The following is a 72,089-nucleotide window of genomic DNA, read 5'->3' on the forward strand; positions in this document are numbered from 1 at the left end:
AATTCATAAGCCTGCCAGACCTTCATAAGGAGCTCCAGGACCAGTATTCAACGCGAGTTCGTTGCCTCTAATGGTGCTTAGTCTGGTCACCTCACAGTCCCTTGTCATAGATCTCTCGCATTATCTTACGTACATCTTGTCCTGTCTCCAGGAATCTCATGCCACGAGTGGACACTCAAATCTGGACTCGCCAAGCAGACGCCCATCGGGAGTTACCTGCCTCACTGGGGAATCTCGCCGAACGCCTAGCCGCCTCACGAGCCTTAGCCGGACCTCCAGCCTCGTCTCGAGCCATCGCCGATCCTCAGGTCTCGCCCCGGATCCACGGACCCTCTCCAGCCACGCCACCTCCCTGCCGTACCGGAACATCACCCATCAGCGGAGCAAAATAAACTCTTACCTATCCTTACTCACCTTCTGTCGTCCTTCCGGGTTTCAGCATCTGGGTCTGCCTAGCCTTGCAAGTCATGACAGCAACCTCCCTAATCCCGCGGTGTTTGTGTTTAGCCGCAGCAAAATTCAACCCGCCCGCGCCGCGAGATTTGGGTTGGGTCCCGTGGGACCAGGCGGGACCCAATCCCAATGCAGCCCTCTACTTTAAAGTTCCTGTTTTGGTGTTTTGCTTTAAGTTGTCCTTCCCGTGTCCCTATTACCCTTAAATTGCATAAAATCAGAAACTGTGATTACTGTATTCTTTAATATCTAAATCATAATTTAATCCAGGTTTGAGCAGTCCAGGTCCAGCGGTTTTTGAACAGGACCCGGTGGTGGACTCAGTGCAAAAAATGTAGTGGAAAGGTTCTTTAGTGCCCTCGCCTATAGAAAGCTGTGAATCTATGGAGTGATATTTCTGCCACCACGTTGCACAAAAAACTTTCTAAGTTGCAAATGAAAATGTTAAATATTTGCTTTTTAATTTTTTTTTATTTTGCTTTCTATTTATTTAATTTTTTTCATTTATCCCATCCACTGTTGAAGGTCAGCTATTTACGACAGCTGTGGATTCATAGAATAGTGTTCTGAATGAAGCATCATCAAGTCGACCTTGGTCTTCGAGGAAGGTAGAAAAGCAGTACACAAGTAAACGCTGTTTACTATTTAGACGGCGCATCTCTGAACGCATAACACATCCAACCTTGAGGCAATCTGTTTATTGAGGATTTCATCTTTTCTAACTTCAATATTTACCTACCTCCCTGCTGTCAAATGGTTCATGCACGTAGTAAACATACTTATATTTGCACATCTCTTCTTCCACAATTCTCAAAAATTTTAGAAAAAAATATCCAATGATAAATTAGCTTTATTTATTGAAAAACATAACATTATAAATGAAAACCAATATGGTTTTAGAGAAAATAGATCAACCTCATTGGCTATCATTGATGCTGTGGAGGAAATCACAAATGCTCTGGACAAAAAGAAATATGCAGCTGGAATTTTCATTGACTTAAAAAAAGCATTTGACACTCTCAATCATGACATCCTTGTCATGACTGACTAGGCTAGGCAGACCCAGATGCTGGAACCCGGAAGGATGACAGGAGGTGAGTAATGGTAAGTAGTGGGTTTATTGGTTCAGCTGGTGATGTTGTCTTGGTGCGGCAGGGAGGCGACGTGGCTGGAGGGGGTCCGTGGATCCTGAGACAAGACAAGGAGACGCAGCTCGAGGAACCGACCGTGGCTTGAGAGTTGATGTGGAATCCAACAGCGCTCCACTGAAGGAGGTGAGTGTGGATGGAAACTGCTCGGCACGTCCGCTTGACCGCTCACTCGTGGACTAGGGTTTTCCTGGAACCAGGACAAAGAGGCGTGAGGCGAGAAGTAGAAGGTAATCAAACATGGATTACTGGAGGCTAGAACATGCACCATTAGAGGCAACAAAGTCGCGTTGAATACTGCTCCTGGAGCTCCTTTTGAAGGTCTGGCAGGCTGATGAGATGAGTGGCGGCAGCTGCGGAGAATTAGGCCAAGCAGAGAGGGGAGGGGGGAGGAACCTGACAGAGGCCCCGTGACAATCCTACTTGACAAACTGGAAGTGTATGGGATAAGAGGACTAGCGCTAACTTGGGTCAGAAACTATTTAACGGGAAGAAAACAATTGGTCAAGAATGATGAATATCCATCAGAAACCAAAGAGATAAGTTGTGGTGTCCCACAAGGATCAATTCTGGGCCCGCTGCTATTCAATATTTAAATAAATGATATATTCAATGTTTCAAAGCTTATGAAACTCATATTATTTGCTGATGACACAAATATATTTTATCCTACAGACAATCATAGGGAACTTATCAAGGTGGTGAACACAGAGTTAAACAAAATAAAATTATGGATGGATTACAACAAATTATCTTTGAACCTAGATAAAACCAAAGTGCTGTTTTTTGGAAACTACAATGCAAATAAAGAGCTCTCAATTGAAATAAATAATGTCTTAATCGAAAGTGTTACAGACATAAAATTCTTAGGGGTTTTTAATCGATGACAAACTAAGTTGGAAGCCACACATCAGACACATACAAACTAAAGTCTCAAAAAGTATTTGAATCGTAAATAAATCTAAATATATATTAGGATAAAACAGTAGATATTTATTGTACTCCTTAATATTACCATATTTCACTTACTGTAAAGAAATTTGGGGGAATAATTACAAGAGCTCACTGCATCCTCTCTTTTTACTTCAAAAATGAGCCGTCAGAATTGTACATAAAGCCGGATATCTTGATCATACAAACAATCTATTTTATCAATCAAGACTTTTAAAACTGCATGACCATTCAATATCCAAAAGAAGTTCTTAGAAAATGAAGGAGGCTACAGACTGAGGGGATGTAGGAACTTCAAGATCAAATTGATAAGAACCACAAAGAAAAGTTTCTGTCTGTCGGTGTGTGGCACTAAACTTTGGAATGGTTTAAGTAATGAGCTCAAGAAATGTTCAAATATTCAAATATTCAAGAAAATGTTTAAAGAAAGTCTTATTTCAGGATATGAAGATAAGAGGATTCAAGGATCAACAGGTGTTTGAATAATTCCATATACATGTGTGAACTTGATTGTGGTGAAATAATCAAAGCTATTTTAATTACAACCACTGAGTGTTACATTGTAATGTGCAATAATGATTACTGAAATGTTTAAATTACAATCAATAAGCTATTGATTTTGTTTACTTGATCTGCAATGTGTAGCAATAATTACTGGTTTAGTGTTATCATGTGTTCTGGGAGCCGGTTTAGCTCTTGCTGGTTTGCGGCAGCTTCTGTCCGTGAAACCAGGGTTCGACTCCGGGCTTCTCCCTGTTCCCCTCTCTACCTCTGTGCCGGTCCCAAGCCCGGTTTGAGAAGGTTGCGTCAGGAAGGGCATCCGGCGTAAAACATTGCCAAGTTTACCATGCGACTTCTTCGCTGTGGCAACCCCTGATGGGAGAAGCCGAAAGAGGAAGAAGAAGTGTTATCATGTGTTCTAATAATAATCAATGATTATTACATATCGGTACCGTTACCGTTTACTGAAATCATGAATGAATGTTTTCTGAAGATCATCAATCATTTCTAGGCACTGGATTTTGTTACTTCAAGAAAATCTATCTGATCAGAACCGGATTTAAACACTGTAAAACTATCAAATGAATGAACTCAGTAGAGGTGGGATTATATAAGCTTGCTTCTTCCCACTCCTTTTCAAGCAATAAATCAAACTCTACTTATACTTCAGTTAATGATCACTGTATTTAATTAAGCAAATGTGATTAAAGTGACATTTTTGTTTTGTTTTATTTTATGTCTTTTTTATCTATGCATTTCATCATTTCTGTGATGAGTTTGATAAATATGTCTAAATTCTTTATTGCTTTGACTACAATGCTTGAAATAAATCAATAAAATCAAAATCAATAAAAACAAACATATCATTTTACACATTACAAACATATTTTTTACATTTATAATTTTAAATTTACATTTTTTTATTTGTACATATTGTTTTTCAAATTACAGACATGTTTATAATTTTGTTCATAGTCATCTTTTTTAGTTTTTACATTGATATGGTGACTGATATGTCATTGTACATGAGGTTAGTGACAACAAAGCCATATCTTATCTTAAATGGCCAGTTTTAAATGGATTGTCCAGGGTGTCCTCTGCCTTCATCCGAGACGAGTGGCTGGGATAGGATCCGGCAGCGCCGTAGCCCCGAAAGAGACAAAAAAGGTTTAGAAAATGAATAAATGAGTGACAAGGTTTTCCAAATCATCCATGAAATAGACAAAACCAGTAAAAGAAGAAGTGGGAGTTATAAATTATATTTAATTGACACAAAATTATGAACATCGGACCAGAAGACCTTTCTGTGTTTACAGCTATAAAAAATCTGTTCTAATGTTTCTGTTTTAGATGAGCAACAATTAGACGGTTCAGATTGAAACTTGAATCTTTTTTGCAAAGAATCTTCTACAAACAAGTGTGAATTGCATGAATAAAGAAAATGATTTATTTATCAAGGTGCATTCTAGTTCACGTCTTCGTGGGGTAAGGCCCCGTTCTGGGCCTCCTGGCCCGGGGAGAGGACTGTTCTCTGGAGGGCTGGGCCTCACACTCTATGTGCCCCTAAGCCCTCCACCTATCCAGTACTGGGGGCCACTGTGGTGGTCCTCCCAGCCCTGGTCTGGGTGGCTGACATCAGGATGCTTGGAAGGTGGATTCCCTTAATCTGCTTTCCCGTGCAGGTGTCTGGGCAACACATTCTCACTCCAACTCGTCATATGGACGTATCGGCAGGGACCCCCCTCCACGTCACATATATTAATGCTTTTGGGGAGCCCAACTTTCGATGTGCTGAAAATAAGATCCCAAAACGCTGTTAAGTTTTCAACCAAAAATTAACTGGATTTTAATTTCTGTTTCATATTCCAAAAAAGTGGACCATTTTAACTAAAAGCAAGGCATTGAGCGCTGCTCTCTGACAATATGAGGAAAAATAAAAATACTTTTCTCCTGACTTGGTCATGGTCATGAAGGGTTCACAGAAGTCAAAACCTGTCATACTTTACTGAAGTCATTAAATCGGGGCAGGCAGTACATAGGAAAACGGCGAGTTGAGCTAACCCAAAGCTATATGTGATGCAGAGGGGGCTCCCTACCATGTGTCCATATTGGACGAGTTGGGGTGAGAATGTCTTGGTCTTTGTGTGTCGGAAAATTCATAACTACCTATTGTAACAGTAAAATCTGGTAATCAGCTCTTATTTGTTTGCTCGGCTGCTGGACACTTAGAAGTTAGAAAGTAAAAAAAAAAGTAAAAGCGGAACTTAGTAGATGTTCTTTCTTTGCCACCACACTTTCACACCTTCACCTCACCCGAGCTTCCTGTCACAATGCAACTACTGTCACATGACATTGACTTCCCATCACTTCTATAATAACCTCAGACAGAAAAAGCTGTTCAGTATACAAGTCTGTTAAACACTTCACAGGTTCTTCGACTTTACATCTTTATAATGGAAGCCATTTATGAAAATTTTGAACCTAAAGATCCTGTCTGCCAGGTTTACAAATCAAATCCACCAGGTAAGAGTGAACTCACTGATAAAACAAAATGAATTCACTTTATGATTTTCTATTGTGATTTCAGTTATAATTCTCTCCCTATAGCTTCCATCAAGTCCAACAGGAGATGCTATCTCAGTGTTATTACTTTCATGGTGATGCTGAGTGTTCTTCTTCTGGCTGGACTCGTCATTCTTGGCCTCCTCTGTGAGTATTTACCTCACAATAGGCATAATGTGACAATGAGTTTATTTTTTCTTTTACATTAAAGTCAAAAATCTGATTTAATTTTTTGATTTTTATTAAGTTGTAGAATTGGAGGTAGATTTGGAGGCTGCATGATAATATGGTGTTTGCACTTTTGTTTGAAATAGTTAAATCCCAGCTGGATTTTTTCCTGTGTGGAGTTTGCATGTTCTCCCCGCACACACACAGGTTTTCTGCTTCCTCCCACAGTCCAAAAACATAATTCAAAGGAGAATTGAAAACTTAAAACAATTTTCCTGCAGTGGTGCAGATAATAGATCTGATATAGGATGCTTTATGAGTTGCCCATCAATGCTTTAATATTAAATTTTTATTAACCTTGTTCACTGTTTTTTTTTTGTTTACATTTTATTGACTATTATAACACAACATGGAACTGTATGGGACACTATATTTAAAGTGCCAAAATAAACTACAACAATTTAAATACAATTGCAAAGGAAAGCATTAAAGGGAGGAGGTGGGATTCATAAGTGTAATATTGATGAACCAGTCAACTGGACAGTTGTGCAACAAGGTCAAAGAAGCCAAATAAGATTGTTTTAGGAAGTCACGAACACTTCAATATCTGAGTTTTAATACATTTCTACAGTTTTTTCTACCTTCTATTCATGACAATATTCAGTGTAACAGCAAAGAAAAGAATGATTTTCTGGGATGCGTTGTCATGGATGCTAAAGATTAAAGCTCTGTGAAATATAATGAGCTGATATTTTTCATTGATCAGCTTTATGCCATTCCTCTTACATTAATCTTATTTGAGAATTTTTTTTTTAATGTTTTTGTTTTTGTGTGTAATATTTACACACAAAAACCAATGAACAGTCTTTAATCATGCAAATTCTAATTATATTGCTTCCTCGTTGTATATAAGATAACGTTTGTAAATGCTCTTTACGTTTCAGAGCTTTATTTGACCCACTAGATCAAAATATTTTGCTGCAGATACTAGCAAAAATGTTTTAACAGGAGCTGCTCAAAGCTGACATTTTTATCTGATCATGTAAATAAGTCTTCCTCATACAGCAGTGTTAGTTGTGGCATAAAACAGGGCTCGGTGCCTGTAACATTATTAGGCAGCACAGCATAAATCATACTTTTTTTCTGGCAGTTTTACAACTTCTCTAAAAAGCTCGTCAAACAAGCTGTCGAACAGGCTACGGCCACAGGTCAAATGAAGATCTGTTTTATGTTTGACATTTTTTAGCTTTTATTATAGCAGGACCTTAAGCAAACTTTGAAAGAAACTACATGTAAATCTCTGTTTCTAAATTTAATAATTGCTTCCTCGTATGAGCAAACAAAATGTGGTACAAAGAGTCATGTAACATGTCAGTCTCACTAATGACTTTTGAAAAGTCAGCTCAGAAGAGAAAAATGAAACTTATCTGTTCTTGAAAATGTTTTCCATGGAGATCTGTCTTTAGCCTCCCATTTCTCAGGGTGTATTCAGACTGGACACATTTGGTTTGTTTAAAATGAGTCAGAGTCTAATGTTTACCCCAATAATCCAGAACAAATTTTTAGTTTGAATATGACTAAGCGATTCCTGGTCTCTGACTCGTCTTTTGAGATGGTTTCAGTTTGTTTCCAATCGGACTGAGCTTCATTTCGCTCTGAGTATCCTCAGTCTAAATACGCTCTGTCCTCAGAGTGGAACAACTGAACCAAAAAGACCACAAAAGCACAACATTATGAGGTGTTAACAGAGTAACGGAGCAACAATGAGAAACAGCAACTAATTGAAATGTGGTCAGATGAATGCATGCTCATTAAAACAACTTTTAATGTGATACGCATAGTTTCTAACACTTCCTGACAATTTGTATATCATAAACACTTATCAACATATCATCTTAGTCGTCCCCTTCTCAGTAACCGCCCTGCAGCATGCCTGCACCGTACCAAAGTAGAGAGTAAAAAGTGTTGTACCTAACGTTGATCCAGATGTTCCAAATTGGTGAGCGAAATATAAAATTTGAATTAGTGAACAAGGACTGAAAAGCCTTGGACTTCCATTATTTCTGGTGTTTTTGCTTGGACTGCATGTTTTTTACACTTTTGCAGCTGTATTTATTTAATATTTAATATTTATTTCTTTATTTAATAAGAATCTCATTTTTGATAATAATTTTTCATAATAATTTTAGTAATATTTTTAATTATCTAATACAAGTGTAATTTGTGATGTCCTTTATTGATGTTATATTATATAGATTATTTCTGAATGTCGTGTTGCTGCCACAGAAATGAAATTTCCCCATTGTGGGATTAATAAAGTCATCCATCTATCTATCTATCTTAGCCCCCACCCTTTTAATTCCTGACCAATTATTGAAGAAAACCTTAGTAACGTGGTTTTGTTTATAAGATTTGGTTCGAAACAGAATAGTCAAGTTTGTTTCCAGTGAATGACATCATTTCATTCATTCATTCATTCATCTTCTTGACCGTTTTTCCCTTTCGGGGTCACGGGGGTTGCTGGAGCCTATCCCGGCCACTTGGGCGTAGGCAGGGGATGCCCTGGACTGGTCGTCAGTCTGTCGCAGGGTAGAATATCCTCAATCACACATCCATTCACTCTCACAGTCACACCTATGGACAATTTAGAGTTGCCAATCAACCTATGAAGCATGTTTTTGAACAGTGGGAGGAAGCCGGAGATCCCGGAGAAAACCCACGCATGCACAGGGAGAACATGCAAACTCCACACAGAAAGGTCCCCCATTGATGTTGTGTTTTTCATGTCCCCCAGCCGGGACTTGAACCAGGGGCCTTCTTGCTGTGAGGCAAGAGCGCTAACCACTGCGCCACCGTGCAGCCCCGACTTCATTTCACTCGTTTTTAAAGTTCGCTTTTTGTATCCTCTGTAATTTAAAAGGTTCCAATGAGAATTATTTCCCAACAGGCCACAAAACTACAAAATATGTCATAATTAACCTGCAGTTAATCCTCTTCTCCAATAGATTTTTGGCAACAGACAACTTTTTTTCTCATCTGAATCAGAATGTTTTTGGGCAAAAGCTGCGTTTATTCTAGGATGTCTCGCCACATTTGAGACTTTGTTGTTTGCCAATTTCTCATAACATATTAATCATAATTTTAAAGTCGTTGAAAGCAAACAAATCTGCCCAGGTGCCTCTAAACCTACTATTTTCTTCAGGAACTTCAATTTGCTCTAAATTCTCCATCTTTGTCCTTGGGATTACATGCCGGCGGGAGTCGTGGGGGTAACGCAAGTTGATTGTCACATGAACTTTACTTGGAAAATGTCTAATCAGCCGTTATTTTTTTGTTTTGATTTTTAAAAACATTTTTATGAACCTTTCCCATTTACCGCTTGCCAATCATAGTTGTGAGCAAAGTGGAGCCGTTCCATGACGAGCAGAGGTTCTGCATGATGGGGCTTTTATACGCTTCACATTCAACCTCATTCATCATGTCATTGTCTTTTTAGAAGAACTTTCCGTCCCATAACCGGCTCTGATCCACGTTCACAGCCGCTGACACGCCCCCACCGTGCGTTAACGTCGCTCTCGATCCTCCAGCCCGCTCACACATGTTAAGGGCACCACAACAATCTTAGGGCATAATAACACTAACAGACTTTTCAAGTCTGAACACAACCTTATATCAGCTTGTTGGGTAGTTATGTCTATCTCTTCTGTGCACCTTTCCACTAATAGTCTGTTGGCTAACTGCACTTGTTCCACCATCCATTCTGTGATTGAATCACTGATACATCTTTTTTTTGGGCCTGATTTCATTTCAGATGGTGACTCAGTAAAAAAATTGTCAGAAATTTCTGACAGCAAAGATAATTTGACTGAGCAACTGAATGATGTTATTGAGACGATGAATTCCAACCTCACTGAAACTACCAAGAAGCTGATGGACTGTAAACAGAGTAAGTATGAAAATCCTGAAGTAAAAATCTACTTTGTGAAGATTCATTGTTCTCCTGAGGGACATCAATGCCCACGTGGGCAAAGACAGCGGCACATGGAGGGATGTGGTTTCTGCCCTGGACGTGATAATGTGGACCAACTGTACACCCTACTTTGTAGGAGTTCGTTGCTCCAGTCTCTGTGTTTTGTGAATTTGGAGAAGGTGTTTGACCTCGTCCTCCGTGGTGTCTTGTGGCGGGTGCTCTGGGAGTATGGGGTGCGGGGACCCTTAGTGAGGGCTGTCCGGTCTCTGTATAGCTGGAGCAGGAGTTTGGTTCTCGTAGCTAGCAGGAAGTCTGACTTGTTCCCGGTGCACGTTGGACTCCGACAGGGCTTACCTTTATCACCGGTTCTGTTCATAGTCTTTATGGACATCATTTTTAGGCGCAGCAAGGGGCCAGAGGGTCTGAATTGGGGACTTCAGGATTTCCTCTCTGCTCTTTGCAGATGATGTTGTCCTGTTGGCTTTATCGAGACAGGATGTCCAGCATGGATTGGGGAGGTTTGCAGAGTGAGAAGGGACTGGGATGAGGGACAGTGTGGCTACGTCTGAGGACATGGCCCTTGTCCGGAGACAGGTAGTTTGTCTTTCTGGCTGGGTGGAGGGCTCCTACCCAGTAGAGGAGTTTAAGTATCTTGAGATCTTGTTAAGGAGTGTGGGAAGATCGGAGTGTGAGATCTACAGCCAGATTGGAGCAGCATCTGCCGTTATGCGTTTGCTGTCACGGTCTGTTGTGGGGAAGAAAGAGCTGAACCAGAAAAGGAAAACTCTAAATTTACCAGCCAATCTTCGTTTCAATCCTCACCTATGGTCTTGAGCTCTGAGTCATGGCAGAAAGAACCAACGTTCTTTCGGAAAATACAAGAGTCTGAAATAAGCTTCCTCCGTACGGTGGCTGGTTGTTCCCTTAGAGACAGGGTGAGAAGCTCGGTCACCCGCAGAGAGCTCGGAGTAGAACCGCTGCTCCTCCACATCCGGAGGAGTCAGTTCAAGTGGCTCGGGCTTCTGGTTCAGATGTTGGAGAGGGAAGTCCAAACATCTCTGCTTAGACTGCTGCCCCCACGATCCAGTCGATGAGCAGAAGAAGATGGATGGATGGATGGACAAGTTTTTTTAAATTAATGTTCCGTTAAATATTTAACTTGACGCTGTAGTGCATAGATAGAGCGGTCAACCTCTTATTGGAGGAATGCAGGTTTAGTTCCCACCTTGCCTGTTCATTTGTCGAAGTGTCCTTGGGGAAGACACCAAACCCCACATTGCTCCTAGTGGTTGAGGTTGGCGCCAGTGTTTATTATATTTGCCATATTGGGTTGCAATAATACCTGTAGCCTGTTAAGCCTGATGTGTAATTTTGGTAAAGTTTACAAACTCTTCCTCATTATTTATTATTAGAGCACATAACAGGCCAGGTTCTAATGTTGTTGCAACTGCTTCAAATAAAAATATCGGATAGATATTAAAACCATTTTTTGACACCAAGTTGGAGGAACAGAAAGTGACTTTTGCACAAATTCTGATTCTGTAGATGAAAAAGAAATAAAATCTGCTTGTTTATAGTAATGTGTTGATTGTGAATTGCTTTACATTTCAAATGTTCTCCAGGGAAACCACGATGTCCATCAGGATGGATCAGATTTGGTTCCTCTTGTTATTTCTTCTCTGGGGAGTCTAAGTCCTGGGATGAAGCAAGAAAGTCCTGCAAAGCCAGACAAGCTGATCTGGTTGTGATAAACAGCACGGATGAAAAGGTGCTTGTTTCTTCAGTTTGTGTCTGTTTTGGATTACTTTTTTTTTAAGAAAATACAAAAAAAAACAACATCTTAACAGAGCTTAAACAGCATCAACAAAAACAATAATATAATTATTTAGTGAAGACAACCCAAATCACCCCTTTTTTTTTTACAAAACATGTTGAAAGGCTGCTGAACAGTGTTAAGAGTTAAAGCAAAAATACATTTATTTTTTCTTTTAACACAGTTTTTTACATTTTTTGCAGACTTTTCTTTTTGAATTCAGAGATCAACCAGTCTGGATTGGACTGACTGACAAAGTCCAGGAGGGGAGCTGGAAATGGGTAGATGGAAGTCCTCTGACTCTGAAGTGAGTGTTCAGTCTGGATCAGTGCTACTAAAACACAGAGTGAGGTGGGGGTTGGTTTAGCTGCTTGCATTTGATTATAATTCTTTTTTATGTAGTGGGGTAAAAAGCACAACATTAACACACACTTACACATATTTCTATATATTGAAAATTCTATTTTTTTTACATGAGAAATACAAATGGATGTATGTCGGTATGCTGTTTGAATCAGATCCTTTTATTTTCTGGACTGACAGGTTCTGGGGGAAAAACCAGCCTGATAGTGATGGTGGAAGCCAACGTTACGGAGAGGAAGACTGTGCTGAAATTAGAGAAACTCCTGGATTCTGGAATGATATTTCATGTGAAACTTCTTTACGGTGGATCTGTGAAAAAGAAGCAACTTTATTTGTTTGAAAATTACTTTAAATTAAGATGTAGTTTTTACCTTTTCTTACCTTTCAGAAACATACAGGGACAAGACCATACAAAACCTATTTGCTTCTTTACTAAGGTAAAAAATACCTGCAGCTCAATTTGGAAGTGAGATAACTATTTTTAAAAATTATTCCTTACTTAAAAATGTAATCATTTCTTTTATCAATATCTACTTTGTGTCTGAAGATTTTGTTTTTAAATTTGACATTTCATTGCCAATCGAAGAAATTCTTTTATCCTTTCCTTGACCTTCTTTGATCAAGTGGTTTCTTACACAGTGTCGGCTTCTGCGTAATCTCACTTTTCATGCAACACCAACTTTCATTTGTGTTTCATAGCTCACACTTTGTGAGAGTTTCCTGTGGCATCCCACAATCTTCTGTCTATGCAAAGCATGTTAGAAATTAAATTTGTTAAAGGGAATAATAACATAAAAACTGGTCATTCTTTGCTTGTAGTTTGTGTGTTTTATTTTACATTTCAGGACTAGACTATAAGACCACAACAACACAAAACTAAGGAAATGAAAACATCGAGAATAATGAATTTGACCTTTCCCAAACTGGGTAAAAAGCAGATTTTATTTTTTATCTACAACATCTGAATACTAATGTTTTGCAGAAATTCACAGAAATAACCCTTGTGCTATCTTAGATGACCTCACCCTTACATTCACGTGTTCTCCCACCAGTGAGGTTCACAAATCAGTGAAGAAAAAAGGTTCAGTGCACTGTCTAGTGGGTCTAGATGACCCAACTCCCAATGGTAAAGTGCCTAGGATAGCACAAAAGAATACAATTTCTGTTCGATATTTGTGGTTGTCAATTCAATTTACTTTCCATTTTGGTTCATTTTCAACAATCCAATTCACTGATCTAAAATCGATTCAGGACATCTTTAGCCATAAATTCTACCAGTGTGACTCAGTGCAGGTGAAGTTTTCCAGATTCCTTGTATGTCTTGAAAAATGATCAAGTGTAAATGAAACAAAGAACCAAACATGTAAAGAAGAATGAATGGCAAATCCATTAACATTTTAGTTTCACAAAGTTCAGTCATATTTTGTTTTTTCCCACATTAAAATAGTACAAACAATATTATTAGGACATTTTCCCACACTGTGGGGTCACATGTCTTTGGACTGGAATTGTTAGAATCCAATTTCTGTCAGGGTAGACATTTTTGTATGAATGTGTTTGATTTCTTTATTAGGTAAGTATACATCAATGTTTTACATGCAGTTGAAAATAAAAAAAGGAAGGCGTGACCCCTCCTCACAGTGAAGTGAGTGGGGGTTCAGAGTAACATGTTTGCGGTTTCCACTATTTAAGAGCTGTGAAGCGAACTCGGTTGTGTGTAACAGGGATGTCTATAACGGCTGTGGCGTCGGGAGAAAGTTCACGAGCGGCGAAAGAGACAACCGCTGCTGGAGAGCCAACAGGAAAGACGGCTTGATCATTTTTTGCTGCCATCATGTGTGTTGTCCGCTGTGATGGAACTTGGTCATTTTTAGGTTATAGTAAAATAAATATACCATGCCTAAGTCCAAATGGTATTTTCCAATATTCAATTAAATTTTATTTGTATAGCCCAAAATCACAACAACAGTCATCTCAATGGACTTCGTACCGGTAGTTGTAAATGGATAGAATTCAACAGGAAAATTCTAAACTACACTAAATAAAAAGACTAAACTAAACTGGGCATCCCTGCCCTTAGACCACTTAGAAATAAAAATTGTTTCCAGGAATCTAAATGAAATGTTTGAAAAAAGGAACACAATAGGAAACCAGAAAAGGTAGGATCAGCGATGTCCCATATTTATTGTCTGGGAATAACTTTTGTTTGCCAATACTTTTCATTTTTATTCTGCTTATTTTGTTTTACAATTCTGTTTTGGTATCTGGAATTTTTTTTCTTCTCAATTGTAACATTGTTTATTTTATTATTTGTTTTGCTTTTGTAATTGTTATTGGAATCTTTAATTTGTTTTTGCTTTGATTGAATTGTTGGTTTGATTGTGAAATTGTCATGGTACCTCTGCCAGCTTCTCTCCCCCTCCCCCGCCTGCTCTGTTTTGGTGGTGACAAGCTACCTTCGCTTACCTCATCATCGCCGTTGCCTTCTTAAGGAGCACCTGGATCATCATTCGACGCAAGCTCGTTGTTCCTCCCACGGTGCTTAGTCTGGCCTGATCATGCTCCTGTTTGTTATCATATCACTCATTTTGCCTCTCGTCTCTGTCTCAGGAAGAATCTCCTCTGGTACACAGCTGGGGCCTCATTTATAAACGTTGCGTACGCACAAAAGAAGGCGTACGCCACTCTCTACGCAATAATTGATATTTATAAAAAGGGGAAAATGTGCAGTCCTTCACGCAAGCTCTGACCCAGGCGTACGCACAAAAACGGGTGAAATGAGAAATGGCGACACCGTCGGCAAATGGAAGAAACACGTGAAAGTGAGAGTGAAAATGACAATACTGCCTCTCATGAATAAAATGAATGCTTCACAAAGCAAGTCTAACAATTAACAGCCTACACGAACACCCGTTTGATCGATCAGCAGTGAAACAAACAAAAAAAATCAAACGAAAATTACAACAGAAATTCAAATGAACACATATTTGCAGAAAGAAAAGTGAAATATGTTCTGCAATATTGGCATGTTGTGCAATTCATCATCATAAATAATATAGTTAACAGAACGAAAGAATGTACAAAACTGATATTCTCGTCAATGTGTCCGTTTGGCGGAGCAGATATAGGTGCAATCAGATAGACATACAGATAGATATAGATAGATAGATAGATAGATAGATAGATAGATAGATAGATAGATAGATAGATAGATAGATAGATAGATAGATAGATAGATAGATAGATAGATAGATAGATAGATAGATAGATAGATAGATAGATAGATAGATAGATTGTCCACTGGGGAAAGTTGTTTTCATAGTAAAACATTTCTTCGTAAGCTACGGAATTATGGTATTCATGCATATGCCTTTAGTTTGTTTGATTTATGATAAAACAATGTATGGCGTATGTCTCAACTATTCAGCAACCAACAAGAAATTACATTTGCGCTGAACAATTTCCCATTTCCGCATCGATTATTACCGACATCTGTAGCTTGTCAGAGGCAATTAAATGGAAGGAAATAAAATGCCCCATCACAATGCGTAATGACGCACAATGGCTGATCTTGCGCTCTTAGAAGATGTGGCAAATGGAAGAATTCGGAGTGAACGCATCTTTACACAGCAAGAAGTCTTGCTGGCAAAGGAGGACGAGTGGCTTATGAGCCGGTTCCGACTTCCTCGAGCCGTCCTGTTGGACCTCTGCGGGCTTTTGGGCCCGACGTTACAGAGGAGCACTCGAAGGAACCACGCCGTCCCAGTCCCACTTCGAGTCCTAACAACACTAGGATTCCTGGCGTCACCCGGTGCATCTGGCGCCCCCCTCCGCCTCAGTCACCACTCCACTTAATAGGGATTCCCCAATAATTGCCGCCCGTCTCTCATCAAGAGGGGTCAGCTCCGGTGTCCCCTTTCCACCCACCCATGGCAGACACACTCTAGCGATGGAGCGCTAGACGTTTATTTGCCTCGCCTTCGATGTCCGACCATTTCTTTTTTATTTCGGCCACGGTCCGAGGTTGTGAGGCTGCAGCATTTACGGTGTCTGCCACCGTTTGCCACTCAAGTGCCTTTTTGGCATTAGTAATGCCCACACTGTGCCCTCCAAACAACACTTTTCTCCTCTTTTCCACCTCGCCAACGATAACTTCTACTTCACATTGAGTGAAGTTATGTTTTTTTGATTTCCTCTCTGTGTTTTCCATGATTTCGCAATCAATGAATATTAACTTGTGGGCGTTTCACGGACTATTTATTGGCAACTATGGGCATGTCATAAAGCCACAAAAGCTGCGCTACATTTAGAATTGATTGTGATTTATTAAGGGAAAAATCCGTAGGATGTGCGTGCGCACAGTTTTATAAATCCGAATATTTCTGTGCGTACGCACGTCCTATGTTTCATCCGTACGCCACTTCTGACGCAAATCCTACGCAAAGTTTTATAAATGAGGCCCCTGGTCGCTGTCCTCTGGTCTCCCACACTCTCGCTCCTGGAATCCTTCTGCCACACTCCTCCAGCAGGCCGCCGCGCCTCCTCCATCAAAAAGCCATTACTCACCCTCTGCTATATTAAACCATCTAAACTTACCCAGTTGTCCGAGTCTCCTTCTGTGTTCCAGCATTTGGGTCACTCTGTACTCACGTCAAATCATAACAGAACGAACTGGCCCAATGCCTGACCCAGCTGATCCGGAGGGACTCCGCCACGACATCTCCCTACAAGGTACCCTCCTAGGTCGTCAAGCTAATGCCCTGTCTCAGATGTCTTCGGCCCAACAGGACCTATTTCGCCGCCTCGACAGCATCACACAGACTCTCATAGAACTAACTGGTCTGCCTGTTATCACAACCTTCGTACAGTTTTCTGTAAAGTTAAAGCCAGTTCCCTGCCGCCCTATCGACCTTATGATTGCTCCATCGAGCTGTTGAACGGTGCTCCTCTCCCCAAAGGAAAATTATATAATCTCTCGGGGCCCGAAAAAGGTTGCCATGGAAAACTACATTCAAGAAGCCCCTTCTCATATCCGTCCTTCATCATCACCTGTCGGCGCCGGGTTTTTATTTGTGGAAAAGAAAGATAAGACGTTGAGACCCTGCATTGATTTCCGCGAGTTAAACCAAATTACGGTCAAAGATAAATATTCTCTGTCCTTAATTGACTCTGTGTTTAACTCTGTCCAGCAAGCTAAGATCTTCTCTAAACTCGATCTCTGAAATGCTTATCACCTAGTACGTATTCGTGAGGGGAATGAATGGAAAACTGCATTCAACACCCTATTAGGCTATTATGAATATCTGGTTATGTCGTTCGGACTCACCAACGCCCCCGCCGTGTTCCAATGTCTTGTTCATGACGTCCTGCGGGATTTCTTAAACAGATTTGTCTCCGTTTACTTGGACGACATCCTCATCTACTCCGCCGATCCCTCCCAACATGAACATAACGTCCGCGTAGTCCTCGAAAGGTTATTGGAAAATCAGTTATGCGTCAAACCAGAAAAGTGTGATTTCCACTTATCCAATGTACCCCTTCTTGGGGTACATTATCGAAGCAGGCAACATCCGTCCTGACCCCGCTAAGATTGAGGCTGTCGCCCAGTGGGAAGTTCCCCAGACACGGAAGAAACTCCAACACTTCTTCGGTTTCGCTAATTTCTACCGCTGCTTTATCCGGGATAACAGCAGTGTAGCGGTTCCCCTCACACAACTCACCTCCATCAATAAAGCATTCTCTTGGAACCCCTCCAGCTGACTCTGCATTCAAGAAACTCAAATCCCTTTTCGTTTCGGCTCCCATTCTCATCCAACCAGACATCACTAAACAATTTATCGTAGAGGTGGACGCCTCGGATTCCGGAGTGGGGGCAGTTTTGTCTCAACGTGAGGAGGGCACTGGAAAGCTCAAACCATGCGCCTTTTTTCCCTGCAAATTAAGTTCGGCTGAGCGAAACTATGATGTGGGCAACCGTGAGCTATTAGCTATCAAATTAGCTCTGGAAGAATTGCGGCACTGGCTGGAGGGAGCAGAACAACCATTCATAGTGTGGACAGATCATAAGAACCTCGCCTAACTCCGTAGCGCCAAGCGCCTAAACTCCCGCCAGGTCGGTGGTGTTTATTTTTCGACCGTTTTCATTTCTCCATCACGTACCGTCCAGGCAGCCGAAATATCAAGCCCGATGCTTTTTTCCCGCAAATATACCACCTTTGACACCAACTCTGACTCCTACATTCTGCCTACATCATGTTTTATTGGCAACCTCACCTGAGAGATCGAGAGCAAAGTCCAGCAAGCTCAAGGTGAGATCCCTGCTGGCAGCTCCTGTCCTTCTGGCACTCTCTATGTCCCCGATTCCCTCAGGTCTGAGGTCCTGGCCTGGGGGCACACGTCCCGTATCACCTGCCACGGAGGGGTTAACCGGACCATCCGACTCCTCAGACGTCATTTTTTCTGGCCCACGTTGGAGCGAGACGTCAAGAAAAGGATCTAAGGATCTAAGAGTTCTGGAAGGTATATATCGCACTCCAGTAAAACTAGGGAACCAGCAAAAAAGCCCAATTGTTTGGTATGTAAACATCTGCATAAATATCAATTATTTTTTTCTTTTTTACAGTATTTGTGTTTTAAATCAGATACAATCAAAAAATTTCCCTCAAAACTTCAGAACAAACAGCAAGAGGGCGATACACAACAGCAAACATAACTAATGAGTTAGATTTGACCAAAAAATCTTTTTATTTGGCTACGGTAATCATCTCTGCTCTTCTCCACATTTATTACTTCTACTTTAAGACCCTGAGAATATCCATCCATGAAAATGTTTGTGGTTTTATCTTCTCTCCACTACTTTCAACGGATTTTACAGCAACATTTTCTCACCCTGTTATGTGCTGCTTTATCTCTGACATGCATACCTTCCTGCTTCTTCTACCTCATTTGTAGATCTTCACTTTGGTTTTCTCTGTGTTTAAAAAGATAGTCTCAAATAGACGGCAGAAAAAATGAAGACCTGTTCAAGATCTTAATAAGGCCTGACTTTAGGAAAAATATATTTAAAATTCCTCCGATTTTTAAGAACCCAAATAAAATTTGGGTTGGCTGAAGTAAGCTATGATGACTTCACTGATATCTTCCTTAAATCATTGATGAATGCTTTTCAGAAATGTCTATCCTTGATTTTATTTTGCTAATATATACTGTACATACAGTAATGCATTGGCTAGAAATCTTGAGTTGTCATCTAAAATCTAAAGATACAGAAATAGATGCAACAAAAAAGGTGCAGTAACGTCATCCAAGGCTAAAACAATGCTACATGCAATGTTTGTCAAAATAAATTATAATATTACCATATATAAATATGTGCCTGTGGTGACTTAAGGGTAGTTTAGTTCAAACCATTTTGTCTAAAATGCATTTCAGAATGTGGATAGCTGAATTGGTTTACTGAAGTTTATAAATGCATACTTTTACATCAGTGTGATCAATATTAGATAACATTTGTAAATGTTCTTTAGGCCTCAGTGCTTCATTTGACCCACTTGATCAAAATATTTTGCTGTAGATACTGAACAATGTCTTCAACAGTAGCTGATTAAAGCTGTTTCTAAGATATTTTTTTCTGATCATGTAAATAAGTCTTCCTCATACAGCATAGTTAGGCGTGGTGTAACGCAGGGCTCTGTGATTGGTCTAATGTGCTTTTTTCTTTGCATGCCTCTATTGGGTAACATTATCAGGCAGCAAAGCATGAATCACACTTTTTTCCCACTATCTGGCAGTTTTGAAACTTCTCTAAAAAGCCTTCAGCTGGTTGGTCAGCTACGTCCACAAGTCGGCAGATCTGTGTTATGTTTGACATTTTAGCTTTTATTGAAGCAGGGCCTTAAGAAATCTTTATAAGTAAATTTTTTTTTTCTGAATTGAATAACTGATACTATGAGCAAACAAAAGTTGGTTCCAAAACTCGTGTAACAAATCAGTCTCGAATGATTAAAGAAATATTAGTTTAGAAAAGAAAAAAAAAACTTGGTTTGTACATTGTTTGAGTGGTACATTTTTTCCAAGAAGATCCGTCTTTATGCACCCATTTTTACAGTCTATGGCTGTGTCCGAATTCCTATCCTAATCCCTAACTACTAAAACCCTATACAGTGCAGCACTATATAGTTCTCTGAATTTTCAAAGCAATTTGGACACCCGTGCTCACTACTTTTCTCTTTTGGGTGTTGTTCATTTGGCGCTTGACACGAAAACAAAGTGGCGCATTACTGCCACCCCTGGTCTGCAGGCAAACTACTTCTATTTAACGCGGAGAATGACACCTATTTGTCAAAGTAGAAACATAATAAATATGAACATTTTACGAAGGCTATTTAGGAATCTGCTGTGTTCTGATCATGGAAAACGTGGCTGATTTATAAATAATAAAATTACAAACACATTGGTAATGATTTAATGTATTTGTTCAGAAATAAACACTCAAGTCATTAGTCCATGGCAATATTTATTTTTGTGCCGCTGAACGATTTACAGGCTCTTGCAATGAGGCATTGTTTTCTGTAGTTTTCTCTTCCACCTTTCTGAAAATGGCTTTGAATATGAATCTGTCCGTGTTCGTGGCAATAATTCAATCGTTTTTCGTGAGGTCAAACCGAAAACGAGCAGATATGCAGCATCACAGGGCGGCAAGGAAAGCAGAATTCTCAGAAGATTTCCTCTGGATGCCCTGACCAGACATGAACAACTTGTGAGTTAAACTTAAAGTTGTTTTTTTAGTTAAACTTAAGCATTTGTCACTAATTGTGCTCAAGGTTAAACAACCTACTGGGAAAGAGTTTAACATTCTTTTTCAACACTGGATTATGAGTTGTATACTCTAATTACATGAAATACTTCTGAGTTCAAAGTTTAGTATTTTTTATTCAGAGTCAAACCAAATCACTTGTTTTAAACAAAAATACTTTCATTTTTAAAAATTTTAATTAAAATCCAAAAACCCAGCCAAATAAAAACACCAGATTTTCCAGCGTTCATAAATACTTCGTAAACTAAAATGTAAGACATCAAATTAAATAGAAGCATTCAAAAAAATCAGATTTAATTTCCTCAATGAAATATTTTTTGTTGCATTTTACAGGGTCTTCCACGTCTCTACTGCTTTGTCAACATAAAGGTTTCTGTCCTGGCCCTTTACGCTGACGGTCAGTCCGACACAAAACCGAATTTTCGGTTGACCCGCAGGACCATCGAGCATCTGGTGGAGCAGCTTTGGGTTCCTCACACTCTGGGGGGCACAAGACACCGAGGCGCTGGTGTTTCTTTTCTGGCTGGTGTGTGGGACATCTTACAGTGTGGTAGCCAGGGCCTTAGACATGACACGGTCTACTGTGAGTGACATTGTCCACAGGACGGCGGACCTCCAGCTGAGGAGCAGGGTCATCCAGCTTCCCAGTGGGAATGAACTACCATAAGTCGCCTCTGGATTTTTAGCAGTAAGCTTGGTCTTCCACCTTCCAAAAGGTCGTGGGGAGCATTGATGGCTGCCACATAAGAATAAAGGCCCTAAAAGAAAACGCAGCTTGTTATTTTAACAGGAAGCTTTTTTATTCCATTCAGATGCAGGCTGTATGTGACTCTAATGCCAAATGTATAGATAGTTTTGTTGGGAATCAAGGATCAGTCCATAATTCACAGGTTCTACGTAAAAGCCCAATTTATGTAAATCAAACGTACCCACCTCAAGGATCCTTTTGAGTGATGGTGGGTATCCCTGCATTGCTCATCCCATCACGCTACTGACACCCTACAGGGAACCTATAAGGAATGCGGTTGAGGCCCGTTACAACCAGCACCACTCCAGGGCGCGCTCTGTGGTGGAGAAAGAGCATTTGGCATGATTAAGATGATGAGGAGAGCAATATTTATGGGGGCACTGGAAGTAAAACCAAGCTTTGCAATGAAAATCATTCCCTGCAGGTCAATTCTGCACAATCTGTGCATCAGCAAAGGGGACTGCTTGGAGCCACAGATGTTGAGCCACAGCAGGACAACACCAGGAACATGCAGGACGAGCAAAGTCTGCGAGGACAAATCCCTGCTTTCCTTTCAGCTCCAACTGTGTCACACATGACTCTAGAAGACCACGATTATTGTTAACATGTATAAAAATAAATGTTAACATCTAAAAACAAAATTGTAAATATGTACATTTGATATTTTTATGAAAATCCTTTTGAGATTGTTAAAAATGGCTCAGATTTAAAAACATGTAAATTGTTCATTTTTGTTCGTGCATTTATTAAACAAATTGCAAAAACAACGACAACGTTATTTGAAGAATATTTTCAACTCAAGTAAGCTTAACAGACTCTCCTGTCGGTCTTCCTCCCTTCTTGCTATTTCCTCTTCTCTTCTGGCTCTTTCAACAATTACTTTTACGCCACTATGACAGTGATTAACAGTTTAATCATAAATGAAGACAAATCTGATCAAGTGTGATCACTCCCATCTGGCACGAGCTTGCCTGAAAACAATAGGCTATCTTTCTCCATGATCCATCTGAAGATGGATCAGATTTTCCTCCTCCTCGTCAGTCCCTACATATATAAATACATTTAAAAAATGTGTTAAAAACTTGTGACTACGGTTAGAACTCACTCCTATTTGATGTAATATCAACAGCGTTTGTTTTTAGCCTTCGACACTAGCATTAGCATTACCGAAATTGATGAGCTTCAAAACCATGTAGGTTGTCGATTGAGGAATATAACATATTACAAATCTCATATTACATATTAACAAATGTATTTTACAACAGATACTTGATGCTTTTTAATATACTTACATTTTTAAGTCCTCTTTGTTGCGCAACCGTCCATCATTTTTGAATAATTCAAACGCAATGCATTGTGGCTCATATGAAATGCATTCTGGTTTGAGCGGAGTGCATTCTGGACAATATGTCATGGCTACAGAACACTTTTCGACCCAGGCGCTGGAACCCGGAGGAAACACAGAGGTGGACAAGCGTGGTAGGTAAGATGTTTTAATAATCAGGTAGTTGAGAGATCGAGAGCAGGATCCTGGATTCCTAAACATGCGAAGGACAGACTTCGGTGGCGTCACTGGTGGATTCTTCCGCAAACCTTCGCCAGGAGTCGTCGTCATCTGTGGGGGTCCGAGAGATGAGAGGAGATGGCAGAGGCTCGAGGTGTAACCAGCAGGAGAAGACAGAGAAGGTTCCGGACTGAGGCTGATTCTGGCGACTACTTGTGGCTATGGATTCCTGGAGGTAAGTAAGTAAGTAGAGACAGAAGTTAGGCGCAGGATTGACGTAACAAGGTAACATGAACGAGACGTGATGACCAACTATGCACCATCAGGGGCAACGGACTGGCGAAGAATGATGATCCTGAGGCTCCTTAAGAAGGCAGGTAAGGTGATGAGCTAAGTGGTCGCAGCTGGGATGAATCAGGAGCCAAGCAGAGAGGAAAGAGGGAGGAGTCTGAAAGAGGCACCATATCACAATATTTGCCAATCGAGTGAGCATCGATCCACACTGGTTTTTCGTAGAGACTTCTGGGAAATTTTTAGTGCACATGATTTTTGAACTCGGACACCCCGCCACACTCAAATATTATTTGGAACAACAGATACATCCTCCACAGAAACAAATCCTTGTTTTGTGCTGAATGGTTTGGCAGAGGTGTCTGGTCGGTGTCTGATCGGATGGATACGTAGGGCAATTTATTAGATTATGATCTATTTTGTTTAAGATATAACTTCTAAGATATAACAATCCTCCTCTTTCAGAATTCTTAAAAGTACGTAATTCTCTTCCTCGAGAATTTATATTTCTAACAAGGAACACAATGACACGTGTAATGATGAAACCCCCGTTAGCCACATTATCAATTGAAGAATGCCCTCTTATGGACAAAAAAATGTAATAACTCTTATCAGAAATTGGTTCAGTAAAAGGTGTTTTCCTGGACGACAGAACAAAAACAACATACTACAGAAATTTGAACAAAAAGTTGTAACTAAATTAAAAAACGATTTAATGAAACTTCATATTCCCCCAAGAGTTAAAGAAACACAATTCAAAATTATGAATGATATTTATCCCTCCAAAGAATTACTTAGATTACTTTTCAACATTGATGACAACTGCTGTTCCTTTTGCCAAACTGCTGTTGAAGAAGACATCGACCACATATTTTTCCTGTGTAATGTTGTGCAAATGTTCTGGTTGGAAGTTTACAAATGGTTAAAAAATAAATTCCCATTCATCATGGGCTTCTTTTGGAAAGAAATAATAATCTTTGGCCTGTCACAACAATGTAAATAATGTATGTATCAATCCTGTGTTATGTTTAGCCAATTTTTTTATACACAAAAATAGGTAACAGAAATGTCACCCTAGCTTAACCTTCTTTAACAATGAGGTCATTTATACTTAAAATCCATAAAATGAATCAATTCACCTAAAGACGTAACAGTTTACGATATCCTGAGTGATATTACCAGTATCTGTGACAATTTATTTATCTGTTGTATCCCCCTGCATTTTGTAACACTATCCAACTGTGAAATTGCTGTGTCCTTATTTCATACTTTTCCCTAATTTCCCTATGATTATGAATATGGATAGCTTTATGTATGCATAGAGATAAGAATTCCTTTCAAATTGCAGAATTCTTTCTTGTATTCGCCATATTTTGTGAATTTTATGCAAATGTTCTGGTGTTGTTTTGTATTCTGTTCAATAAAAAAAAAAAAAAAAAAGATTCGGACACCCCTACAAAATGGCGACCGCACTATATAGTGCACTATATAGTGGTTAGGGCGTTAAATTGGACAAAGGGTATGTCTGCATGTTGGGTAATAATGTTAACATTGTCTGTGCACCTTTACTCTTATAGTCTGTTAGCTAACTGCACTTGTTCCACCATCCATTCTGCTTAAGTCACTGATAAGTTTTTATTTTGGCCTGATTTCATTTCAGATGGTGACTCAGTAAGACATTTGTCGGAAATCTCTGAAAACAAAGACAATTTGACAGAGCATTTGAATGCTGTTATTGAGAGGATGAATTCCAGCCTCATTGAAACAACCAAGAAGCTGATGGACTTTAAACAGAGTAAGTATGAAAATCCTTTATTAAAAATGTACATTGAAGATGCAGCTATACCATGTAATATTACATTGGTTTGTCTAAAAGAAAAAGAAAAGAGTAAGCAAAAAAAGCTATAGGATTGTTTTTAATAAGATTTACAGTACACAATATTAAACAATATGATCAACATTTTTTTGTAATAATTCCCTCATTTCATAGAATCATTGATACCTTTCTGGGATGGTTACACTAAACCTTCAGTTTAATAATGCTACCTAAACCCAAAAGTTTCAGATAGATGCAACAAAAGTACAATCCAAATTAAAATTGGATGTATCTGCCCTTTTCAAGACTCTAAAAGCGCTTACAGTGTGTCAATTTTTCATTCACTCCTCATTCAAAATGGTGATGGTAAGTACTGTTGTAGCCATAGCTTCCCTGGGGCAGACTGACAGAAGCGTGGCTGCCAGTTCGAGCCTACAGCCCCTCTGACCATCACCGGGATCATTCATGCACCAGTGAAAGGCAGTACCGTTGAAGGTTTTGCCCAAGGGCCCTCACTGGGTGAGGTTAATTTTGCAACATTGATATGGTAATTGTCCTACATCATTGCTTGCTTGTTTATTCCCCCTGGTTTCCTGCCAGCCAGTCCTTTACCTTCCCAACCGAGCTATCCAGTTGGTAGCTCGAAAGTAAACTAGAAGTTTGAATACAAGTTTTCTTTTGTCCAGTATTAGTTTGAAACTAATACTTCCTCATTGTTGGTGTTTGAGCAAAGAACAAGCAAGATTCTCACATTGTTGCTGCTGCTGCATAAAAATATATCTGACATGTGCTGAAACAGACGCTGCCGTTCACCGGCTGACAGGTGAAGAAGATGAGAGGGAGCCATGAAGCATTCACAATAAATCCCAACAAGGCCACAAAAACCTGTACTAAGCAGCAGCAGCGGTTTCCACACCAAGGACCCGATCACTGCTGGGTATCACCTGAAAGGAGGGGCAGGGAGCGATTTGCTCCATTCCAAGTCACCTTTTTCCATTCACAAGCAGATCCGCTGTGTGATGAGGATTTGTGATAACCGCTGCACTGACAGAGGAGCAGGAACCCAGAAACAGAGGCAGTCTCAGCCAGGAATCAGGGAGAGCAGCTCAGTCCTATTTTATAGGTGTCCAGGTGCTCATTAGCAGCACCAGAATGGGAGTGGCTACACCTGTGACTAAATTAGCTCATCCTGCCACATGTAGATAAAAAGAAAAACAATTTGCTTGTTTCAAATGATGTGTTATTAATTTGTCCTGCTTGAAACATTTCAAATGTGTTCCAAGGAAAACAGGATGTCCTGAGAAATGGATCAGATTTGGTACCTCTTGTTACTTCTTATCTGGAGAGTCTAAGTCCTGGGATGAAGCAAGAGAGTCCTGCAGAACCAGAGGAGCTGATCTGGTGGTGATAAACACTGAAGAGGAAAATGTACGTTATTGTATTTTTGGTCTGTTTTGGATTACATCAACATTTTAAAATTAACAATGACATTTAAGCATCCATGTGATTGGGTTTGGAACAGATTCTTAATGTAATTTAAATCCTATTAAACGACTGAAGCAACTCCTTAGAACTGTAAAAATGTGAAAAAATGGGATCAGAATATGATTGTCTGATCCACATCAGAAATCAGGTGAGGTTTTAACTTCTGCTAAAGAAAGTGTATTATTCAAGGAAATAAACCCTGGTGTGAATTAGGCCTTACAATGTAAATGTATTTATGGAGTCAACCAGGAAGCCCTTTTGTTTACCAGAGTATTCTAAACATGTGTGTTAGGTGAATGGTCCAATAAACAGCTGGGTTTAGGTTATGTCACAGAAAATGATCAAAGCACAGAATTAATCTGTTTTAAAAAAGAACAATCTGGTTTCAGGCCAGACCTAATCCCAGCTGAATCGCCTGGGTCTAAAAGCATATATATTTTAGATTAAATATGTTGTTTTGGCTTCAGCTTATTTTTGTTTAGTTTCAGTGAAAGGTCATAGTACTTGTTAATTAAAAATGTCTGATTACAGAAATCCCTCATGTAAACCTGGGACCAACATGAATCCTACAACTACTTTTAACTATTGATGGCCTGTTTGTCACAGACGCTCCGGAGCTTATTTCATCTTCAAGAAGCAGTGTTTTGGGGGGGGTGTCAACTAGCGCAGATCACGTGGTTGATGACGTTTTTGAAGCGCCAAATGCATCGTTTGGTCAAACCAGGCTTCAAATGTCACTTGTGTTTGAACAGTTGGGCTCACTATTCTCTATAAATTAAAATGAATCCGGAACATTTCCTGACCAATTCTGTTGTTTCTCCTGTTTTGAAATCAGCCTCAGTTCATTGCACTTTAACATGGCTGCTGGTAAAACATGTTCTGTGGCTTGGGATCATTTCAACTTGGTTTTTTCCTGATTAGACAATACACCATGAACGTTATTCAATAAAGAAGATGCTTAGAATCTATGATGGCAACATGTCACTGTCATGTTGGAGATAGCTCAGTGGTAAGGTCATAGTGTCTGGATGCAGATGTCCTGGGTTCAAAATTAGTAATGTATAATTTTTTGCCTAGCACTTATTGTCCTCATGTGATGCGTGTTTTGCAGTGTCAAGGACTTCTCACAGGAAACGTCACACATTGTGTTGTTTTGCAAATTTTTTTTTCATGATTAACAACATTATTTTGTTTTACGTTTTTTTTCATTATCATTTCCACATTAAAGTGTTACAAGGAGCTTAGTTGAAGTCCGCCACCAGATGCCGCTGTGCTGTGTGGTTCCAAAGCCCTGAATGGTTGTTTACTTTTTCCTGTACAATTACATGAAACCTGTGAAAGCTTCATGGGGCTTTTACTCCCATCCCTACTTTAAACCTTTAATAAACGTTAATAAGTTGAAGAAAATAAGCTTTTGTCACGAGAACAGGCAGACTGCTGGATCCAAATACAGCAGGTGTATTAGCTCAGCTAAAAGTTCACAAAGCTAACCCAGGGTCGGTCTGGCGGGCAGGCAGGCAGGCAGTAAGTAAGTAAGTAAGTTCTGGTGTTGCATGGAGATGAAGTGCCTTCAGTACTCTGGAGACTGCTCCTGCCGGTGACCAGAGGGGAGACAGAGCTTTGACTTCTGACAGCTTGTCTGTAAATTATGTGTGTGTTGATATCCTTTTATCATAGGCAGTTGTCTCATGATCAAAATACATTTATCTAAAATGCAAAACACAACTACATTTCACATGAAATAAAAAGTGCTTATAGCTGTAATGTAATTCAGTGTAACAGTTGTTTATTTGATGATCTTTACTTTAATGCTTTTTCTTGAATGTATTTGAATTCTAATGTTTTGAGTTATTGCTTTCAGTTAAGTTTTAATTTTTTACAAACATCTCATTTGAAAATAAATTGACAAACTGGTGAACAGCATATGTTGTTGTTTTTTTGCAGATGTTTCTTTCTGCATTGAAAAAGCAAAAGTTTTGGATTGGATTGTCTGACAGAGACTTGGAGGGGACCTGGAAATGGGTGGATGGAAGTTCTCTGACTCCACAGTGAGTGTTCACTCTGGATCAGTGTGTGAATGTGTGTGTGCATGGGGGACTGGGACTGTAAAGCACTTTGGACCTTAAAGAAAGGTCGGTGCTACATAACCATACGCCATTTACCATTCACACATACACAACAAATAGTTCTTGTACACTATTTTTGTGCTCATCCAGATGGGACTGACCTGATGGTTGGTGTGTTGAATTGTCAGCCACATTACTGAGGTTTACATGAGAAGTGTCAGCAGTCTCCAGAGGTCCCCGGTTAGACAGTTCAGGCTCTGGTAAATCCAGTTCAGGTGTTGAGGTGGTACGTGCCTGAACTTCCAATCATAGGAGTTCAAATTGGTGCTGGAGTGCTCTGAATCATTTTTTCTGCCGAGCACTTTCTTCCCTTTGCCTGGCATCTCTGACTTCCTGCTGACTCATGTTAGAACAAAAGACAGAGACCAGGTTTCCAACACTTGGCTTGTTGCCTGTGCCCTCAGAGCTGCCCCGCCCCCTGGAAGCTCCATTTTCCTCCAGTTAAAAGGGTTGTCAGGGGCAGCTCTGCAGATAGAGCCACAGGACAAAAAAGATCTTCAAATAAGATATTTTTTTTCACCCTAAACAAAAATGGCATAGGCCTAAATTTAAAAAGGTCAACTTAACAAAAATGGAACTGAGAGAATCAGGAACAAAAGCTCAAACCAACTGAACCAAAACTGACCCCCCAACAGCAAACATTAGGGAGATTTTATTCTGGCTGATCAGACCAATGACACAATAGGGAGGGGACTACAAATACAAAACATTCAAAACCTAAATATTAACTAAAGAAGTCAATTACTAGTCATTTAAAGCATTAACAAACAATACTGAACTTATACTTCAAAACAAGTTGAACATGTTTCAAGAATACAAACAAAAGTCCAACCAATGAATAAACTTTTTTTTTCACCTCCATCATCTCCAAATGTTCAGGAACTTGTACTGCTCCTCCCTTTCTCACCTCATCAGGCCTCAGAGAGAACTAAAAAGAAAAGAATTACTCAAAACAATCAGAACAAAATTAACTAAATGTGTAAAGTCTCCATCATCGGCCTCATTCTCTTTTTCATCTTTTTTGTCCGCCTGCTGTTCTGATTCGTTTTAATTTTCTTCTTCCAATTCTTCTTTACAATAGTCATTGAGCCAAGCTTCATTAAACTCTATGTCTTTGTAGTATAGATTGTTGCGTTTCAAATACTGCAAGGCCTGCCTGATGTGCATGGTATCCACAAATTGATCCTCATAATGACCTTTTTAAGTCAGTTTACGCTTTAACTTGACGCGCAACAGAGACCCTTCCATGTCAGACCGAGGCAGCACATTGGTCGTTTGCACCAAGTTGGCAGCAACACACGTGATCGGACCGTGAACACCATTCTGCCCGCCTTTAGGCAGAGCAAACATCTTCATGAAAAGTATATGCAGTGCAATCAGATGCTGCTCTAAACTATTTAAACACGCCAACACAGGTGGGACAGGAAACACCTCCATGTTATTACCGACCCACTCAGGCGGAGTCTGACCTCTCTTTAACTTGGAGTTGCAGCAGTAGCAAATCCACAGAGCGCTCCTCGCTGTCCCTAAAAACAAACACGAGCTCTCACAGTCCATGTTGCAGCGGTGCAGGTAGTCCTCACTAATGCACACATCTGCAATCTCTGCCATCTTTGCAGATTTGATGTACGTCTCCCTGACACACAGCAAAACCTGGTGATGAAACAGATGTCTGTTGCACACAGCAAACCAACTCTGGACCTTTTCCCTGAAAACTCTGCTTTCTTTTTTAACAACTGCCTCTTCTGTTGAACATTACTCGACACTCTTTCTGAATGCAGGATTTTCCTTATATTTCTTTTTTATTCCAACATTAACTTTAATTTTGTGTGTGGAATCTCTTTTATTTTTCTCAATGCTCTGAGCTTTTTATCATGGTCGTCTGTGCTGCATCTTCAGAATATTTCGTTTTTCATTTGGTTTTAACTATTTCCATTATATCAGCATATTTTACTTTTGCTGTTGACTTTAACATATTTCTATAATCCTCATTTTCCATGTATTTAAGTTTTAGTCGTCTCCTATTCATTGCCTTAACCTTCTGTCTGTAACTTGCATTGTCTAAATATTTCTTGTGGATGGTGTGCTTGAAGCTTTCATTATTACTCTTTTAGTAAATTTTGCCTTGATACTTTGTAGCCATTTGTGGTCTTCTTTGGCAAAGAAAGTATTTGAAAGTCATTTTTCCACAAGTTCTCTTGTCAATCAGTACATTACTTTGTATGTTTGTAGAGCCAATGTCATCTTTTGTATGTGAACGCATGTAATATGTTTTTGATTCTTTGTTGGCAGAAACACAACAGCCAACACAGCGGTCTTGTTGTTGATCTTTAACGCACACAGCAGTTTCAAAATGTGTACCACTACAATTTTCGATATAAATTGCATTTTCACATAATTGTCGACCGCTGCTCTGGTGCCGAAGCCTCCTGCCATCAAACAATACAAAAACATTTACTCCTAACAAATCGGCTGTGGCTTGAATTTTGATGTCTGTGGCCCAAACATAAACGAAATGCATTCTAGATTTGGTGATGTATTCAGCCACAGAGGAGTGAAGCAGCTCTGGGTGAAGTGGTGCCAGAACGGGTCGCCCTGCGAGTCAGTCAGACGATCGAGCGCTGGCCTGCAGCAGAGAAGCAGCACCAGAGAGCGGCCAGGGACCAGCAGGAGAGCCGACTGGAGAAAAGAGGCGTGTGGCGGATCGAGGGGGGGGGGGCTGCAGAGGACCAACCCCAGAGGCCAGTTGTGACGGGCCTGGAATGGATGTGATGAATCGCCCATAAAGCTAAGTTTAAAGGAACATAACTGGTGTTGTGAGCACGAACGTGGCTACTGTCTGGCCTGGTTGAACTGCAGCTGAGTTTCCTTCTCCTCATTCCAGTGGCGTGCAGGAAGGTGGCCACTGCTGGAGCAGAAAAGTATTAATCGGGACCCCCTGTCGTGGACTGCTGCTTATCCACTGCTTTAAATTGAAGGACTTCCTATTTTTTTTCTTTACTATGCATGAACTGCCAAGATGGACTTTTATTGTGTTTTTGTAGGCTTGTTTTTTTGATCGATTTTGCTCCTTTTATCTGGCCATTTTATGCTTTTGGGACTTTTAGAATTTTTTAGCTTTTTTTGCCGTGTTAGTTACCACTGGTACATATTAAAGATTTTTTCGACACCAACACATTTTGCGTTCATCCTTTCTAACGGTGGAACTCGTACTGGAATCCTAGAACTTCGCGCTGAAAGCGCGACATATACTCCCCCGATCTTGATCAACATATGGTTCATGTTCGTCGTGTTTTGGAACGTCTTCTGGAAAACAGACCTTTTTATCAAAGCTGAGAAATGTGAGTTCCACGTTTCTACCATTCGCTTTTTGGGCTACGTATTAGAGTCCGGTAGTATTCGTCCTGATCCGACTAAAATAGAAGCCGTCCTCAATTGGAAGGCTCCGAATAACAGATAGAAGCTGCAACAATTTCTAGGATTCACCAATTTTTACTGCCATTTCATCCACAACTTTAGCCAAATCGTGTCACCTCTCACCAAACTCACTTCCCCCTCTAAACCCTTCAGTTGGGACTCTGCTGCTCAAGAAGCTTTTGATAAACTTAAAAATCTATTCGTTTCAGCCCCTGTATTAATTCAACCAGATCACTTTCGGCAGTTCGTGGTTGAGGTTGATGCATCTGATTCTGGTGTGGGTGCTGTATTATCTCAGAAAGAGGAAAAGTCGGGAAAGTTAAAGCCTTGCACCTTCTTCTCTAAGAAACTCTCCACTGCTGAACAGATCTATGATATCTGTAATTGCGAACTGTTAGCCATTAAACTAGCTCTGGAAGAATGGCACCATTGGCTGAAGGGGGCTAATCATCCCTTTATAGTATGGACCGATCACAGGAATTTGGCTTTTTTACGATCTGCCAAAAGACTTAATTCCCGCCCAGCTCGTTGGTGCCTGTTCTCTGATCGGTTCGACTTCACCATTACGTATCGACCTGGTAGCCGCAACATCAAGCCCGACGCCCTGTCTTGAAGATTCTGTACCAATGACAATGACTCTGATTCTCCTATTATACCCGCCTATTATACCTCACCTGGGAAATTGTGACCCATGTATTACATGCCCAGGATAAAGAACCAAATCATGCACCATGTCCACCTGGAACGCTATACATTCCCATGTCCCTGAGATCAGATGTCATCACTTGGGGTCACTCGTCCAGGGTCTCCTTTCACGCTGGAATACACCGTACCTTAGCACTACTTCATCGTCGTTTCTTTTGGCCCACGATGGACAAAGATGTCCATGACTATGTCCGAGCCTGCTCTACCTGTGCCCATTCCAAGTCATCCACCGCCCTCCGGTCTACTACATCCTTTGTCCACCCCTAGTAGACCCTGGTCGCATATTGCCTTGGACTTTGTTACCGGCTTACCTCCCTCTCACAACATTCTCACGGTAGTAGATCGGTTTTCCAAGTCAGTTCACTTCATTCCCCTGCCTAAACTCCCCACTGCCTTGGAAACTGCCAACATCATTGTCAACCAAGTCTTCAAGTACCATGGAATACCAACTGACATTGTATCTGACAGGGGACTTCAATTCATCTCGCAAGTCTGGAAAGCTTTCTGTTCTGCGTTGGGGGCTACCACTAGTCTGTCTTCAGGTTACCACCCGCAGTCCAACAGACAAGCTCAATGGGCCAACCAATGACTGGAAGCTACTCTTCGTTGAGTTGCTGCCCAGAATGCATCTGATTGGTCTACACATTTGGTCTGGATTGAATAGGCTCACAACTCACTTCCATCTTCCGCCACAGGAATCTCTCCATTTGAGGCCTGCCTTGGGTACCTACCACCGCTGTTTCCGTCCCAGGAAAATGTGGTGGTTCCCTTGGTCCAAGAACACCTTCACCGATGCAGGCGCATCTGGAGGCAGACAAGAGACACACTCCTCCGAACCAAGGAAAATAATTGTAGAGTCGCCAATCGACACAGGGTGGTAGGACCCACGTACCAACCTGGTTTAAAAGGTTTGGCTCTAATCCAGGAACATTTCAACCCACGTCACGCAAACTTGCACCCCGGTTCATTGGTCCATATGAGATCCAGAAGTTTATCAATCCAACCTGCTTTCGCCTTCGACTGCCTGCAGCCTTCACGATTCATCCATCATTCCACATCTCTCAGATCAAGCCGGTCAGTGACAGTCCTCTTTGCCCGCCTTCCGCTCCCCCACCGCCCACCCGTATCATTGACGGTGCCTTCCAGCTGGCTGGATTCTGGACGTCCGGCGGCATGGTCGAGGTTTTCAGCTATTGGTGAACTGGGAGGTTTGTGGGCCTGAGGATCGTACTTGGGTTTTTCGCACACTCATTCTCGACCCCTCCCTCGTCAATGACTTTTACAGGGCCCATCCTGCCCGCCGACCTGGACCACCTGGAGGTGGTCGGTGGGGGGGTGGGGGGGTACTGTCACAGTGCCTCCGGGAGTCCCCCCTCCCTTACCTGCTTCCTCCCAGATTGGATCCAGCTGTCTGCATTCACCTCATCACCTGCACCTGTATATAAGATGGCTCCGGTCCAGTATTCATCGCCAGTTCGTTTGCCCTCTATGTTGCATACTTGGTCTTTCCATAAGCTCATGTCTAGTAAATTTATGCTCTTGTTTATGCCAAGCTCCAGTCTAATCCAAGCTCTTGATCTGCTGTTGGGTCTAAACTAAACAAACACTTCTCAACTATATTTGAGCAGGAAGAAAGGACACGGACTCACTTTAAATCTTTTCTGAAGAGAGAGCAGACAGGAACACACTCGTGCAATTCTCCATTTTCTCTGAGCTTACAAAGGTCTGCCTCCTCGCTTTTATTCAAAATCAGGGCGTTTCCCTACATACAGATGCTTCCAAAAGGGAGGGGGGAAACAAACCAGCCCACACAGGTCAAGAAACTAACCTAATCAAACATCTCTGCAGAGCATAGGTCCTGCATATCAAAGGTGATCATCTGTCACCGGGTCAAATGCAAGACAGCTGCGCTGGGTCACATCCTTGGTTCCCGTAAACCCGTTTCGCATAGAAAAGCCACACACACACAGACAGTCAATAGTTCAAAAGGTCAGTGTAAATATGAGATAACTTATGTACAATTACTCCAATAAGAAAGACCCATGAAGCATCTGCAATTAATCCCAACAAGGCCACAAACAAAAAACAATTTGTTTTAAATAATGTGTTATTAATTTGTCTTGCTTAAAATTTCAAATGTGTTCCAGGGAAAACAGGATGTCCTGAGAAATGGATCATATTTGGTTCCTCTTGTTATTTCTTCTCTGAAGAGTTTAAGTCCTGGGAAGAAGCAAAAGGGTGAGCAGGTAGGACAGGGTCAGGATATCAGGTCCAAATACAACACTCGGTAATGAAGGAAGAGTGGCACCAACAAAACTTCGCTCTTCTTCTTCTTGTAGTTTAAATAGCGGTCGGCACTAACGACAAGGTGCATTACCGCCACCTACTTTGTTGGAGTAAGGGTCGGAATGGGGGACTACCTTACCAAAATAAATAAATAAAAAATACTATATCCTCCTCAATAATCAGGTTCTGCTCTAAAAACCTATAATTACTCCATTTAAATTTTCCTCCCCTCCCAAAAGCCTCTTCAAACTCATCCGCTCACCCTCTAGTAACCGTACTCTATCCTCCAGCTGTCGTCTTTCTTTCCCACACAATTCACAATGACATAGTATGCGCTCCACTGATTCTTCCCCTTTCCTGCAATCAGACAAACCAGTTGGATGTTTCCCTATCAAATGTAATGTATTATTCAAACCAGTGTGTCCCGTCCTCAAACGTGATATTATGTCGTGATCTCTGGTGTTTACTCTGATATTCATACCTTTCCCTACTTTGTCTTGAAAATACTAAATAGATGTCAACCTTTCCCCTTCCTTTCCCATTGTTTCAGCCATTCTTCCATAATACTTCTCCTAATAATCCCCCTAATTTCCATTCTGCCTGAAGGAATTTCCATCTATAAACCATGTTTCAACGCCCGCTTTGCCATAAAATCAGCCATTTCATTTCCTTTCATTTCATTACCCACATAAATCTGATGCTTATCTTCAATTTTTCCAACCTGAACAAACTCTCATAAGTTTCATACACTAGATCCGATCTGCTATCTGAAGAAAAAGATTTCAAGGACATCAATGCTGATAATGAGTCTGAACAAATTATACCATCTCCAATTCTATTCTGTTCTAACCAGTGTAAACTAAATGATATTGCCAACATTTCAACAGCAAAAACTGAAATATCCTTTGACGTCTTAATTCCTACATATTTTCCAATTGCAGGGATACAGAAAGAAAAAACAGTTCTCTTTGTTTCTGGGTCTTAAGATCCCTCTGTGCATATAGGAATAAATGAAGCATGGACCGTGTCTAACCTGTCTGCTGTGATTTCATCCCAGTTTCCCTTCCCTTTGCTATCCTCCATCTTCATGTGGAGATAAAAATCCACTATGGAAAGACCCAGAAAGGAGTGGCCGGGTACAAAAGCCTCTGGTTTACCATGAATCTTTGTTTCTCTCACTAATGTAGCTAATTTACAAGCAACACTTTCATTTTTCCCACTACCCCTTTCCCAACATGGAGCAATAGCTCTTCTAACCATGTGTACTTCATCTGCACTACCCTGTATGTTCACCCAATAATTAAGCAGCAGTTGTTTAATTTGGTAACACTTTATAATAAGAGTCCTTAACAAGCTTTGTTAACGAATTAACAGGCATTATAATAGAATTGTTAGGGTCTTAGTAAGACATTTATTAGTATAATAAGTCTAATAAGGTTTATTAAATTACTTAACACATTTACAAGCATCATTATTAGGATGTTACGACGGAGTATTAGGGCCACCAAAAAAAATAATAAGCCACCAAAAAAAAAAAAATAGTAAAATTATGAGTTTTTATCTCGTAAATTTAGGAGATAAAAACTCGTAAATTTATGAGAAAAAACTCGTAATTTTACAAAATTTTAAGTTGTAAATTTATGAGAAAAAAACTCGTAAGTTTACAATATTAAGTGGAAGTGAGCATGCAGAGCAGCAGGTGAACGCCGCGCAGCAACAGAGCAGACCGACTAAACTTTATTGAACAGGTGATCTGAATGAGCTTGAACGTTCCAAATATCTGGAAGCTCATTTGTTTGATTAACAATTTATTAAAGTTTTATTTATTGATGGTTGGTTTTCAGGATCCCTGCAGCCCGATGAAGCCATCGGTGTCCCTGCAGCTTTCCACTTCAATCCTTTCTTCCTCCACCAAAAACAAGATCTCTACGTTTGTGTGACGCTTCCGTCTGAGGAGGAGGATCACTTTTTTTTGGCATTTTCAACGTTCTATTGCTAATATGATAGACTATTTTCATTCATCTTTGTTGTTTAATGATATAACAGGACGTTTACTTCCGCATTGGTTTTCGTATCTGATGACAGGTTCATGACGTAAGGTGACAGATGAACTTCAGGGTTTGTGAATGAAAAGGAAAATAAAAGCTGCAACGATCCTCTGCACCCAAACGTGTCTCTGAGCTCCTTATTTTACATTTGAAACTCCGCTTTACTGACACTGAACCCCGGAAAACCGGCTCCACTGACAATAATCTGATTTTGAGTCGCCAAAGGTTCAGAATCTCTTTGTTTTAAACCTATAATAAACCTTGAAATAAAGCTTCACAAAAGGCTCCAAATCTTTCATCTTCAAGCGATGCTCCGATGAACAGACAACTTCGGTGTTTTCTCCTTGTAAATCTGACTTTTTTCTCGTAAGCAGCATCTTAAAAACATCCTAATAATACTGTTTGTAAATGTGTTAACTAAGAAATTTAATAAACCTTATTAGACCTATTGTACAAATAAATGTCTTACTAAGACCCTAAAATTCTATTATAATGCTTGTTAATGCGTTCACAGAGCTTGTTAAGGAATCTTAATATAAAGTGTTACCAATTTTTTTTCTTTTCTAATTTCAAGTGTTTTATCATCTCTGAGGTTCCTGTGTTTCAGTTTTCCTTGTGTTTGTTAAAATGTTCCCATACATGAGGCACGTCCTCTGCATTCGGTTCCACGTCCTCTGCGTTCGGTTCCACGGACTCTGCGTTCGGTTCCATGTCTTCTGCGTTCGTTTCCACGTCCTCTGCGTTCGGTTCCACATCTCCTTCATTCTTGGCACACTTAAGGTTACTTTGTCTTTTAGGAAAGGCACTTTTATTTCCAATGAAACATTAATTTAGGGGTTCATTCCCCTCCTTTTTTATTTAAGTGGCTAACTTTGCCCTAATTCCCTCAGTTTGAAGCAGGAGGAACTTTGTGGTTGAAGACTTTTAACCTACTTCATGTTGGACTTCAGTTCAAAGGAAGGTTGGGACCAAATAAGGATTAATATTTTTCAAATGTTTCAAAACATGATTACATCTTTTATACTGTCAGCAGCTCAGCCTGCTGTTCATCTAGAAAGTTTTTGTCCACTCTTGACCAAAAAAGAAAAACAAAAGTGGAGTCCAGTTCCAACCATAGTGACTGAGACCTCATTTTTATGAAAAATTAGTTTTTCTGCATAACCTTATCTCGTCAAACCTACATTTCAGTTGTCTGTGGTGAAAGACCTAATATTTGTCATTATTTTCTAAAACCTTACCAAATGCTAAATGTGCAGGAACATTCTTTCAACATATTAACTGTCTTGCAGCAATGTTCTCCATAAGTTTGAAGTTCAGTTTTTGTTGCACTAGATAGTTACTGCTAAAGAACTAAATTAAAAGGTTAACAGAAGAGTCGATGCAATTGTTTTTACAAAATATTGGAGAATGTTCAAAAACTACTGTGGTACTTCCTAATTTGATTTTGTTTTTCCACATCTCAAATTCACAGGACTAAGTTATTTTGATGTTTTTATTAGCAGGTGGGTGGATGTTTAGATAGAGTTATCAAACTCTAAGCCTCGTTTTATTCAGTTTCTGAAATCCAATGTTTCTTCCAATCAGAAAATGGTCACGCCACTTTTCTTCACCGTTTACAATCCTACAAAGAATTTATTTTCACTTTAAAATACAAATACTTATATCTATAATTTTTTTAAGCACAAACTGTAATATATACTCTTACTGTAATTTGTCTCCAACAAAAACCTCATTCAAGTTTATTTTAAACACAATTGATGGTAATTTAAGAAATGGTTAAAGAAGCTTTAAAATACTGTTAAGAGAAAAAAAAACATAGTTTTTTCATTTATTGTTGGAAGATTATTAGACCCTGTTTTTACGTTTCTGTGTTTGACCAACAAAAAACAAACAAAAGAAAAATAATGGGAAAAAAACATCACAATTCTTCTTTATTTCACCAATTGTAATCCCGAATTTGAAAACCAGTTAGGGGACATGCCAGGGCTTTTTAATTGACTGTTTTTGCTTTAGAAGACCTAGTACGCTTTAGTGCAGGCTCTTAATTTTATTTTTGCCAAGTCAGAGTTGCAAAAGTTCATGTAGAAAACCGATTGAGGTTTGGATGGTCCTATTTTTACTGATTCTTTTCAAGAATTTTAAATCCCAATTTATCAAGAAAAGCTAGGTTTCGGTATGCAACAAATAAACTTTAAGACACATCTTTAAGATGTGGGAGAAGCCCAAAGGGCCCGGAGAAAACCCACACACGTGTAATGGGACCAATCTGTCTATTTAACTACAGACTATTGGTTGTCCCTAAGTGTCTTTCCCCCCTGTATTCAGTTTGGGTTGGTAGCCCCTTCCTAATGCGTTTTTCCCTTTATACAGTTGGCGCATGTTTTAGCAATATGATTCCTCGTTTGATCTCAGTTATGTCCAATATTCTTTTATTATTTGATATCTGTTATGGAAATTACAAAGACTTTATAAATGTTGATGTTTTCGTTATTAGGCGATTTCCCTCTACCACCCTCATTTAGAAGCTCATCCGGAACGCTAACATTGTGGTTTCTATTTGCTTGTTTTCGGAAAATAGTCAGATTCCCTAAACACTATGCAACCTTGTTAGACTTATGCTTCTCATTAAAAGGATTTTTGAGCTTCTAATTTTATGTGTTTACAGATGAATTAAAAAGCCTTGCCTGGTTTTTGCACGTCCCCTCCTAGTTTTTCTTTCTGCCAATTAAATCCACCCGGTTTGGGTGGTGCACACTCCTCTCCTGCCCAAGCTCTCTATATAGACGACGGCAGGGGGGTTAAAGGAGCTGCAGAAAAAGTATGCTAGCAGCACACTGTAACAACCCCCCCACCAGCACCACCATCACGCCAAGGAGTCCTGTTGAAAAGACAACAGCACGTCAGGAAATTACACTGCTTTAACATCTACAGCTTTATTTTGGGGACATCATTTTTTTTTACATACTGTAGTGATTGTCTAGGATAACAACTCACCAAAATTTGAGACTCAGAAGGTCCTGCCAACTCTCTCTGGAGGACATCCGCACGCGGCATCCACGAAGGTCACGGCAACACAGACGAGTCCCGGTCACTGGAATGAGGAAACCGAGGCAGGTCTTTCCGGGAGAGTCAGCATTAGCACGGTCAGTGGAGACAGAGAACCCAGAAGACATTTAACGCCAGTGAGGAGCCTTTGTTCAGTTTTCCTTTAACTAGTTAACTAATTTTAACCATCTGGATTTTCAGTTATACTATACTACATTTCTTTTTACAACATTCTGTTGTTTAATGCTGCCTAGTGCCGTGTTTCCAAACATCAAAGCAAAAGAAGACTGAAAAAAAAGGAGTGTATCGTGCAAGTTGGGGTACTTTAACAAAATCGTTGGTAAACACAGGACCTAGTAATCGGAAATGCCACTTTTTAAACCGATTCCAATTTTAAATCTGGCATAGTTTCCTACGTAGGGTAAAAACTGGACCAACTTTCATTTTATAATATCGCCATCATTTGCCCCTACTTGCAGCTAAACAAGTAGGGGCCATTTATATTTTTTATTTATTTATTTATATTTAGGGGTATATTTAGGGGTATTTATCGTTTTCCTTTACACTCTACATTTATATTCTAAGGTCAATTTAGGCTTTTGATTTTTGTTAAAATTTTTAAACTTTTTAAGATTTCAGACTTTTGAGTTCTCTGTCCCTGTGTGTGTGTTTGTGTGTGTGTGTTTTCTTTTTCTTTGCTTTAGCATCTTGAAGGTCTCATCCGTATTGTCCAAAATTTATCTGAGCCATGGATGGTGGAGGAGATCTTGCAGTTTGGGGCGCTGTTCTTCAGAAGTATTTAAACATGCTTGGAAAAAGTCTTGGCACTCTGGAGAAAGTAAAGTAAAGTAAAGTAAAGTAAAGTAAAGTGAAGTAAAGTGAAGATGACGGTCAGAGCCCAAGCATCCATGCAGAGACAGATTATTTCTTACCTTCTGACAGTTCATCGTCAATCATCTGATCCCCGTCAAGAAAATGTATTGATGAGAAATCGTTGCAGTAATGGAGGGTTTCGTACAGAATTACTCCAAGCTGCCACACAGTGGTTGATCCAGGGCTACAAAAGCCTCTAAATGCTTCTGGGGGAGCATTTATGGGAGTTCCTGGAAAAAAAATAAACGTTAGTCATATTCATGCTCATTTTACATGTTTTTATTTGTAGATGCAGATCTTCTACCTGAAAATCCTCTAAGGATGGAATCCTTTTCTGCCATGCAGCTCACTCCAAAGTCTATCAGACGAGCTTGTGGTGTATTTGTGTGGGTTTGAATGAGGATGTTATCAGTCTTGATGTCTTGATGGAAGATATTTCTGTCCACAAGGTCTATGGCTGTGCGAATTAGCTGCTTCATTATGATCTGAAAGAGATAAAAATGAAGTAATAAGCTGAGGCAGCAAAGCTAAAGCCGCCTTCTAAAACAGCATTCACACTGGCCTCGTAATGATGCGTTCAGGTTCACTTCCAATGAAAAGTCTACGTGAAGGTGGGTTTTGGGCCGTTACATTTAAAACTCTCGACATGCACTTTTTAACGGCTGTTTTCAAGCTCCACGTACAAAACGTACGGCCATTGAACATGTGTTGCAAGTCAAACCAGGTTGAATTCTGATCAATTGGGGACTCGGATTTAGTTGTAAAGTATGGATGACATCCCCTCCAATTAACAAAAGTTTACATTTTGTTCCCAAATTGAGAGATTTGCACTGCTTCAACATTTTGCACCAAGCGTCTTCCAACTGTAGGTGGCAAACCTAAATAAAAGTAGATAAAGGCAAAGTAGCCCGCCCCTGCTTGTCCAGTGTGAACACCAGGGGCAAAATGCGTGTTCAACAAGCCGCGTTTAGCACGTTCTTGACCACGCATCACATGCCCAGTGTATATGTAGCTTTAGAAGTACTCTTCTTTCTAACGTTCTGAACCTGCTGAAAGGTACTTTTGCTTCTTCACCGAACACTTAACTACTTTATGAAACAAGGTTGCATTGAATAAACGTTTCAGCTTCAGGAAGTTTCTGCAGAAACAGACAGAACATCTCAAACCAACACAGACTGCACACGGGCCTACCTTGGCTTCTTCTTCTTGCAGTGTGCCTCCTTTGCTATCAATGTAATGAAGCAGGTCTTCACAAGGGATCGGTCTCTCCATGACCAAGAGGATTTCTCCACCTATCTCATACCAGTCCAACAGGGCTACTGGCGCTGCTTTTCCATCTGAATGAATGGATTCATCTTGTAACTTTAACATTATGGCCACTTCAGAAGGAACCATTTTTCCATTGCCATCATCCTGAAGAATCAAAACAAAGAGAGCATGAGGAACAGAAGCACAGAAACCCAATTAGAGCAGAGATACTCAGAAGAATTTGGCTCAAGCAACTTACCATTTTTTTATTTGGGATTTTACGTTTGAAAATGTGCTTAATGGCTACCTGCAAGACACAAGAGCATTTCTGACTGTGAGATGACTGACAGGAGACAAACTAGGATCATTTAGATTTCCCCTCCATCAAAATCTATTTTAATTTAGACCATTTAGACCACAAACATCAATAGTCTGATTATAAATGAATGTATCCAAGTACTTTTGTCATGCTTTTATAAAGGTCTGTAGCTCACAAATGAAACACTTACTGGTAAGTTGTCAGATTTGCGAAAGCCACCATATATGGATCCATAACCTCCTGAAGCAAAGTAATATTCTTCCACATATTTGGCTTCAAATTTATCTGAACACAAAAAAACAGAAATGCAATGTTAGTTCATTTATTATTGAAAATTATATTATCAAACATAAAGTAACAGTAGGTAAAAGGTAAAAGGGTAAATTGTATTAAATCATCAGACCTTTATCGGTAATCAAGTTGTCCCTCTCAGTTATCTCTGAGGAGGTTGCAATTTGTTTAGCGTCACTGGAACTGGAATCTGAAAATGACAAGAAAAAGGGTTTTCTTATTGCATAGCTTTTCTTTTTGTACACCTCTACTACCCCTTTGTGCTAAAACTCAGAGGCAAAACTGTATTTAAGTGTTTTTTAAATATGTATTTTTAAAAAAATGGGCTGAGCATATTAAGAAGCAACCTTAGGAAAGTTAAACCAAAGACGGTTGCTTTCATCGTAACAACTAAAACATTTTAAGGTTCAGTACAGTTTAAATTTAGTGTGAGTGTTTAGGAAATGTAAAATATGTTGATGAGAAATAGAGATATTCATTTGGTTGCAGTTTTTGCAGTCAAAGCAGACTTAAAAACAAAGACAACTCGTTTTTACTTTTTGAGATAGTCAGAGAGTAGTATGTCCTTAATTTGTTGACAGTTTTATTTTCTATTTTTTTTTTCTTGTTCCTCGAGAAAACCATGGGGTCTGTGTCAGCTTATTTACCTTTTGGAGGAGTTTTCATCTTCTTTGGCTCTATTGTTTCTTCTTCCTCTTTGTCTTCCTGTCTTTTTCTCTTTAGTGTTTTCACTGGGGTGCTGGTAGATGGTTGCTCAGATTCAGAAGACTCAATTGGTTCCTGGTTTATATGTTTATCCTTCTGTTTCTTCTTTCTAGGGAAAGGCTGCCTCTCAACATTTTGGGTTTGTCCATCATCTGAAGATGTCTCATCTTGTCGTGCCGTGCTAGTGCTAGACTCTGAAAATGAAAAAGCAACAACAAAAAAACAGCTTAATTACTATAGAATATTTCTTTTATATCTTCACCGTTAACTGCTCGAGCTCACATAAAGTATGTCAATGTGTTGGGGGCTTTTATTTGAAAAGATATGAGTTAAGATGTTATCACAAAAAACAAACTTTAGCATTTTTACGAAGCAAACGTGTCACTAAAGGTTTTGCCGGGACTCTCATTTACCAGTATATTTTTTATTGTCCATGGCAGAGTCTTTGTCCGTGATCGTTCACTGTTTATTACTCAAAAACTTGAGTAAATCGGAAATTCTTTCCCTTGTCTCAAAATACGTGCTTCACTCTAGAGCTCGAAGAATGTTATGGCTTAACCGTGTTGCCAAGCAACTTATAAATTGGGGCTTTCTGATATCAGTGATGTCACAGTCTGTAGCTTAGTTACACAGCATGTGACTTTAGCTACTTTGTAGTGTTTATGTTTAAATTGTCACATTCTGAGAAGCACTTCAGTGTAAAATCTTTTCGAAAAAGTGATTTCGTTACATCTGTACTGTTGTGAAATGTACGTTAAAGGTTTGGATGATTGTAAACCAGTGTTATAGTCTTGGACAATTGACTGCTGTCGTGAGCTTTGAGGCTCACAAACTTGCTCCTATGTCTTACAACGCAGAATTAAAAATAACAGCAACTCAACTTTTGAGATGGTCTGGGAGGAGTGTGACGATCTGGTAGTTTTTAATTTGTCGTGCTAGTTTTATTTTTTTAATTTTATGACCTTTAATTTCTTTTTGTAGCACTGTACTGTCAAACTATTAGAGACATGTCCTTTAAAAATAAATTAGAATTTGACCTATTCTGTTCAGCCTACATGTTGTCATGTTGTTTGGGGTCTGTGTCAGCTCATTTACCTTTCAGTGAAGTTTTCATCTTCTTTGGCTTTATTATTTCTTCTTCCTCTTTGTCTTCCTGTCTTTTTTTCTTGAGTTTTCTCGCTGGGGTTTTGTCTTGGGTGCTGGTAGATGGTTTTGTAGGCTCAGATTCAGGAGTCACAACTGGCCCAGGGAACGTCACTTTTTTCTTTTTTTTAGGACTGGTCTTCCTCTCAACTTCTTTGGAAAAGCAGGATGAGTTAAAATATTATCATAGCAACACAAAAACCACACTTTAACCTTTTTACGAAGCAAACGTATCACTAAAAGTTTTGCCGGGACTCTCATTTACCAGGATATTTTGGATTGTCCATGGCAGAATTTTTGTCCATGATCGTTCACTGTTTATTACACAAAAACTTGAGTAAATCGGAAAATCTTTCCCTTGTCTCAAAATACGTGCTTGACTCTACAGCTCGAAGAATGTTATGGCTTAACCGTGTTGCTAAGCAACTTATAAAATGGGGCTCTCTGATATCAGTGATGTCACAGTCTGTTGCTAAGTTACACTGCATGTGACTTGAGGATTAGTTTACTTTTTGTTGTTTGCATATGAATCGATACAATCTGAAAAATACTAAAACATTTGTGAAAAATGTGATTTTACAACATATGTACTGTATTTTTCAGACCCAGAGGTCCAAAAAATTATATCGTGCATAAAGCATAAAAGCTGTCATGAACTTGATTTGACTACACTACCCATAATGCCAAGAGGAACTATGCGGCAGGGGATCGGTCAGAGTGGTTGATAGGAAGCTTTTCTTATGAACTGAGTTTTAAGTGTATATTTTCTTTATTTAAAATGTATCCATTGAATGCTTTAGTTTATTTCCAGCTGCAAAGTTTTAAATGTCCTAGAATGCTTGAATGCATCACCCAGTCCACCAAACCCCTCATAAGGGGGAAATGCTTTTAACAGCCAATCAGAGGTTGTGGCTGTTCAGCTCGGCCCAGCAGCTCTCAGATCAGTTTCTGAGCACATTTTTACGAGTCTTTTTACTTTAACCACGGAAAACAGCTCTTGCAGTTCAAGCAGAGTTGTGGAAGACCAGAGAGGCGTCACTATCGGGGTGTTAGCTTTAGCAATTAACATCTCAGCGGTCATTTTGAGAGATGTAGCGCGGCTGAAATCCACGTCTTCAACTTTGAATCCACAACATTGGTGAAGAAATGTGTTCCTGCAGCTGTGATGCTGCACTGTAAACCCGAACAAGTTACCAAAACTCATTTGCCACAATTATTTTAAGTTGATGAACTTAAAAGTCAGATTTTTCCATAACATAAATTTAATTGAGTGCTACTTGTATTTTTTGATAACAGTTAAATTAAAAGTTTTAATTTGTGTAAATCAAATATTGGCATTAAATATGACTTACATTTTCCTGTTAAGACAACTTAATTGTCATCATTTACTATGACTCACCAGTTTCAAGTTTTCAAGCCACAGGAATAAGTTTGCATAACTTATCCACAACAACATAATTTTATCTTAACAGAACTTAATCTTTATTAGTAACCTTCTTGTACAGGGGTCATCAAATTTTTGAGTCAGTAAATTCAAAACTATGCATTTCAAAACTTAAATATTTTTAGTGAAATGATTGCCTAAAAAACAATGAGTAACGGTACCTTAAATAAAGCACAATGTTATAAACATCTTCCTAACAATATTTTGTTGCTCACTCTCTCCTGTACAATATTGAAATCAAAGAAAATTACGCTTGATAAAACGTCAAGACAGTGTGAACTTTGAGCCTACTGCCTGAACAAATGCAGAGTAGTGCAATATTTTGAGGCATTATTGAGACAAAGGGAGAAAACTAATGCTTTATGCCTCCTTATTTCAACTTAGTTTTATATATGTATCAAGTCATCAAGTCATTTTTGAGGGGCCACAACCTGGGTGGTAGTTAACTCACTCATTGCACTCATTAACTGATCTAAAAACATTTTCCATCACCAGGATATCAGCTCTGTGTACATCCAAACAGGCCCTGATAAAACACTGAGTAGTTAGGAATATGAAAGGTCGTAAAATAGTTTTTCTTAGTGTTTATTTGATTCTAAAAAAAGACATTTTGAAAAGAATGACGGTCCCACGATTTAGCCATAGCGTAAGCTGTTTTAGGAAAAGTCCCGCCCCTTTAACTGTCTTGGAGGCTTAATAACACGTCATCAGTCTGACCAATCAGAAGTGGTTAAAGTCTTCCCTTCCTTGTTCTAAAGCTCGTGTTTAGCGGTGTAGCTTTTCAAAGAATCCGGCATCAGACCGTGGAAAAAGTGAACAAAACCATGAAGCTCAGATACGCCAATCTGTTTGCGTTCGTTGGCTGCTTGTACTACATCTCCCATGATGCATTGGGTTAAAGTGACAGCGTCCCAGCGTAGAACGAGTCTTCCTTTGACGTCTTGAAACCACTACGAATGCACATCAAACAGTTTTTAAATCTTTTTAATTTTCCGGACTATAAGCCGCTACTTTTTTCCTGCGCTCACAGCCCTGCGACTTATTCAGTGATGCGGCTAATTTATAGATATAATTGGCGGCCGCCATGACCGCACTTTCGGTCTCAGAACATGGGTTGAACACTCTCCAACTCCACGCAACAAGCCATTTATTTTTCAACACACCTCTTAGCAGCCAAACAGCATGGACTTGACTTCAGGTCTTAGACACTTCAGTCATGGTTCAACAAAACGTAACACGCATGCCCGGCCGTATCTCAGAGTCCTTTGGTGCCATTAGACCCAACGTGCACGTGATCGCCACTACAATATGATGCAGCTTTCAAGTTAAAAGCAATCATTAAAAGCAGCATGAAAAAATCCACCATCGCCAACGGGTTTGGAAAAGCCGGTTTGCTGAATGACAGAGAGAACAGCGCATGCACAGTGACACTAGTCCATCTATTTATTAGCAGCTCCGTAATATACGAGATGATCTTTTAAACGTACGTTTATTATTGTCGTGTTATGGTTATTATGAAGCGCCTGTTTGCTCATCATTTTATTTTTAATCTGTGTTGTCAGTGCTTTTTTCTGGCAGAACGTACGGTTAGGTGAAGGCTAACAGGCGCTAACAACGTTTAGTCTGGATGAACATGAATCGATGCGGGAAAAGCTGCAATCTGCAGCTTGGCTGCATGAAAATATGTGGAAATAACATCCGCCTTTATTTTGTCGGGACACGACTGGAAACACAAATTGACATGGTCGTTTTAACGGTTTCTAAGGACTGAGCGGAATTTTGCATTGAAACGCTCACAGCCTCCGTGTGAGCTGGAGACATGTTCTGCTGCTCGTTCACATAGAGCTGCGGGGCCGATGGCAGTCTGAAGGCTCCCACACGTAACAACGCATCCGCCCCTCATCCACAAAACGTTCAGTATTAAGTCCGATTGCTCCGCACAGACACGATTTGCTCCGTCCAGCGCAGAATGGGGACGAAGCGTTCTTCCCTGGAGCCGCCCTGGCAAGGGGTGTCGGAGAAGATAGGAAGGGGAGACAAAGAGCATGCGGGGCGAGCGCGGAGCGCAGAGGCGTCCGCGGAGCAACAGTGTTTGTTGTGGAAGGAAACTTCTGACGCACGCACCGCGCTGAGGCGCGCGCTTTTCAGTCGCCGCTGCTTTATTTTACTGGTGTGTTTTTTTAACCAGCCCCGTTACCACCATAATGCTGCCGCGACACAAGCGGAAGGAGAGATGCTCTCCCGTTAGCCCCTCCATCCACTGCTGCTCATTCTTTAAACACTGACAACAGTGTGGGGAGCTGGGGGTTAGACCTGCCTTTAGCCCCTAAGACTCATGGGAAATGGGGAATCGCAGATGTAAATTTCTTCATCATAACTGAGGGATGTAATGTTGATTATATGGTTTCTGTTTGTACTTATATATATGATACTTAGATTGTCAATAATTAAAAAAAAATAAAAAAATAAACTAAAATATAAAAAACCATAACTGAGGAACTTGTGAACAGAATAGATGTCCATGCTGTTTGGCAGATGTGGGTGTATTTAATCACTCGAGCATAATGCAAGGCTGACTCCTCCCACAGTATGTTAATGACTTTTGCACAATCTGGGAGTTAGGATTGGATCTGCTAGGCTGACCACGTTGCCTAGTACGTGCGGCTTGAACTGTGACACAGCTTGTGTTTAGAAGTAGTTAAACACGTGAAACACGTGGGTGTGGCTTGTAATCGGGTGCGCTCTATAACCCGGAAATTACGGTGAATTTTATTAAATATTTTAGAAAAAACAGCAGCAACTTCCAGCTTTTTCTGCCACAATTATCACAAAAATGCATGTGAGATTGTGGAGGGGCTGTAGATAAATACAGACTAAAGAGTAGTAGTATTCTGCTATAGTTATTTTATTAACTTTATCAGTGATTGTTGTATACTAATAATTCTTGTTTTTTAGCTGCAGAAGAAACTCCTGTCACCACATCCTCTGTTGAAAGGGAAAACCTAGATGCTGCTGCTGGTCAGTTCAAATCTAGACAATATGGAACCTATATCAAACTTATTGTTTCATTATTACTTAATATAAAGTCATACATTTGCACACACACACACAACAGTGGAGGCCCTTCTTTCCAACATTCTGCTTCCAGCATCACAGCAACTGTTATGTAGATTTGATGAGACTGTTTGACTTTTCACTGTTTGCTTTTGTTAAAGTTATGTCTCTTATGTTCCAGAGCTCCAAGAGAGACGTGTTTGGAAGATGAGCAGACTGGATACAAAATTCCACCAACCTCAAATCCAATTGGTCCAGCTGAATGGCCAACCACACTCTTTGATCCAGTAAGAATGGATTTGGTGCAAAGAGGTCCTTTTCAGACTGAAAAAGACTGTGACTTTCCAAAATCACCCTCATTGAGCTGTTGTGTTCTTTATTTTGGATTGTTTTATCGTTATATGATTTTCTATTAAGTTGCTGTTTTTAATAAGTTGGAGTTTTGTGAATGTCATTTGTTGAGTGCCTAATGTTACATTAATATATATATATATATATATATATATATATATATATATATATATATATATATATATATATATATATATATATATATATATATATATATATATATATATATTCTATATTCTAAAATTAGTTTGGCATCACATAATGTGCATCCAACATGCAGGCAATATACTGTAATTAATTCTTCAGCAGCAACAATAAAACATTCACAAAATGTAGTAATAGAGATCTGATTTATATTACAACAGTTGCGCTTTGTTGGTGCTACTGATCAGTTAGAGGGCTCACAAATTAAATTTCGCTTAGGGCCCCCGGAAGACCAGGGCCGGTCCTGGTGGTGGGCCTCATTACTGACAATAACGAGAACTGGTACAGGCAGGAGATCCAACACTTGGAGGAGTGCTGTTCAGCCAGCGATCTGGTCCTCAATCCCACCAAAACCAAGGAGGTCATTGTAGACTTCAGGAAGACCAAGAGAACATCTCAACCCGCACTCCACATCAGAGGTGAGGAGGTGGAACAGACTGACAGGGACACTGAACACCTCCAAACTGGTGAAAAGGGCCCATCAGAGGATGTTCTTCCTGAGAAAGCTGAGGAAGGCGGGTCTGGCTCCGGGACTTCTCAGAAAGTTCTACAGGAGCACCGTGGAGAGCATCCTCTGCCAGGGCTGTACAGTGTGGAACAAGAAGCTCAGCTCCCAGACCTGGACGTGGTCTATAAAGAGTGTCTACAGAGAGGAGCACGGGCCATCAGCATGGACAGCAGCCATCCTGGACATTCCCTGTTTGTGCCGCTGCAATCGGGCAAGAGTTTTAAAAACAAGGACAAATAGACTGCAAGAATGCAGCCATAAAAAGGAGGAGCAGAAACTCCAGGTTAGAAAAGCTCATTTAATTAATGAGGCACACATTGAAGCTGATGTTAATCCCTCTGCCACTTTCAGGATGAAGATGCATGAAGAAGATGCTTCACTGAAAAAGATGCATTTTGAATCCATCTCAGAAAGTACTATTGAAGCTAGAGCTGTTGTACACACAGACATAGTTTTTCTCTGCATGCTTTCAGTCTCTGATAGATTATTTAGGTGACCTGAGATGCCCCTTCAAATGTAATAGAACATTGTATTTATTGTAAAAGTTTAGGAGATGGGATGTCCAGGATTTTTTTTTTAGTGTCATTTCTATCTTTTCACTTTCTTTCTATTCTCTTTGTAGGGGAAGGTGACATGACAACCAGCAGTGGGGCAGGACGGAATGTATGGATCCTTCTGAACTCACCATTTGTTGCCATCTTTAGCATCTACTCTAAGAGTGACCTTTTTTTTTCTTTGCAGGAAGAAGATGCCTTACTACACGGCACCATTGAGGCAGCCAAATGGTGCCAGTTGCAGTCCTTTAAAGGAAGATGTTCCCTGCCTGATGTTCTGACGGTGGATGAAGGAGAACAGAAGGAGATTATTAAAGAGCTCCAAAACTGCTCCCTCATGAGTGAAGATGAGAGATTGATGGAACTGAGGGAGCTTTTCGTCTTTTCATTTCAGTTTTTCAGCAACTGTGAAGCATTTTGCACAGAAATTCTGGATAATCAAAAATAAAAGGTGTATGTGTATTTTGAAGAACAGTAAATCTCAGTGTCTGCTGTTTTTTTCTGTCTTTTTTGTCTATATTTGTATATGTATAATGCTTTATGACTGTAGCATTACATTCATTCATCTTCTATTCCATTTCATTCCTTTTGGGGTCACTGGGCTGCTGGAGCCTATCCCTGCCACTTGCTAGTGAAGGCAGGGGACATCCTGGACAGCTCGCCAGCCTGTTGCAGGACCACAATCACACACCCACACACTCTCACATCACACTTATGGACACTTTAGAGTGACCAGTTTACCTATTAAGCATGTTTTTGGAAGCTGGCAGGAAGGCTCGGAGAAAACCCACACATGCACGTATAGCATGAGGTCAGGGGTTTTACTTTCCATGTTTAACCCACCTGAGACTATACACTCCTTGAGGTGTGTGAGACTGAGCATAAATACACAAGTTGTTACACAATATCTGTGGAACCTGGGTGTGATAAATTATATATTTTATATTGTGATATAATTTTACATATAACAATAAACCATTGATCAATAAATTACAGGTACAGTTAAACTTTATTTCCAAGAGACTGTAGAATATAACTAATGTTACAGTCAGCAGCTTTGCTCAGTCTGCCCTTTTTTCCTGTAGCCATATATAAAAGGGAGCTTTTTCCTAAAGAAAATTCTTTAAACACGATTGTACATATTATAAAGGCGGTTAATTAATTAATGCATTTATTTACGTATGTTCAAACACACAAACGGTGGAAATTCACGTTGGCCGCTCGTAATGCATGCAGAAACGATCCACGTTGCTCCATATTTGCCCGCACGTATTTTAAGGATAAAAGTCGGCCACACATACTTTCTCCAGGTCTGTGAGGCCAGACAAAATTTATTAACTCCCTAATGCATGTACATGGAAACTTGTAAAAGGCATAAGAAGATAGCAATCACGGTACAAATTCCCTAATTTAATTCAATATATTTTTTTATTTAGCACAAATTCGAACTACAGACGTCTCAATAGGCTTCATACCGGTAATTGTAAGGTAGACATACAATCAAAAAGGGATCATGAATACATAGAATGCATTAGGATAATACTAAACTTTAACAAAACAGACTAACTAAACTGGCATTCCTGCCCTTAGACTCCCCCTTCACGGTAAGGAAAAACTCCTTAAAAACCGGTAGGTGGCAATATTGCACATGGAAACTTGTAAAATGCAAAGAAGAAGACGGGCCGGGCCGGGACCACCCGGGGGCAGTTGTTCTCTGCCTGCTCCCGTGTGGCGTTGGAGGGTTCCGGCTGCCGCTGCGGCGGGGGTCTTGGTGTGGGGATGGCTGGGCACTCTCCCTCCTTCTTTTCACATTCTACCCTCCATTTTAGAAGAACATAAACACTCACCTGAGCACAGGTGTTAGCTCACCTTTGCACTAATAGTTTGCGTGAATGAATGAAATATTTCACACTGGTTGGCTTGGAGGCATAAGTATGCATGTGTGAACACTATCTGTTTTGGGTACATGTTGACATGTGGACATTTTTGCAGCTAGCAGGTGTGTTGACATTTGAGTGTGTGTGGACAGGCCCCGCCCTTTTTGTACCACATTTGAACCTTACCGTAATGATAAACAACCAGTAAACTTGCTGCTCTATGCTGCTTCATGGTCTTATCCCCCCTTCCTATTATTACCCTCTTACCCCCCCCCCCCCCCCCCTCTAACATCCCTCTCTCTTCTTCCCTTCTTTCCTTTTCCGTCCGGTCCAACACCAAAGATTTTCAAACATGATTGAAATTAATAAAAAGTTTGGCCTCAATTACAAAAGGGGTTTATTCAGACATACCTTTGGTTTGTCTGAAGATTAACAACCACTGTTGTTAAAGTAAAACGTGGGCGGGGTTAACATTCCACACCGTGTTCACATTCCACAGCGTTTCAGCATTCCACTATGTTGAGCAATTCTGCAGGCTGCAGCCAGTGGCAATTGAATAAATGCGAGAGGGTGGGGGCAGGGCTAGTGGTTTCACAATGTGTTTATGTCATGATGTGTTTACATGACACTTTATGATGTCATGACATCATAACATATGACCCTTTATGATGTCATGATTTTTTTATATGACCCTTTATGATGTCATTTAGTGTTTTTGCTGATGAATATCTTGTATGAATGTCATTTGATGTCATCAAACCAGAGTTTCTATATAGACCCCAAACTTGGGAAAATCTGTCAACGATTTTAAACTTGAGGGGAGAGATGGCCCCATTATACTTACACGATCTGAGCACGGACTTAACGTTGCTCTTGCAGTTTGACCTGCTCAGATTTTCAGGGTCACAAAGATCACAGCTGATCAAAGGACATCCTGATGTCAAATCCAAAGAAATAATAAGAGATTTGATGTCAAAGATCGTAAACCTGATTTCAAAACATTTGCAAAATACGAATGAAGGTATGCGAACAAAGGAAGCTGTGATGGACCTTGTCACCAGGACTCTTCCCACAGCATTCATGGAAGTCCTCCACAGCAGCAAAGACCCCACATCATCCCACGCCTGCAACACCTTGATTGTCTTAATAACCGAGGAGGTGTTGAGGCAAAGGGAATCCAGCAACTTACAAAGCTTTTCCAATAACTTTGACTTATTCGTATCAAGCTTTTGTAAGTTACTTCGGGATCTTTGTATAAAAACAAAAAGCAAAGAAGGAACCAAGCAGCAAGCTGGCTCCACTGCGGCGGATGGGCTCACAGCCGAAAAAAGTAATGCTGGAACCCAAACATCCCAAAAAAGGGATGATGGAAAAGCCCAGAAGGATCTGCATGCAGCCAAAGAAGCTCAAAAGGCCCTTCTTGAAAAACTGGTGGAGGATCTCATAAAATGTACCTTCAAAAAGAGTAAAACGCCTTTAGGCCAAGAAAAATTTGAATCCTACAGGAGGCGTCTCTTTACAAGACTCTGGAAAGAAGCAGAGACCTTGGAATGCTACATAAGTGAGAAAAACTTTGAAGGACTAAGCAAAGTCATTTATAAAAAGGTCACCGAAAGTTTAAAGATGAATGGCATTCCAATAGTCATGGCTATGGATCTGGAGGATCAGATACATGACAACCTTGTTGCAGCCATCTTTAAACAAAGCCTTTTGACAAAAAAGGTTGTCTGCAGAGACCTCAACAGCTGCCCAAAGATGACTTCTGCTCGGAAAAAACAAGTTGCTGCAATGCAGACATGCAACGGCAAGAAAAAGACAGATGAACAGAAGTCAATCTTAAAATCAGTCCTTCCAGAAACGTCCACAAGTAAATCTTGGTCAACCCAAACCTCTGTGGACATACACCTCCTGTCACCTGAGGAATTAGACATTCTAGAGGCCAAGATGGAAAATTGCAACACCTTGTTAAACGAGTACCTCACATTTGCAATTCCTTACATCTTCAGAAAAGCAGGTTATACATGTTCCAAGAGTAACTTTCAACTGCTTTTCAAAAGGCTGTATGATGTCCTGTGGGAAATGTGCAAAGCTTATGGTTTCAATTTGGCAAATGACAAACTCAAAGGCCTGGAAAAAGTGACGTACATGAATTTGATCAATTTCTGTAAATATCCAGAAAGTGTAACTCTCATGTGCATGAACTTGGACCAGTCTGTGTGTGACTTTGTCGTGGCCAAAACCTTTGAAAAGCACATTCTGAAAAAGAGGTCTAAGTTTGTAAGGTTTATCTCAAAAATTGAGATAGGCGTCAACAGGGTGTTTTATTAAGGGAAGTGAACCCTAGTAGGTTAGTTAATATTAGTTTAGTGTTTTAAAAGGTTTTCTCCTAAAAATGGAGGAAACCTTTAGTAGGATCCTGTTCTGTTCTTTGTTCTATTAAAAGGAAAAAATAATTAAAAAAGAAGAAAAAAACAACGTCAACATTTCATTTAGTTTAGTATTTTTTGTTGTTTTTTAGTGAGTAGGACTTACTTCAAAGGGTTAGGGTTAGCAGTACTCTGATGTTGTTTTTTATTTGGCCGCAAGAAGTTAGTAGTGGGACTCTTCTCAAATTGCATCACATGACCACCCTTGGGACTCTTTCTAATTCCAATTTGATTCTAAAATATATTTAGAAGGAGCTGCAGAAGAAAATGCAGGGTTGAAATCCTGCTGAATCAAAATTAAACTTAAATAATAATTGGCAAAACAATTACTAAAGAAATGATCAAAGTTGACCGTAAATAAATTGAAAACAGCACAATAACAAAAACTAAATATTTGGGAAAATGCCAGAACCAGCGAGCTTCTGCACCAAGGATTCCCCATGTATTTCAAAGGAGCCAAAAGTCCTGAAATTCTGGAATGTCTTGAAAAGTTCAAAGATTTGAAGGACCAAAATCATGGCAGGAAAAAGCTAAAAGAGCTGAACATTTTAATAGTTAAATGGTTAAATCTGCTGAAAATTATAAGAGTTAAGCGCGGAAAAACGAAACAAGAAAACAATTGGTTGAAAGCTGTATAGCATTCAACCAATTGTGGTCTTTTGATTATTGAGGGAGATACATTAAAAAAAGAACACATAATAGGTCAAATCTGCAAAGTATTCATCTTAATTGTAACACTTTTTAAGTGAGGGACCACTGTACGCAGTAAAAAAGAAAAGAAAAAGAGACAATAAGCAACCAGAAGAAAGCATAATCTTATGCTTTCATGTGCTGGTCCCAAGTCCAGATAAATGCAGAGGGTTGTCAAGTGATACGACTTATTAACAATCTGAAATCAACCATGTAAATTACAAACTGAACTTTCATACTCGATTCATTGGGGCTTTGGTTAACCCTAAAACACTTTTGCTGTAAAAAGTTACACCATCACTTTTGCCGGGTGATTTTTACCCGATTTAACATATTCAACAAAAAGTACTTGTCATAAAAAATAGATCAAAACATGACAAAACATGATAAATTAGAGTTTTTTTCTTTTATCATGCACACCAAAGTTACACAGCTTTGGTAACGTGTAATAAAATGAAAAAGAAAAACACAGGAAGTTCCTAAAACATGCTCAAAAATTACTGAAAAATTGGGAATTTGAGAACAAAAAATCTTTAAAAAAAACAATAAAATTAAACTAGATACTTGGTCTTTGGTCCACCCATTCCTGGGACATGTGAGACTACCCTGTTGATGGCAGGGTAGTCATCGTCAGGTAGTTGTTCGGGTGAAAATCACCCGCCGGCCGATGGTGCTATAAGGTCAACAACAACTGCCACAGGAAATCCTGTGGTCATCAAACCAGACCCTCTCGGCCCTGGTTGTACCCAGAAATTCCGTCCTGGATCTCAGTTTTGACTATCAGTCAAACTCTCCTCTCCAGATCCACATCATCTGATTTCCCCTCTTAAAAACAGGAGCCACCAAACTGTCTGCTAGTCCAGTGGAACTGTTCCCGACTGCCAGGCAATGCTGCTCTGTGGCAATGCACTGGCAGCTCAGGAACAAGCCCTGAGCTGGCAGGATGATCGCTTCAGTGCTGTCCTGTAGACCAGCCTTTCTAGCCATTGGTAGGACTATCAGCCATTTCAGTTATGGTCCGGTGGTACATCCCATGCAGGGGTTTGTCCTCCCATGAGGATCTGTCCTCCAGCACTGTATCCTCTGCTCTTCATTGCCTGAGACATTCACTGAGCACACTGTCAGTTGGGGCCTTGAGCTTGATGTACTCATGCATCTTTCATCCTGGATAGTGGCTTCCTGGCAGGGGCACAACTACCTAATTTCATAGGGGTATGTGGCCACATCACTCCCCCCCCACACACACACACACACAAACACACAGACATGAATGCACATTAAAAAAATGTTCTATAAGAGGTCATGAGATTTATACATTTAAACAGGAGGGGTGGATGGGACATTTTTTTCATAATCAATCAATCAATCATTGAGGCAAAACAATTCCCCAAATGTGTGGGGTGAAGGCCATTCAGAAAGATCTTCTGAGTAATGCTATACCCCAGCCCTCAATGTACCTCTCTGTTCTTCTCCCTCTTCATCATCAGCTGGTCGTCTCTCTTTCTCTCTATCATCATCATCATCTGAACCTTTCTCCTCATTCTTCTCTGTTGGGACTGACATGTCATGTATGTCTGCCCTTGTTTTCCCAAAATAAGTGAACAGGTGGTCAGCAGAAGTTCAAACTAGAATGAGCATCTACATTTTTGTGACTTTAATTGCTTAATTATTCCTACCTGAAGTCACCTCTGCTGTCTTTGATATCAGATGCATCACCAACCTCATGTCATGTCTGTCTCCTTCACCTCTTGCCTGTTTTCTACTCCACTTAATCAAATGGCCAAGCAACAGTTATTTCATGATTTAAATAAATTAAACATCTTGCTAATGCATGTTTTTTTTTAAATGAAGAATACCATTTAAAAATGACAGACTTGGTATGAACTGGCTTTGCCCTGAACGTTCACCATAAGACCAACCTGTTTCTTTTCTCCATCTGTCCTGATTCTTTCTTTCTCTTCCCGTCTTTCTCTCCATCCTCACATGTGATATTAACTTTGTGTTAAGAAGATTTCAAAAGAATACAGTAACTAACATATATGTAAAAATAGAGATTTATTGTTTCACAGCTGTAACTTCTGTAAGAGGATCCTCTGTCCTCCACTCTTTACCTGTATTAATGGCACCTGTTTGAACTGGTTATCTATATAATAGACACCTGTCCACAACCTCAAACAGTCACACTCCAAACTCCACTACGGCTAACATATCAGTTTCATTAATGGTTTATCAGTTAACAAAAGAAAAGTTCAACTTTGTTTGTTGTTCATTTTTTTCCATGAAGATCTGTCTTTATGCACTCATTTTATACATGTACGTGGTTCGACCAAACAAAGCATTTGGCGCGTCATACGTCATCAACCACGTGATCTGCGCTAGTTGACACACGCCTCGAAACATTGTGCTGAAACACTCTGTTTCATGAATCCTGAAATCCTACAATCCTGAAACTTCAAGCCACGCCAAGACCTCCAGCCACGCCACGACTTCCAGCCAAGACTCCCGTTTACCACGCCATATCTTCACGTCTCCAGAACTACTTCAACATACTCACTCTCATATCCTCATAAATAAAACACTTTAACTTGTCTTATTATTCTCTAGTGTTTCCTTCCGGGTTCCAGCATCTGGGTCTATCCTTCCTAGCGAATATGACAGCTGCTTAAAATTGTTCTAAAACATTTATGTTACACCATAAGGGGTAACAAACTGGCATCGAGTAGTGGCGTTGGGTCTCCTTTTGAATCCACAGAAGATGATGAGGAGAGTGATGGCAGCTGGTGGCAATCAGGAACATCAGAGCAGAGCTGGAGGGGGGAGGAGACTGCCAGGCACCGTGACAATATTTGACCTTTTAGCTTTTATTGATGCAGGACCTTAAGAAATCTTTATAAACTGATACTATGAGCAAACACATTTGGTTCAGACTTGTGTAACAAATCAGTCTGAAGAAATATCAGTTCAGGACAGAATTATTTAACTTGTATTTTTTCCATGAAGATCTGTCTTTATGCACCCATTTTTTACAGTCCATGTCTGCATGTTTGGTAATAATGTTAATATTTTCTGTGCATCTTTACTCTTCTGGTCTGTTGGCTAACTGCACTTGTTCCATCATCTATTCTGTGATTAAGTCTCTGATAAAGTTTTTATTTTGCCCTGATTTCATTTCAGATGGTGACTCAGTAAGACATTTGTCAGAAATCTCTGACAACAAAGACAATTTGACTGAGCATATGAATGCTGTTATTGAGAGGATGAATTCCAGCCTCATTGAAACAACCAAGAAGCTGATGGACTGTAAACAGAGTAAGTTTTAAAATTCTGTATTAAAAATGTACACTTGTGAAAATGCAGCAATACGATGTAGCATACAAATGGATTATCTAAAAGAAAAAAAAGAGAGTAAACAAAAAAAAAAAAGCTATGATGACTTCACTGACTTCATTCCAATCCAATTCACTTTATTTATATACTGTAGCACATTTCTCAAACTGGCAGTTTCCAAAGTGCTGTACAGTACATTGACCAAAAACCAGACAAAAGATTGCCAAACAAAATAAAAACAAAATACACCAGAAAATGGATAGAAAATGAAATGAAAATAAAAACTAGGTAAAAACAAAATAAAAACATAAGTACAGATAAAAACACAGAGGACCAGACAATTTACACGGTGTTAAAAGCTAGAGAATAAAAATGTGTTTTAAGACAGGATTTAAAACACTCCACAGAGGGCACTGTTCTGACATGCAATGGCAGAGCGTTCCACAGCTTAGGGCCGATAACAGAGAAGGCTTTGTCTCGTTATGGGCTCCACAAGCTGGAGCTGACCTCTGACCACAGAGCACGAGCTGGTTTATAAATCTGAATGAGGTCAGAGATGTATTTTGGAGCCAGTCCATGTAGAGCTTTAAAAACAAACAGTACATTTTTAAAATGAATCCTAAAATTAACAGGAAGCCAATGCAAAGAGGCCAGAATAGGTGTAATGTGCTCATATTTTTTGGTTCCTGTTAAAAGTCGTGCAGCGGAGTTCTGGACCAACTGCAACCCGGAAAGTGCCTTATGGGAAACCCCAGTGTAAAGTGCATTGCAGTAGTCCAGTCGTGAAGAGATAAAAGCGTGCACGAGCTGTTCAAAAATATTAAAAGATACAAAACAAAGGGTTTAATTGTTGTATTGTCCAAATAAACAATCCTTTAGTTTGGTTTTCTCTTGTTTTATTTGACACACCTTTCATTGAATCTTCCAGCTTCCTCGTCTCCTGTCCTTTTGTCCTTTCCCGCCCTCTCTATCTGTCTATCTCGCGATAATTCAGGAACTTAACTATACTACATTAATGATAGTGATAAAACTAGATTTTAAAACGCCATTTATCTGGTTATCAAATTTAAATTCACTGTCCACGATGACGCGTCCATGTACCACGTACCGTCCATGTGCGTGTGCAGCGAAGAAGGCAAAGGAAAAGAAAAATTACGTGCTTCATTGAACATGGAAGTGCCATGTCACAAAACAAGCGACCACAGGGGAGCGCTGTGACATCACAAAAGGAAGCAGATTGGAGTAGTAAACAGACAGTTTAACCCTTGTGCTATCTTAGATGACCCCATCCTTACATTGACGTGTTCTCCCTACCATGACAAAGGTGGATAAAGGTGGAAAGATTTCATGTAATTCATGGAGACCAGTGAAGATCACAAATCATTGAAGAAAAAAGTTTTAATGCACTGTCTAGTGGGTCTAAATGACCCAACTCCCAATGTTAAAGTGCCTAGGATAGCACAAGGGTTAACTATAATGCACATACAGAAAAGAACATTTTCTGTCATTTACACTCCCACCAAATTCTGTTACAATGAATGAACTAAGGTTACAGCAATACTAAATGAATGCTACAGAATTTCCTGTTTTGAATTACTGCTCTTTACAAAGATAAACAAACAAAAAGGTATATTTTACAGTATATAACCTTTGATATACAGTTGCATCGTCTATGATGTTTTAACCCTCAAGGAGTACTACCAGTTTATGAACTGGTCGTGCAATAACTGCAGGTTTAGAAACTGGTTTAAGTGTACTCTCATCTTTAAGCTGTCCAAGCTGTAATTTGACTCTTCAAACTAAGCCATCACTATCTTTGACAGTGTCAATGACTCTACCTAACTGCCACTTGTTTCGTGGAATATTGTCATCCTTGATGATGACGATGTCATCTGCCTTGAGATTGCGTTTGGGTTTGTGCCATTTCTGCCTTGTTGCTATAGCCATGAGATACTCCTTCTTCCATTGACTCCAAAACTGCTCAGTCAGTAACTGGACCCTCCTCCACCTCTTCGATGCATTCAAATCCTCTTTATTAAATAATTCAGGGGGTCCGAGAGCAACCTTTGATTTCATTACGATAAGTTAATTTGGAGTTAATGGTTCTAGTGCATTTGGATCATTTATCCCATCCACTGTTAAAGGCCGGCTATGTACAACAGCCGTGGCTTCATAGAATGGTGTTCTGAGTGACGCATCATCAAGTCGACCTTGGTCTTCCAGGAAGGTAGAAAAGCAGTACACAATTAAACGCTGTTTACCATTTAGACGACGCATCTCAGAACGCATAACACGTGTAACCTTGAGGCAATCTGTTTATATAGGATTTCATCTTTTCTAACTTCAATATTTACCTACCTCCCTGCTGTCAAATGGTTCATGCACGTAGTAATCATGCTTATATTTGCACATATCATTTTACACATTACAAACATTTTTTTTTTACATTTACCATTTTTCTTTTTTTTTTTATTTGTACACATTGTTCTTCAGATTACAGATATGTTTATAATTGTGTTCATATTCATCTTTTTTTACATTGATGTGGTGACTGCTATGTCATTGTACATGAGGTCAGTGACAACAAAGCCATCTCTTATCTTAAATGGCCAATCTTAACCCTTGTGCTATCATCGGCTCTTTGATATTGGGAGTGGGGTCGTCTAGACCCACTAGACAGTGCGCTGAATCTTTTTTCTTCAATGATTTGTGATCTTTACTGGTGTCCATGGATTACATGAAATCCTCTTCACCTTTATCCACATTTGTCATGGTAGGAATAACACGTCAATGTAAAGGTGGGGTGATCTAAGATAGCACAAGGGTTAAATGGACTTGCCACCTGTCCAGGGTGTTCTCTGCCTTCATCCACGAGTGGCTGGGATAGGATCCGGCAGCCCCGTAGCCCCGAAAGGGACAAGACAGGTACAGCTGTCAGTGTGGGAGTCTGAGTGGAGAAGTTGGAGAGTCTGAGAGGAGAATTTGGAGTGTTGGATTGGAGAAGTCTATGTTGGTTAACCTTTGTGGAGCAATTGGTGTGCTCTGTTCTTGCATTAAAGTCAAGAATACTTTCACCTTGGCGCCTCTGCCCAATCATTCCCTGGTGGGACCCACGAGGGCTGGGCCTCACACTCTCTGTGTCCCTAAGCCCTCCACCTATCCAGTACTGGGGGCCACTGTGGTGGTCCTTCCAGCCCTGGTCTGGGTGGCTGACATCAGGATGCTTGGAAGGCGGATTCCCTTAATCTGCTTTCCCGTGCAGGTGTCTGGGCAACACATTCTCACCCCACTTCGTTATATATGGACGTATAGGCAGGGACCCCCCTCCACGTCACATATTAATGCTTTTGGGGGAGCCCAACTTTCGATGTGCTGAAAATAAGATCCCGAAACGCTGTGGATTAATTTAGGTTTTCAACCCAAAATTAATTGGATTTTTAATTTCTGTTTTATATACCCAAAAAAGTGGACCATTTAAATAAAAGCAACGCAATGAGCGCTGCTCTCTGACAATATTAGGAAAAATAAAAATACTTTTCTTCTATTTATTATTGTTATTCAGGCAGAAGTCAGAATCCATGAAACTTTACTGAAGTCATTAAATCGGGGCAGGCAGTACATAGGAAAACGATGAGTTGAGCTCACCCAAAGCTATATGTGATGCAGAGGGGGCTCCCTACCATGTGTCCATATTGGACGAGTTGGGGTGGGAATGTGTTGGTCTTTGTGTGTCGGAAAATTCATAACTACCTATTGTAACAGTCAAATCTGGTCATCAGCTCTTATTTGTTTGCTCGGCTGCTGGACTCTTAGAAGTTAGACAGAAAAAGAAAAAGTACAACCTGAAATTAGTAGATGTTCTTTCTTTGCCACCACACTTTCACCTCAACCAAGCTTCCTGTCACATGACATTGACTTCCCATAACTTCTATAATAACCTCAGACAGAAAAAGCTGTTCAGTATACAAGTCAGTCTGTTAAACACTTCACACGTTCTTAGATTTTACATCCTTATGATGGAAACCATTTATGAAAATTTTGAACCTAAAGATCCTGTCTGCCAGGTTTACACATCAAATCCACCAGGTAAGAGTGAACTCACTGATAAAACAAGATGAATTCACTTTGTTTTCTATTGAGGTTTCAGTTATAATTCTCTCCGTATAGCCTCCATCAAGTCCAACAGGAGATGCTATCTCTGTGTTATTACTTACATGGTGATGCTGAGTGTTCTTCTTCTGGCTGGACTCGTGATTATCGGCCTCTTCTGTGAGTATTTAACTCACAATAGAACAAATGTGACTGCACATTTCTTACTTTCTTTTGCATTCAAATCAAAAATATCATTACATTTTTTTATTAAGTTGTAGAATTGGAAGTGTATTTGGAGGCTGCATGGTAATGTGGTGGTTTGCACTTTTGTTTCAAATGGTTAAGTTATTTCCTGTGTGCAGTTTGCATGTTCTCCCAGCACACACACAGGTTTTCTGCTTCCACCCACAGTCCAAAAACATGCTTTATAGGAGGATTGAAAACTTAAAACAATTATCCTGCAGTGGTGCAGATAATAGGTCTGATATAGGATGCTTTATGAGTTGCCCATCAATGCTTTAATATTAAATTTTAATTAACTCGGTTCACGTTTTTTATTTACATTTTATTGACGATTATAACACAACATGGAACTGTATCGGACACTATATAAGTGTTCAAATAAACTACAACAGTTTAATACAATTGCAGAGGAAGGCATTAATAGGAGGAGGTGGGATTCATAAGTGTAATATTGATGAACCAGTCAAACTGGACAGTTGTGCAACAAGGTCAAAGAAGCCAAATAAGATTGTTTCAGGAAGTTATGAACACTTCAATATCTGAGTTTTAATACATTTTTGTCTACAGTTTCTTCTGCAAGATATTCATGACAATATTCAGTGTAACAGCAAAGAAAATAATGATTTTCTGAGATTCATTGCCATGGATGCAAAAGATTAAATCTCTGTGAAATATAATGAGCTGATATTTTTATTGATCAGCTTTATGCCATTCCTCTTACATTAATCAATGTTGAGAATTTTTTTGTATTTGAGAATGTTTTTTTGTGTAAATGTTTACACACAAAAACCAATGAACAGTCTTTAATCATGCAAATTCTAATTACGTTGTTTCCTCATTTTATATTAGATAACATTTGTAAATGTTCTGTACGTCTCAGTGCTTCATTTGACCCACTTGATCAAAAATATTTTTCTGCAGATACAGTGATCCCTCGCTATAACACGGTTTACTTTTCACGGTTTCGCTACTTCACGGATTTGCATTGTGCATTGTGTTCTGCATTCTGATTGGCTAAAAAGTCACTCTGCTTCTTCTCTACCTGTGCCTCAATAAAGCTGCAGTTTAATATGTACACGTACGTAAATCAGCGTGCCAAATTTACAACACGTACGTGCAAATCATCTTGCAATTTCGAGTTTCTCTAAAACCCATAGCAAAAAGAGCGACAACAACTGTGTATCACTATGTTCTTCTCCCAAACAAACACAGCTGCACCGCAGGCTTCAGAAGAAGAAAACACTGCAGAGGGGAGTCAGGATGCAGCGGCTCACTCTCAAGAGCTGTGAAATACACCTGAGTCAATATTTGTCCCACTACACTTTGTATTTTTTTTAATTATCATTTTAAATTTTCTCCCGTTTAATTCAATTCCTCTCGGGTCGCGGTGGGCGGGGCTTATCTCCGCGATTTGAAGCATTCTGTTCACATTGATGATTAAAATTATTATTTGATGATTGTTTTTAAAGCCTGCTGTGGTCTGGCCCCTAAGTATCTATTTGTTCTCCTCGTTCCTTACGAACCTGGTCGCAATCTTAGATCTTCGGCAAACGCCTTTTTAACAATCCCACGATCCGGATTCAAGACCAAGGGAGACAGGGCCTTTGCTATAAGAGCCCCAACACTCTGGAACACTATCCCAGAACTTTGATACTTTTTTATACTTTATCTCTCATTTAAAACAGGTGGTTAAAACTGGTTTTTATCATCTTAGAAATCTAGCTAGGGTCCACCCACTACTCTCTCTTGCTAATATGGAGATGCTAATGCATGCTTTTATTATCAGTAAAATTGATTACTGTAACGCCCTGCTTGCTGGTCTTTTGAAAAATAACATTAAGAACCTTCAGCTCCTCCAGAACTCTGCTGCACGAGTTCTTACCAAAACCAGGAGGCGGGCTCCCATCACCCCAATTTTAAAATCCCTGCATTGGCTCCCCATATGCTTCAGGATTGCTTTTAAGATACTTCTAACAGTTTTTAAACGTCTTAACGGTCAGATCTTTTAGTAAAATATGAACCCTCGTGGAACCTGAGATCCTCTGTCACTGGTCTATTAACCATTCAACCGGTAAAAACCAAAACCTACAGAGGCCGCTTTTCAGCACTATGGCCCCCGTTTGTGGAACAGTGTGCCTTAGGACTTGAGAGCCGCAGAGAGCATTAATGCTTTTAAGAAAAAGCTCAAAAACCATCTGTTTAACCTGGCTTTCAGCTCATTTTACTACTTTTATTATATGATTTATTTAAGTATCCATTTGACCTTGTTTTATGAAATTTAGGTTATCAATGATTTATTTTAATTGACCTTGTTTCAATGTTTATTTGTTCATTGCTTTTATCAGTATGTCTACTCTTTAATTCTCTTTCATATTTGTTTGCGGTGCTTCCTCAGTTGGGTCCTCTCCCTCTGGATCGGCTGCTGTTCAGCCGCTGTAGCTCTAGATGGGGACCTGCATCACCACTTAGCCGTGGTGGGGCTGGTCCCCGCCTGTGATGCTGCGTTTGGCTGGCTATGCAGCTATTCACAGAGAGGAATGTTCTAATTATATTTAACGTTTCTAATAACAAACATTCTGTTTTCGTGCTCAGCCTATTTTCTCATTGTCTTTCCCCATCAGTTAGGGCTGGGGGGTGTGAGAAGTGGAGGGATGGGTGTAGGTACGGGGAGGGGGTTCTTTTAATTTTCGTGCCTTTTTTTATTATTTATTTTGTTTTAATGTAAAGCACTTTGTCTTATGCTTTCATAGGAATAGTGCTATAAAAATATAGTTTGATTTGATTTAATTTGATTTGAAAAGATCAGGCTCGCTGATTCCCTACCAGTATTTGAATCTCTTTTAAGAACATACCTCTATAGGCGTGCTTTTAAAGATTTTACTGGTTCTTAAATTTAAACTTGTGACATTATTGATTTTAGTGATTTGATTGATTTTAACCACTATCACTGTTTCTTGTGTGTGTTGTGTTTTATTTTGTCGTACTGTATGCTGCTTTTAATCCGGCCCTTTTGTCTTGTGTTAATTTTTCAGCACTTTGTAATAATGATTCTGAAAAGTGCTCTATAAATAAAGTTTAATAATAATGGATTGGATTTATCAGCACTTTTCCAGACGCTCAAAGCGCTTACAGTGTGTCCATTATTCATTCATCCTCGTTCAGACTTGGTGATGGTTAGCTACTGTTGTAGCCACAGCTGCCCTGAGACAGACTGACAGAGGCGTGGCTGCAAGTTCGCGCCTACGGCCCCTTCTGACCATCACCAGGACATTCATACACATTCACACACCAGTGGAGCCACACTGGAGGCAAGGACGGTGAAGAATCTTGCCCAAGGACAAAGCGACAGTTGACCCTTGATCGTTGGACAACCTGCTCAACCGCTTAAACCGCTGCCACCCATTATTATAGCGTTTATTATTATTGTTTATTATAATAACAATTTCACCAACAATAGTAAAATAGCAACAACAGCAATAATAATACTTATATAATAATATTAATTGAACATAAATTTGATATTAATTGATTGATTTGAAAATAAAACAAAATAAATACATAAATACAATCCAAAAGTAAAAGAACAAAAAAGAATGGAAATGGACACGTGTGTATGCATGTACAATAACCTACATACAGGCATACAGTTGTCAACATGGAACAGTAAAGTACATAATAATAAAACATAAAATATTAACAATAGAAACAACCACACATAATAATAATAATAATAATAATGATAATAAATAAATAAATAAAACATGTTTGAAAGGGAAAAGGTAGAGGCTTAGCTTACTGCAGCCTTCCCTTTTAAAATAAAACAAAACATAAATAAACAAGACTATCTCACACCAAGGTGTTGCATGGGTTTGTGCATCTGGGCCTGTCCTTAGACCGACCCCCCACTTGGAACTGGAAGATGCATTTGATCAGAGGCATGTCTTTAATTTTATTTATTTATTTTTCAAAAGGAAATTTCATCGATCAAGTCCTCCATTGTATTTGGGGACTTTCTTTGACAAGCGGCTTGTATTTGAATCTGGTCCTGCCTTTGATGGTGTTGTTGTCTTTGAATGCTAGTCCAACTTTGACTATGTTCCTGTCTTTGGACAGAGGCCGGTGTTTGGACGAAGGCCTATCCTGGAACAGGGTGCTGTATTTGGACAGGTTCATTTCTTTAGGCTGAGGCTTCTATTTGCATTGGGGCAGGAATTTGGCTAGGTGGTTCTCTTTGGATCAGGCGTCGTTTAGGAATCAGAACCTTTCTTTGGATGGGGGCTTGGTTTAGGTTGGAGGCATGTCTTTGAATGCTAGTCCAACTTTGACTATGATCCTGTCTTTGGACAGAGACCTGTGTTTGGACGAAAGCCTGTTCTGGAACAGGGTTCTGTTTTTGAACAGGTTCATTTCTTTGGCCTGAGGCTTCTATTTGCATTGGGGCAGGAATTTGGCTAGGCGGTTCTCTTTGGATCAGGCGTCGGTTAGGAATCAGAACCTTTCTTTGGATGGGGGCTTGGTCTAGGTTGGAGGCATGTCTTTGAATGCTAGTCCAACTTTGACTATGTTCTTGTCTTTGGACAGAGACCTGTGTTTGGACGAAGGCCTGTCCTGGAACAGGGTGCTGTTTTCGGACAGGTTCATTTCTTTGGGCTGAGGCTTCTATTTGCATCGGGGCAGGAATTTGGCTAGGCGGTTCTCTTTGGATCAGGCGTCGGTTAGGAATCAGAACCTTTCTTTGGATGGGGGCTTGGTTTAGGTTGGAGGCATGTCTTTGAACCTGTATGTGGGTAGGGTCCGGTCTTTTAATCCAGTCCTTTCTTTGAAAGGGGGCCTGTCGATGACTCTGGTCGCTGGTCGTTTGATAGGTGTTGTGTCTTTGAATGTTAACATTTCTTTGAAAGGTACTCTGTCTTTGAGTTTGTTGTTGCTTTTGGATAAATGCCAGTTTTTGAAAATTTGTATGTGTTTGGTAAGAGATCTGCAATTGGTCAGGGTGCAGACTTTTGGCTGGGGCTTGTTTTTGCATTGGCCTGTGTTTTTCCACTGTGGCCTGTCTTTGGATCTGCCAATGTCTTTTAATAGGGACTTGTCTTTCAACCTGGTAATTCTTTTGATAGGTGATATATCTTTGATTGTGGTCCCTCTTTTGATAAGTGTTGTATTTTTGGTTGTATGGCTGTCTTTGATAGGTGTTGTATCTTTGGTTGTATGGCTGCCTTTGATAGGTGTTGTATCTTTGATTGTGGTCCCTCCATTGATAGGTGTTGCATCTTTGGTTGTATGGCTGCCTTTGATAGGTGTTGTATCTTTGGTTGTGGTACTTCCTTTGATAGGTGTTGTATCTTTGGTTGTGATACTTCCTTTGATAGGTGTTATATCTTTGGTTGTGGTACTTCCTTTGATAGGTGTTGTATATTTGATTGTATGCCTGGCTTTGGATAAACACCTGTTTCTGAACAGGGCCCTGTGTATGCACTGAAGCTTGGATTTTGCCTGGAATCTTATTTTTAACCGGGTCACTTATTTTTAGAAGGGCCATTCTGTCACACAAATCATCCATAATAGAAGGGGGACTCATTCTAGGTCTAGCTGATGAGGCATCAGCCACAGGTGAATTCCAGACAGTTTTAGAAGAACTGATTTGGTCACGAATATTTGCTCTGTAGCTTCGTCTCAACATTTCACTTGTTCTTTCTTCTTTTGTGTACACAAGTTCACTGATTCCTCGGAAACGAGCAAGTAATTGTTCCTTGCCAAATTTACGCTGAACCCACTGTTTGGAAGAATTCTTGTCATTGATTGAATCTATGTTTCCAAAACTGAAGGAGAACACATTCTGGGTGTCTACTTTGTCCTTGGATGTTGCCCTTCCTTGGTTTGAAATCACAGCTGTGTCAATTTTTCGGAAGTGAGCCAGCAGCTGAAATCTGCAATCTTTGCGGTGACCCCAAAGTTCAAAGGATCTCTTTGAATGGATAAAAGAGCAATACTTAAAATGGAAGGAAAAAGGTTTGGCGCCTGAAATCTTGGTCAAAGTTGATTCAGGGCTGAACACTTTAGGGTTATTCATCTTTTTTTCTTTTAATTAATGTCTTTACTCTTTTTGCTTTAATAACTCAGAAAGAACCCGTAAAAATTCACTGTGCGAAACTTGGGTCTCTAGTGGTGAAAGGTTCACTTAACTGCTAAGTTAGGATTGTTTTTCCTGACTTTCGAAGGTCTATAAATGGAAAAATCTGATTTGGTAATATGAGCAAAAATTACATCACTGATGACATCATAGTGTTAGAGTATTATGTCAGATGATGATGTCAAATGATATGGCGACATGACTAATGATGACATCACTGATCATGACGTAATAAAGACATTAAGCAAACAAAAATAGATTTACATATACATAGATATATTGAACATAGATTGGATATTAGTTAATTAATTAAATGAAAACAAAAATAAATAAATACTATCAAAAATTAAAAGAATAAATAAGAATGGAAATGGACATACGCACATGCATATAAAATAGCCTACATATCCAGAGAAATTCCTTTAGACACAAATAATTTCTTTAACTAGATGTACCAAAACACTGAAAAAGTTTTTATCCTATGACTGTAACAGCTCTAAATAATGATAAAAGCTGCTCCTATTTGAAGAAGAAGGGACAGGTTTGTGTGATGGTGGGTTAAATGGTGTTTTTGTTTCTTTTTATATTGTTTAATTTGTAATTAATAATTGTTTTTTAATCACTATTTAGTTCACAGTTTATTTCTTTTAATATCACTTTGGCTGAACAACACTTTGGATTTTAGCTGAACATCTGGAGATATTTGACAACAATAAAGAAATCATCCTATCCCACCACCAAAAATGTAATTTACAATAAAAACTAATTTTCTATTTTTACACATAATTTAGGCACTGTATCTTTTTAAATCCTCCTAACACCAAGTTTATATCATACAGCTGTGAGGATGGAGAGAAAGACGAGAAGAGAGAAAAAGAATCAGGACAGATGGAGGAAAGAAACAGGCTGGTCTTATGGTGGACGTTCAGGGCAAAGCCAGTTAATACCATGTTTTGAAATAGTATTCTTCATTCAGAGGCAGTTGTACCCTGAATTACTCCCCGGGCGAGACCCTCCCCAGGCCCAAACCCCCACCCCAATGGAGTCACTTTGTCCATGTCAACTGACTTGTTTTATTGTCATACAACAGCACAGCAGCATGTTGTATAACTATCACAGCTCATTTAACATTTAAGAACTAATTATTCAACAACAAAAAAAAACAAAACCTTTGTGTTACAGTGGAGCAGACAGACACACGAATCACAACTAATGTTACAGGTTAAGGCAGAGCAAATGTTTAAGCAATCTTTGCAAGAAACTACACGTAAATCTCTGTTTCTAAATGTGGCCGAGTATAAAATAATAGGCTAGACACACACAGCTCCAAAATAATGTGGGTATTTTATTTCCCGACTATTCCAGAGAAAAAGGAACAGCATTAATTTTGGCTTACTTTGGTTTTGAAGAAATAAAAGAGAAAAAATGTAAGATGGAATGAATATAAGGAAAAATCCCCAACAAGACAACAGCAGCGGCCTTATTCTAAAATAAAACACAATAGAGGCCACCAATCATTTACAGGTTCACAGTAATATGCAAAAACACAATGTTCATAACAAATACAAAAAATACTCAAACTCACAGAAAAATGGGGGCAAAAAGGACCGGCTCCTCCCGGCCTCACCCACAAGCAAGCTGAACGTTTTCTCCCCTCTGTGCAGAACACGCATTAGAAATTTACACAGTGGACGATAACTAAAATTTAACAGATGTGGGTGGAAATAAAAATAAAAAAACTCACGCCGTCCCGCAGCTCCGTAGCCTTGCCGAATGCCCCGCTAGCTAGCCTTGCTAACTAGAGCTCTTCAACAGCGCAACTTACTTCAGTCTTCCCCGACACGCCGTCGCGCAGCTCTGCGTCTCGTTCGTTCGGCAGCTAATTAAAGCTCCTTCACTCCAACCGTGCAGACTTTGCCGGTACTGCACCAAACTCTGTCAAACCCCTCTTTGCCGACGCACATGTGACGAACCAGGACCGCCAGTCTGCCGTATTGTTATCTCCTGCCGCTCGCGACAACATCCTGGCCTGCCAGCCTTTAGTATAAACAAAAACCCACAGCGCCACTTAGTGGCCCCTTCCAGCACTACCCATTTTAAATTGACTTCACTCCCTTGACCTGGTTACATTCTCCCCTGCCTGAAGTCAACGTCTCGGTGACTCCCTAATCATCAGTTTTATCTTTCAGTTGTGACGTGTAATGGACCATTCCGGCCAACACCTGGGACAGTACATCAGGCGGAAATAAAACAGCATTATTACATGCGGTCATAGATAGCCTAAATGGGTTTTTTGACAGCAGTCGTTCGGACGCTTCTACGCGGGGGTGGCATGGGCTTATCCACATCTCGTTTCTCTACCCCCCGCCGCGGCGCTGGTACTGGCCTTGTCCCG

At 39.8% G+C, this 72,089-nt stretch overlaps 2 protein-coding genes and 2 long non-coding RNA genes across 6 annotated transcripts; 2 read left to right on the forward strand and 2 right to left on the reverse strand.

Annotated features, from left to right (window-relative positions):
- The first annotated feature begins 5,142 nt into the window (after positions 1–5,142).
- LOC110017396 (CD209 antigen-like protein C) lies at positions 5,143–12,741 on the forward strand. Its single transcript, XM_020713155.2, has 6 exons — positions 5,143–5,576; positions 5,661–5,762; positions 9,595–9,729; positions 11,376–11,521; positions 11,770–11,873; positions 12,110–12,741. The coding sequence occupies exons 1-6, from the start codon at positions 5,507–5,509 to the stop codon at positions 12,267–12,269; spliced, it is 717 nt and encodes a 238-aa protein (XP_020568814.1). The 5' UTR covers positions 5,143–5,506; the 3' UTR covers positions 12,270–12,741.
- Positions 12,742–22,974: 10,233 nt separating this feature from the next.
- On the reverse strand, positions 22,975–31,278 carry LOC144988773 (uncharacterized). Its single transcript, XR_013652793.1, has 2 exons — positions 28,816–31,278; positions 22,975–26,517 (listed from the first exon to the last, which is right to left on the reverse strand). It is a non-coding gene; the product is annotated as an uncharacterized LOC144988773 (long non-coding RNA).
- A 6,424-nt stretch (positions 31,279–37,702) lies between these two features.
- LOC110017395 (serine/threonine-protein kinase pim-1-like) lies at positions 37,703–45,207 on the reverse strand. 3 transcript variants are annotated; one of them, XM_078939682.1, is made up of 11 exons: positions 45,060–45,207; positions 44,747–44,947; positions 43,594–43,845; positions 43,059–43,136; positions 42,846–42,940; positions 42,596–42,643; positions 42,280–42,501; positions 41,393–41,573; positions 41,148–41,318; positions 40,165–41,044; positions 37,775–40,048 (listed from the first exon to the last, which is right to left on the reverse strand). In XM_078939682.1, exons 1-10 carry the CDS (start codon positions 45,097–45,099, stop codon positions 40,953–40,955), a joined length of 1,380 nt encoding a protein of 459 aa, XP_078795808.1. In that variant the 5' UTR covers positions 45,100–45,207; the 3' UTR covers positions 37,775–40,048; positions 40,165–40,952. The 3 variants fall into 3 exon arrangements, with proteins under 3 accessions (XP_023806967.2, XP_078795808.1, XP_078795809.1); XM_078939683.1 differs by having other exon boundaries at positions 44,747–44,944; positions 45,060–45,205; XM_023951199.2 differs by lacking the exons at positions 44,747–44,947; positions 45,060–45,207 and adding an exon at positions 44,065–44,733 and having other exon boundaries at positions 37,703–40,048.
- A 1,646-nt stretch (positions 45,208–46,853) lies between these two features.
- On the forward strand, positions 46,854–51,411 carry LOC144988774 (uncharacterized). Its single transcript, XR_013652794.1, has 3 exons — positions 46,854–49,579; positions 50,978–51,018; positions 51,097–51,411. It is a non-coding gene; the product is annotated as an uncharacterized LOC144988774 (long non-coding RNA).
- Positions 51,412–72,089: the final 20,678 nt, after the last annotated feature.

This window comes from Oryzias latipes, chromosome 21, assembly GCF_053564925.1.
Source record: "Oryzias latipes strain Hd-rR chromosome 21, Olatipes_Hd-rR_3.1".
NCBI classification, from domain to species: domain Eukaryota; kingdom Metazoa; phylum Chordata; class Actinopteri; order Beloniformes; family Adrianichthyidae; genus Oryzias; species Oryzias latipes.

What these genes read in the sequence shown, in the direction of transcription:
- LOC110017396 (XM_020713155.2), top strand. Translation starts at nt 5,507, where the DNA reads ATGGAAGCCATTTATGAAAATTTTGAACCTAAAGATCCTGTCTGCCAG. An exon ending in TTACAAATCAAATCCACCAG is followed by an intron (nt 5,577 to 5,660) that starts GTAAGAGTGAAC and finishes CTCTCCCTATAG; the next exon opens with CTTCCATCAAGTCCAACAGG. An exon ending in TAAACAGCACGGATGAAAAG is followed by an intron (nt 11,522 to 11,769) that starts GTGCTTGTTTCT and finishes CATTTTTTGCAG; the next exon opens with ACTTTTCTTTTTGAATTCAG.
- LOC110017395 (XM_078939682.1), bottom strand. Translation starts at nt 45,099, where the DNA reads ATGGACAAAAATTCTGCCATGGACAATCCAAAATATCCTG. An exon ending in GGACAATCCAAAATATCCTG is followed by an intron (nt 44,948 to 45,059) that starts GTAAATGAGAGT and finishes GCTTTTCCAAAG; the next exon opens with AAGTTGAGAGGAAGACCAGT. An exon ending in CATCCTTAGAGGATTTTCAG is followed by an intron (nt 41,319 to 41,392) that starts GTAGAAGATCTG and finishes TTTTTTTTCCAG; the next exon opens with GAACTCCCATAAATGCTCCC.